Genomic DNA, 70,565 nt, shown 5'->3' with positions numbered 1-70,565 from the left:
TCAAGAACTGCGCTTTAATTCAACATTTTGTATCAGCTTTTTGTTACTCTCTATACTTGCAGCAATAGTAATACTACTTTAAAGATGGTTACTGTTAAATGCTTGCATGGTGAACTCTATATTTGTTCAGATGCCCCTCAATCTTTGAACATTAATGGAAATACTGCCATGGTACGTGGTTTATTATAAACTGCATTTCACTCATTTGTTTTACTTAGGGGTTTAAAGAGAAATTCTACATACTGCTATCAACGTGTCACATTTGTGATCCTCTCTTCACAGCTAGTTATTTCTGACCTGATTCTGCATGTCGCTGTTTCAGTACATCAGGGCATTGTCACTAACTAGAACTATGCTTGAATTTCAGATCTCTCTCTGTTGGCCAACTAATTCCTGAAAATAATTTAGCATTATAGCAGATTATAGTCCCCTTTTGTTTTGTACTTTAACAGACATTAAGGAAATTGGGTCATTCTTTTGCTGTTGCTAAATATTTGACAGCCTGGTGTACTGTCTTATCAACAAGTTTCTCTGGGGAAGATACTTGAAGTTCCCAGCTGTGTTGACACAGTATAAGTACCCTAGTTAAAATCTGCCGCTTAATAAGGCAGACATTAGAAAGACAGTGTAACATAATTGAACTTGTTAAATGTTTTCCTTATGCGGAGCGTAAAACAGTGGGAATGTGGTCCGACAGCAAAAACATTAATGAAAATTAAGCAAGAAAATGGATCATTTGAAATGTTTTAAGTTGTAACCTGCTTTCTTGGGTTGCTCTTTTTCAGTAAACGAATTCACAGTCATCAGAAAAAAATTCAAGTGCCCATACTGCAGTTTCTCAGCCATGCATCAGTGTATCCTGAAGAGACACATGCGATCCCATACAGGAGAAAGACCCTATCCTTGTGAAATCTGTGGGAAAAAATTCACACGCAGGGAGCACATGAAACGGCACACCTTGGTAAGTAGGAGCATTTGAAGTAGTTGGAAAACAGAAAGATGGTTTGTTGTGCTTAAGGAGAAAAGGAATTTCACCTGACTTAGATTTGTGTTCTGTTTTTCCCCTGGTGCTCTTCTGAGTCTTTTATGGAATGCAGAAGACCTCTCTCCTGTTTTCTCCACTTTTAAAAGTCCCAGTGTCTTGCTTATTGTTCCTCTGGAGTTATTCAACAATGGGTCCTCCAACTCAGCCAGAGGAGTTGCTGAAGAACAATTTGAAGTGGTCTGCACACCCTGTTTAGTGCTCCTGGCCCCAAGGTGAGGGACTGAGCTGGAATCTCAAACCTCACTTCCTAGTGCACTAAACTACTTTTGAATGCAACATAGACTGCTGTGGGGGACCTATTAGGCTTTGGTGCTTCAAGGCACAAGAGGCAATGTTATCTTTAGGATCAAAAGTGTTGGCCTAATAGGCTGAATAATTAGGAACAAATTTTTTTGAAGTAATACACCACCCAGTAAAAGCAAGGAAATTCTGTTCCAGGACTACCGCTATCCTGTTGCACTTAATTATCATTTAATACATAATTTCATTAAAGATTGCTTGGTGTTCAGACAGCTGCTAGAACAGGGATCGGCAACCTTTGTTACGCGGCTCGCCAGGGTGGGCCGGGCCAGTTTGTTTACCTGCCGCTTCCACAGGTTCGGCCGATCGCAGCTCCCACTAGCGGCGGTTCGCCGCTCCAGGCCAATGGGGGCTGTGGGAAGCCGCGGCCAGCACATCCCTCGGCCCGCGCCGCTTCCCGCAGCCCCCATTGGCCTGGAGCGGTGAACCATGGCCAGTGGGAGCTGCGATTGGCCGAACCTGCAGACGCAGCAGGTAAACAAACTGGCCTGGCCCACCCTGGCGAGCCGCGTGCCAAAGGTTGCCGATCCCTGTGCTTAGAATGTCAATATGTGCTGTTGTAACTTGCTGGCTTGTCTCAACTGAAGTGTTGTTATAAACACATGATATTGTGTGTGCGTTTTTTTGTCAAATTTCCTTCTTTGGTGGTAGTATTTTCCCTTCCATGCATTTGTTAGCATCATTTCTATAGACTTGCACTTGACAAGCCTTCACCTTGATGGTGTGGGGTGATATTGTGGGATAGTGCAGATTACATGAAGTCCCATCTGGTGATAGTGAAATTAGATATCGTTGTTGTTCATACTCACTAGCTACTTTTTCAAAACCTTAATATCCTGGCAATTTCTATTTATTATAATAAATTCAGTACACACAAACTAGAAGTGCTAGAATCTAACACTTGCCAAGTTTATTTTGATTTTATTTTTAAGCAGAATGTTTGGGCTAGAATTTGACACACAGGAATCTAAAACTAACTCGCATTTTTCTCCAACAACAACAAAAAACCCTTGAAACAGTTTGTTTAAAAAGAACAAATTTTATGTCAACTTCTAGCACAGTAGTTTCAACAGCCAAGACCAGCACTGTCCCTCTTCCCCCTTAAATCAGGGCTGTAGCAAAAACACCAGTTTCAGCTTTAATTTTAGGGATGGTAGCAGCTTCATAATAATACTTTCTCATACATCAACTGGTTTGTAACACTGTGGGAGAGAGAGGGAAAAAGAGAGCTGGGCAGATAAATCACTGAAAAAAAATTATTAGAGCCTGTTCAATAACTTGCTTGTTTTTACCTTTCATCACCTTTTTAATTTTGAATTTGCAAATAGATACAACTACTAGAGAATTCAGTGGAATGTATTGTCTTCAGAAACAACAGTTCTTGACTGTGGGCTGTAAGACTGACTCAAATCTTCCAGGCTAAGAAAAACCCTTCCCTTAATGGGTTTTGACAGATAGGAGCTGGAGACAGCTTTTCCTTTTGGATGATGTGGATTCCATGTGAAGTACATGTAAATTAAGGTATCACAAAAGATTAAAGATAAATTTAGACTGGTTTATGTTTTACTGGTTATAATTCAAACAGCAGATATCCGCAAAGGAATCCTCTCTCCCATCACCAAATTTTGAATAGGTGATTTAAAACGATAGTTCAAGTTAAATATAACACATTTGAATATCCTGAAATATCCTGCAAGGTTTTTTCCTGTTGCAATGGATAGTTTTAAACAGGTTAAATGTAGCGTATTTTTATTTTCTCTTGCACAGGAAGCAAACTACATTGTCTTTCAGAAGTGAATTGAGATAGTTTTGTACAAATTCATCTTAGATCTCCGTTTTTGCTATAAAGAAGGCCCATTCAGGTCACTACCATGGTGTACTGAAATGGAGTTAAAATTATTTTAGTATATACATGGGGAGGTGTATCAGACATCTCTGTGAGAGCTATAACTTTTCTTCATATGCAGTTGAGCCTGTCCCTCGGAATCCAGTTATTTCTTGTTGTTTTGAAAGTGCCAACTGAGTGTGCAGATTTGTAGGGCAAGGAATAAAGTTCTGAAAAAGTGTCACATTGGAATAAAATGCATTACTACTTATGTTATCAAAGTTATTCCAAAGAATTTCAGTTTAGTTATAAATCGGTTAAAGGTTGGGTTAACAATCATAGAAATGTTGGGCTGCAAGGGACCTCAAGAGGTCAAGGCCAGCCTCCAGCCTGAGGCAGGACCAAGTAAACCTAGACCATCTGTCAAGGTTCCTTCCCCACTCTGAACTCTAGGGTACAGATGTGGGGACCTGCGTGAGAATCTCTAAGCTTAACTACCAGCTTAGATCTGGTTTTGCTGCCACCACCCAAATTATTTGAGTCATTTGGGAAACTCTTGTCTACCTCCCTCCCACCCCAGAATATCTCCCTCCCAAGTACTATAACCCTTCCCTGGGTAGCCTTGAGAGACTTCTCCACCAATTTCCTGGTGAACACCGATCCAAACCCTTAGATCTTAAAACAAGGAGAAAATAACCATTCCCCCTCCTTTCCCCCACCAATTCCTGGTGAGTCCAGATCCAACCCCCTTGGATCTTAAAACAAGGAAAAATCAATTAGGTTCTTAAAAAGAAGGCTTTTAATTAAAGAAAGAAAGAGGTAAAAATCATCTCTGTAAAATCAGGATGGAAAATAACTTTACAGGGGAATCAGATTCAAAGAGCCCAGAGGAACCCGCTCTAGCCTTAGGTTCAAAGTTACAGCAAACAGAGGTAAACACTCTAGCAAAAGGAACATTTACAAGTTGAGGAAACAAAGCTAAAACTAACACACCTTGCCTGGCTGTTACTTACAAGTTTGAAATATGAGAGACTTGTTCAGAAAGATTTGGAGAACATGGATTGATGTCTAGTCCCCCGTAGTCCCAAGAGCGAACAACCCCCAAAACAAAGAGCACAAACAAAAGCCTTCCCCCCACCAAGATTTGAAAGTATCTTGTCCTCTTATTGGTCCTTTGGGTCAGGTGTCAGCCAGGTTACCTGAGCTTCTTAACCCTTTACAGGTAAAAGGATTTTGGTGTCTCTGGCCAGGAGGGATTATAGTATTGTACACAGGAGGGTTGTTACCCTTCCCTTTATAGTTATGACACCATCCCTACCAGGTGTCTGTCCAACCTGTTCTTAAAAACCTCCAATGATGGGGATTCCACAACGGCCCTTGGAAGCCTATTCCATAATATAACTACATGTATAGTTAAGAAGTTTATCCTAATATCTAACCTAAATCTCCCTTACTACAGATTAAACGGTTTACTACTTGTCATACCTTCAGTGGACATGGAGAACAGTTGATCACTGTCCTCTTTAGAACAACCCTTAACATACTTGAAGCTTATCAGGTTCCCCCTCAATCTTCTTTTCTCACGACTAAACATGTCCAGTTTTTCTAACCTTTCATCATAGGTCAGGTTTTCTAAACCTATCATCATTTTTGTTGCTCTCCTCTGGAGTCTCTCCAGTTTATCCACATCTTCCCTAAGGTGTGGTGCCCCGAACTGGACAGTGAAAATCTCAATTAAAATAACTTAAAAATCATGATGGGTTTTGTGTTCAGACCATTGTTCCTTTTATGAAGAAGCAATAGGTAGGTTCACTTTGCTTTTTGGACGTTACAATTCGAACCCATCAGGTATACTGACAAAAATCTCCATAGAGGAACCCACTGACTGAATATTTTCACAAAAGTGGGAACCCTACAGGGGAGGATCGTGTATAAGACTCAAGAAAATGGATAGTTTTATATTCATCAGATTTTTTTTTTCCAGTTAGCACAGCATCCCTTTCCACAGGCTACTAGTTCAATCAGTATCTTGATCTTCACTGACGGGGAGGTGTTGTGGTTTGTGTGAATTGAATCTGGGTAGGGAAACCCATGGGATCTTGTGCCTTGTGCTTATTTGTCTTGTAACTTTATTTTCTTCATATGTCAGACGACTGTGCTTCCTAGTGCCAGTTTGCAGGTAGAACTGTGGAGATGAACGTTGATGTGCATCAAATGCAGACTGCACCTGTTATAAAAATAACTTCCAGACATACATCTCAGAGTAAAAAGTTGAAGTAGAGAAAAGGAAATGTGTTTAAACCACCAAAGACTTTGCTTCTTTCAGTTCCTCAATCAATGTGCAAGGTTTAAAGGGCCTGGATTAGCTTATGTTTAGCCCAATTTTTTGTTTAAAAAAAAATTTTTTTTTAAACAAGCTTTTACATATAACCTCAGGTCTGTAGAAATGTTTCTATGCTGTATCTTTTTAAAATCCAGAGCAAGTTTTTAAACCAATAAGATTTTCCCTGCATTCCTTGCTTCTCAGCTACTTTTCCATTGTATTAGAGCATAAGAAGCTGAAAGAGAAATTAACTAGAAACAGAAATGACAGATATATTTTCATTGTCCAGGTTGAGAGAAATACAAAATGTGTGAACAGCACAGATGCTAGTTTTAGTAATGTATGCAATGTTAACATAGGTAAGGACATGAATTTTTAAAAATACGGTTTTAAATCCGATATTGTCTCTTTAAAACACTGTCTATAAAAAGTTAGTTTTGCCAGTGTGATTTCTGTCTAAAGAGGAGTTAAATCAGCAGCTGTGCTTCTGAAAAACACACACATGACCTCAGATGGCAAATATCTCTTTGATATTTCCTTTCTTCTATTTGATTTACAAATGTGTACTGAGAAATACATACTCTAAATAAGGTTCATTTATTTTATTTTTAAATTACCATTTACTTTGAAGGGCTTAGATGTAATAGCAGTAGTCACCAGTGGATAATGTGGTATCAGTTAACATTACATCATCACTCGCTTTCCTTGAGGTTGCAATGCACATTGTGTATCCAAAAATGGATGTCCACCTTGGAAGGAAAATGTGTAGTCTTATAATCAAATATTTTTAAACGGCTTCAGCAAAAAGTATTGCTCTGCTGTTGTTTGCTGTTGGGGTTTTTGTTTTGTTGTTTTTCCCTTTGGGTTGTCCCTGTGTTTGCTAACATTTTCTGACCCCTGCTAGTTGCAGTGTCCATAGGGACCAGAAATTACTTCAATCGAGTGGCTTTGTGAATGAAAAACAACAGCTTCCCTTGTTGCTGAGCCCCCAACTCCTTGGAGAAGCTAGAGCTTTTTAAAACTATAAACTGATGTTTTTCGTGTAGCTAGTACATTGTGAATGCAGCTTGTTTGGTTCACACGTGCATTCTGAAACGATGTTCAGTTCCTTTTTCTGGGAAGAGTTGTCTGTAGTCAGCTGGTAGGCAGTTGTCTGCCTACAGCAGATGCCAGTGTCCTGTCTTAGCTTGCCAAATGGTGGTGTTTATATACAGGGTGGCAGTTAGCCCATACCACTTAAACCAGAATGATCAAGGGGCTTATGTTATCAGTTGCTATGGTATCTAAAACCCTGCCATTTTTTACTTCCTTCCATGAGTATGTGTCCATTCGGATGAGTGCCCAGCCATCTGGCCTTGGGACCAACTGCTCCCTGAGATGTCCCTTTATTATTTCCTTTGGGCGTTAGTCTTCTGGTGTTCAGTAGGTACATCCAAGCCGTCAGCTCTGTCCCCTGCAGACACAAAGGTTTCAAGGTCTGTTGTTAGTTTTGCCGTTGGAGACACCTTGTCATACCAGCTGGTTCCCTGGATCTTTTTAGTTCGGTGGGGACACTTTTTCTTTTTCTTTTTTACACTAGGATTTGGTGCAGTTGCAGCCAGGGCAGTTATTCCCCTTTGAAATATTGGTGAATATCCTTATTATCAAATACAGTAAGAATAGGGTCTGTCTATCATGAAAGTGGCCATTTTCAAATACTGAAGACAAACCGCATATCTGCCTTTGTTTTAAATCGTACATCTTTTGAGTTAACTGGGGGGATGGAAAATAGTACATTTTGATGGCAAAATCCAGTAGGGTGGGTCACTTTGAGTATTCCAATTAGACTATCAAATGTAGAAAAGGGGTGGGGGGGTGGAGAAGAAGAATCATTTAAAAGTTTGGGCTGCTGGTCAGTTTTCTGTTTGAAGTTATGGTTCATTTTTGGTGCATATTGTGTCACTTCTGACTCTTGCTCTCCTGGCCCTGCGGACCTCACCTCATCTACCTATTTTGCCATCTCTCGAGACAGTGTTGATGTTTTGATTCCTGAAAATCTTTTCAGTAACACAGACTGGCATACATGGATGCAGCATAGATTATTTTAAATGGCTTTTAAGATCCCTTCTTTAGCATGGGTCTAGTATCCAACTTTTAAAAAAAAAAAGTTTGCTTCATATTCGTATGGTAATAAATACAATAGTATTTCAAATAGCTTTACCCATCTTGAAAAATATTTCAGAGCATGGAATAATGTGTGATTCGATAGGAGTAAGAATGCACTGGCTTTGGTGAACTCAATGTTGATCAAAGAAGCATGACTAACATCTTGTCTACATTACGGGGAGAGATCGATCTAAGTTACGCAACTTCAGCTACATGACTAACGTAGCTGAAGTCGACTAACTTAGATCTACTTACTGCGGGGTCCACACTATGCGATGTCAATGGGAGAGTGATCGGCGGTCATCGAACCCCCGGTAAGTGTAGACAAGCCTTAACTTTTCTTTAGCAGTATGTTGAGTGGTGAAGTTGGTCAGTTTCTTCTCTCTCCAAATACCTTTAGTTCAGCTTTGTAACCAATAAGAAAATTGAATATCCTAGTTGTAAGCAATCCAATTAGCCTATGCTCAGAATAGGAACATAGGAATTGCCATAGAACAACTGGTTTGGCGATCAGATCGAGGAAATGTAGATCTTCTGTGACTCCGTTAATAATGTGTTTAATTGGCCGCCTTTCTGAGTAAAAAAATTTTTTTACGTTGATGAGCCCAAATGCCTTTGGGAGCAAGGAAGTGGAGCCAGCACCATGAGAACTGCCAGCAGACAATTAGAAAGTGGTCCATGGTCCTCAGCCAACTTTTTCTCAAGTGGTCTCAACTTCCCAAGGTGTGATTATGCTTGTCCTTGCTACCAGCTTTTGGGCCACCGTGTCCCCCTTTTAGTAGATACATCTTATATGCAACTATGTCAAGAGCACACACAGTATATGGGCAGTTCTTCCCCATGTCTCCAGGCTATCTGCTGATTCAGTTACTGTGTTTCTAACCTTTCTGTTTGCTCACTTTACTCTTCTTTGCTGTCTGTTTCTTTTTTATACTCCTCCTTTTTCCTGTCCATTTTTATTAGTTTTTGCTCTCTTGGTTTTTTCTCTCCCTTTCCCTTGTTCCCATTGCCTATTCCATCAATGACCAGAAAGCTACATGCTGCTTGTGATGGAGGTGAATATTGGCGGCTTTCATGTGGCCGAGACGCCTGTTCTCACAACTGAGCTGTGTGTTGCGAGGGGCGACACACACACATTGGACCAGCAAGCTGCTTTCTGAGCCTGCACTCCCCACCCATGAGCTGTTATCTCTTGGCAGCTTTATGAGGGCCCATCACAGGGCCAGAGAGGCTGCCTACTTCTTTACCCCTAGCACCATGTTTGCAGTAAGAAATTGGTCCTGCTTTAATTGCTCCGTTGCTCCTGTCATATGGCACCTTACCCAAGTCGGGAAACCTAACATAATCCATAAGTGTTGCTAAACAGAATGACTACAGTCTGTTCAAACAACCTAACTCTGAGACTAGGAGTATTGTGTTCTTGATACTCCTAGCTGCCTTGAACTTTGAGAAACAGAAATCATCAGAGAGCTTAGTGCCCTCCGGAGTGGAGTGCTTGACTGTTACAAAGTTAATGTGAGGAAGTGTTGCTCTTAGATATAAAGTTTCGAGAGAATTTTTTGTTAAGTCTGGCATTACATTCCCACAGTTTCTGTCTGCTCAAATGCCTTGGTGGTGGTGGTCAACTGCATTACAGTGGATGGGAATTATTCAGGAAACCCTTTTTCTTTGAGCTGAGACAGGAAATTACATATATTTGGGGATTCAGACCTGGATGTCAGTAGTCACAGTTCTCAATCCTGCCAGCACAGCTAACATCATCTCCTGAAGGCAGCAAGAGTGTGGGCAGTTAACCCCCTCTCGCCTGCATTTAGCCATGGTACCAACTGTGCTGGTTACAGACCATTCATTTAAAAAGCACCAAAAGAAGAAAAAAGTCTGTTATGTACACTTGATTTGTGCTACAAGAATTCTTACTTTTAACTAAAATTAGTTGATTTCCAGCTGTCTGTTTTTAGTAAAAACAACAAGGAGTCTGGTGGCACCTTAAAGACTAACAGATTTATTTGGGCATAAGCTTTCGTGGGTAAAAACCTCACTTCTAATTATTTATATCGCCTGGGGACCCCAAACAGGTTGTTATAGTGCCTGGGTCCCCAACCAGAATTGGGGCCATACTGTTTTAGCTGTTGCACAAATATATAATGAGAGGCTGTGTCCCTTCCCCAAAGCGCTTAGTCAAAGCAGACAGAGCAGATGAAAGGTGGGAGAAAGGAAATAGGTAGTATCCCCATTTTGCAGATGGGTAATTTAGGCACAAGGATGAAGTGAATTGTCCGAGCTCACCCAGGCAGTCGGCAGCAGATTTGGGAATTAAACCCAGATCTGAATCCCAGACCAGTGTCTCAGCTACAAGACTGCCATCTCCTGTTCAAAGTGACTCATGGCACAGCTATATCTTGACTTGTTTATTTTTTTCTCTCTCAATGACATTTTCTATGCGGCACATTTCCTGACTGGTTTCAGATTAATTTCAGATTTAGTCATGCAAAAACTTTGGATCAAGTTATGCCTGATGAAAGTTGGGCTGCTTTAATATCTGTCCCAATATCTCCTTTTTGTGTGGAAAAGCCAACTCACCACCTTACTTGAATGTAAGGAAGCATTTGTTCTAAACTCAGATTGTCAGGTCAAAGTCTAGCTATTAATTTTGGTTTTTTTTCATCCATTCCTTACTATAATAACTTTGTGGCATAGCCAGCGTAGTTTAAATTGCCTTAGAGCCCTCAAACAGAAAACAGCTTTTCTCTGGTGGACACGGTGGGCCCATCAATTCAAAGAATAGACAGTCACAATCGATTTGAATGCTGTTCCCAGAGACCTCTTGGCACTGTAACATCTTAACAGAAAGAACCTTTAAAAGCGTCACGTGTTTACGTGTGCCATATTATTTTTGGTGTGACTCCATTGAAGTAGAGTTCAGTAATCCTGACCCCACTGATACGTTCTTTTCTTTAGGAGTGGAGTGTAGCAAATTAGCTTAATGAGTAAATAAGCTCCCTTGCTTTACCTAAAGTGAAAATACACTAAGGCAGAGATTACGTGTATTAGCGTACTTTGGATGGAGCTGTGTTTAAACACACAAACTCTTCAAGTACTTAGTTCTGGTTATTATACTGTGAAGTTTGGGTCAGTTAGAACAATGTTCTCCCTCTGAATAAATTCTGCAGATGACTTTTCCACTGCTGCTCGTGCTCTGTAACTGTAATAGCTGTGCATAATGCCATGTTCAGACACACAATGCTGTGTGACTCTTTCAAGAAACAGAAACTTTTGTGACAAACCTTCAGCTGTCAAAGTAGACATAAATTTTGAAGCTGATGTGCATTAGAAGGTGGTTTGGTTTTTTGTTTTGGTTTGTTTTTTTTAAGTGGATACATTGGCTAGGTTTTTATTCTTTAGCCTGTGGTGATGGTGATAATGATGGAATACAGACTGCTAAATTCATGCATTACAATATCCTGACACCTGTTGATAAATTACCACCTTTGAGCCAGTCTTCATGGGGAACATTTTTGAAAAACTTGATCAATGTAACTGTGTCAATGCAACTAAAGCAGGATACACCTCTCCCACAGATGCACTGCACCAGTCCACGACAGGGCTTACAAAGGCACAACTTAATCTGGTTAATTGCCAAAGTAACCTCACTTTACTTCAGTGTAGTGCAGCTCCATTAGCAGTTTGCACAGTGTAGCTACACAGACCTGGTTACACCAGTGAAAATGTTCCTAAGGTAGACAGTTCCTTTGTCTGACCAATAGCAAACACTGAAATTCTGGTTGTTGTATCTTTGAGACATTTCTTGGTAGCTTTTAACTAGCATCTGGTGACAGCTATTTTAAGATAGTACAAGACTTTCAAAATGTAGTAGGAATTTTAGGAATGTGTGCACTTTAGTGCCCTGTGGTAAATGTAGGCTTAAATTACTGGTTTCACAGTCAGGGGTGTTTCAAAAAAAAGGATTTTCCGTTGCATTGTAAAATACCTTCCTACTAATACTGGTAGAAATATAGTGGTAAAAGTCATACCTGGGACCCATCATTTCTGTTCCAAATACCAGCCAGTGACAGTTACGGGCTACGCTATTTTTTTCCCCTTTACAGCAAAACAGAAAGCATCTCTTCTTTCATGGACCACATTTGCAATTCTCTGCTTAATCTTCCCTGCCTTAATTTTTTTTTCTATTTTTTCCTTCCCTAGGTCCACAGCAAAGATAAAAAATATGTATGCAAAGTGTGCAACAGAGTGTTCATGTCTGCCGCCAGCGTGGGAATTAAGCATGGTTCCCGACGCCATGGAGTTTGTGTTGATTGCTCTGGTCGAGGCATAACAGGTCACTTAGATCAGAATGGAGGAGAAGGATCTCCAGATGAATTGTATCCTGGTGAAGGCCAGTATATGGAGGATCCAGATGACATGAAGGTGGAGGGAGATGAAGAGATGGGGGATGATGATGATATAAAATGGAAAGATGATGTAGGAATTTCACAAGATGATGTGATTCTAGAAGATGACAAAGAAGATGTCGACTCTCCACAGGAGCAAGAGAACTCTGGAGAGAATGACAAGGATTTTACTTGGATTTCTTAGGGAAACGGGGAAGGTTTTGTTTGTAGGGGGAGGGAGGGAAGACAGAGTGTGCTGGGAAAAACTAAGTAGCCTTGTTGTCGTCCATGTGTGCAAAAGAGTTGTTTGTGGGTTTTTTTTAAACAAACAAGTCCTTTATCTGTACCATTCAGATACTGTATTAGTAAGTGTCACTTTTAGTGGCGTCAGTTACATCCCTTCCCCTTCTCCCCCATGGAAAAATAGGATTGTCTGTCTTTGCCTCTCTGTGGGAGCAAATCAGATTGCATGCAAGTGACTTAAAGTTTCTGAAGATGTGAGCACTGTGACGGGGAGAGACTAGGAGACAGTGTAAAGCATGTGTTCCTTTTATAAACCTTCCCCACCCTGAATTAAATACCAGGGAGGTTTTGTGTCCCAAACCATTTTTTTTTAAAGTTTTGTTTGTTCTAAATTCACAGCAGCAGTGGACTTACTTACAGACTAGTATCATGTAAATAAACTGACCTGTGTGTTTGAGGGCTTCTCCATATAACCCAAGCCTTTCACAAAGAATTAATTTAAATATTTATTTTTTTTAATTTTTTTTTTTTTTTTTTTTTTTTTTAAATGGAGCCTGTTAGATCAAACAGCAATTCAGGCTGCAGCCTTAAGAGCCACTTTCATAACATGGGGTCTTAACTCCCAAATAGTCCATCAGGTTAAAGATCATGAAATTACTTGGGCCCACTGGCATCTTAACAGTATCCAGTTTTCCAACCTTGTTTAGTTACGTTATGTGAAATGAGTGTTGGTGTTTCCATAAGATTTCTTTTGCTATAAAAGACGCATATAGTTTAGTACCCAGTTGCTTGGTTTACATGAAAGTTGTCACCTTTCTCCCTTAGGTGTCAACTAACTGCCTTTTTCATATTTACGTGTAAATTTTAGTAAATATAAGTCATTTAGCAAAATGAATTACAAATTGTGATAACTCAAGAAACTAGGGGAGAAATCCTGGTTCTGAAGTCAAGATTTCTCCCAAGTTAGATTATTATTCATCCTTGCCAAGCTAAAACATTCCTACTTAATTTGTAGGTGTAGTCCGGATGTTTAATTGACTAAGTAAAATTTCCTTTGTTTCAGCCGGGTTGGTTCCAGGTAAGTAAACCTTCTCTTTTAGAGAACCAGATTTCTCCACTAGAGCATCTCCTCTTTCAGTAGCGTTTACATGGGTGTGTTCCGAATAGTTCAGTTCCTATTGGCCATTGCTGCCTTCCTATGACAATGTTTAAATAAAAAACTCAGTGAAAGTGTCCTGTTCAGAATAAAAGCTTCTGCTGTACCTTTCACCTGTATGCTTTTGGTGCTTAAAAAAAAAAGCTGAAGACCTCACTGTTTTCTTGCTCTGGAGCAGACTTTTATATAACCTGTATGAATATGGTGATCTTGAAACCTGCCACAAATAAGCAACCAGTTAAATCTAGGAAGCCAAATGATTAAAAGGTGCTATTTTCCCCCCAATTGTGGGAAAGGCAATTTCTTGTGGGAAAAGCATATAAGTCCTTGCAGTTTAATTTTAAAAAATGGAAAGCGTGGTTCTACCCAGGGAGTAAAATCAAAGCAGATTTTACTGTACAAAATCCCAGTAATCAAATCTTTAGGTTATTCGGTGCCAGGAATCTCTTCCCAGTGAAGTGTGATCATGCAGGAACCTACTCACCTGGACCTTTAGGCGTTGCTCTAGTTGAAGGGTCATATCACCATTGTGATGTATTTTATTCCTTTCTCTGCAATTGTCTTCAGTTTCTTGGGGGGGGGGGGAAATCTCACCAATTTTCCTATGCATGTTTTCCTCCTCCCCAAATTTTGGGACTCCACTCACAGTGGTTTATACTTTCACATTGTGCAAAAGCACCAGAATTCTTGCTGTTCAAGTTTGGTACTTGTCAGTAATTTGGAAACATGTTTTTCTAAGCCAATCCATGTTCTTAAATCTACTGTTAGCTCGAAGCAAAGCTCTGTCATCACTTGTCTACACTGCTGCTAATATTTAGGATTGAGAAAGTTACCCGACAAAAATGGACAACCCGATTCTTTAAATATTCAAGGAATAGTGGGGGAGGGTCATATAAAACCATTTTTATGAAACTGTAAAAAGCTGTTTTTGCATTTTAGCGTGTTGTAAAGCCCTATAACTATGTTTAAAAAAAACCCCAATATTTTAAGATTGGACCTTTATATCCCTTTTTCTAAGTGCAAAAGAAATCAGCAGCTGTGTCCACTCTGTGTTGATCATAAAACCAGGCCATTGTTTCATGAACTTGACGGCTTTCACCTCTCAGATATGCAGGCTGTGGATTTATTGCCATTTATTCTGTAAATATTAAGTTTTTTCCCTAAACTTCCAGCAATCACTTGTTACATGTAGACAAATACATACAGTACTTTAAAGATACCTGTAGCTTGGCTTTTTATATATTAAATCTATTTAAAAATGGAGAAAGGAGAAAAAACCCAAAACCACAAACCTTCAGTTTCTACATTCCACTTTTTGTCCACCCTGACTCCACTATACAAATTCACTATCTTCAGCTAGTATGTTTTAGGGAGAAACGAAAGGTATTGATCCTGAGTTGACTTTTTCCCTTGTCCCTGCCCCCCTTTTGGGCAAACTTGATTTTGTATGAATATTTTGGGGTGCTTAGCTTTATTTCGTGTTTTATTTGGAAATATTTTATATTGCCTTTCTCTTTTCCTTTTTTTTTTTTTTTTAAATGGTGGACAATAAGCCAAATGGCTTTCATAAATGTTTTCTACTAGTGCCACTTCTGTGCTCTTCAAACTGAGGATGCAAAAAAACAACAACAAAACCCACAAAAATCTAACTTGTTATAATGTTAAAATTATAATATGGCACATGCGTCTATATTACTAATTTACACTAAATAAATATATATACCAAATAAATCATTCTAATATGTGATGTATACTTTGAAGTGCTTTGTTTTTGATGGAGGTGTGCAGATTTGGAAATTAAAAACCTTTCAGGAATTTCTTTTTAAACTTTCACATCCTATAGGGGAGAGACATGGGATTTTATTTTTGAAAGACAGTGAGTTTTAAAACGGGGATCCTTTCTCTCAAATGGAAAGGGAGGCTCTCGATACAACTTTACCAGTTACTTCACTTCTGTGTTCTAATCTGAAATCTGAAGCTGCACTGTGTTTAACTGCAGGGATAATCTCTGTAAAAATGAAAAGAAATCTGATTTGAAAACAGGAAATTTAAGCATGGAAAGAGACCAGCAATTTCCAGGTCCATCCCCAGGCCCAATCCCACAAAGACGTAAGCAAATGCACAACTTTGTGCAGGTCTTTGACTTTCTAAATTTGGGGCGCCCGTTTAGAGTTTGCCAACCATTGCTCATGTTTTTCTGTGTCCAGATACTTGTGTAATTTGCTGCCTATATAAATTTCTAGCTTTGCTGTTCTGTGTAAAGAAATTCTGCTTAAATGTTGTTCTATCCAACACGAGCTCAAATAATCTTTAGCATCCGCTCTTCTATTTCCCTTCAGGAATTGGTGTATTTTACTGAGGTTCCCTTTTTAAAATTCATTTTCTTTAAAAAAAATAAAATAAAATGCAGATTTAGTTTCAGAAAACAACTCCCTTAAAAATGAAAAATTAAGACATTTGATCTCAGTGGAAATGTGGGTAATTTTTAAAAATGTTTTATATGTAATGTGTAATCACTGTACCCTGAATCTCTTTCTTATTCTCATCTTTTTGATATATAAAATGGGGCCAGGACTAAAAAGAGCATCTCAAATGCAGCTTTGCTAATTTCTCATGCAGTTCAATGATTGAATGCATTTCTTCAGTTTTATAGACACTATCTATGCAGCTCCGAATAAATACCTAAAGCATGCTAAATGATGCGGTAGGTTAGACCTTTGTACAATACTGCATTAAAAGCTTTCTTGAACAATACAGGCAACTTAGGTTCTTGGCTTCTCCTTCCTGTCAACTTTTTGTTTCCTTCAAAAAGTCTTTTTAAAAAATCCTAATTTATATATATTTGAGTATTGTTTCTTTATATATTAAAGTTTAAGGTCACCATAAAACCTCACAAAGATACAGAATGATTTTGCAGGGAGATGAGAAGGGGGACATGTCTCATGAAGGTTTTCAAAGTGACTGGTTCTTTTTAAAAACAAATAGTGTTTGGACTATTAAAGGAATATTTTCTTATCAAACGGAAACCTACTTTAGCATTAGGTCTCATTTTATGTTTTGTATCTTGAATTATGCCTTTAAATGTTCTGCAACTCCAAAGTGAAAATCGCATTCAGTTGACTTTTTATATATATATGTATGTTTGGGAATTTATTACTCTGGGTTATGTGTCAAACTCTTGTTCCTGACAAAGTTATATATTTTGACTCTCAATTTGCAGTAGAGCATTGGGTCAAACACTGCCATCTTTGACTAGGCACCTCTGTGAAAAAGATCCACCTTAATGCTTCCAATTTTGCACATCATCCTTTAAAAAAAAAAAAAAAAAAACTCCAAGAAAATGCAAAAACTGGAATTTTTTGCAATATTATGAAAGATAATCTTATTTTAGCTCATTCTGTGACATGTGCAACTCTTAAGAAAGCCATACTTAATGGTTCTTTTTATTTTTAGATTCTATATTGTGTTTTGGATTTCTGCCTTTTTTAGAATTTCTGCATAGTAAGAGTGCTGTGTGTATGCTTTCATATATATTTATTTTTCAACATGCTTTAAACCTGTCTACAAAAATAAAACTAAAAATAACAAAAAAACACCAAGACAGTGTTTGAAGATTGTTGACTATTTTTTTTGCTGGGAATATTCTATATTATACTGACTTTATATTAATTATTATAAACCTGTGTTTGTATTGGAGATGTGTTTAATATTTTGGGGAGGTGGGGAGATTTTAGTAATCAGAAGTCAGTGGGAGAACATGACTGTGTGTTGTACTGATTTTCTGTAAATGTAGTTCAGGTAAATATTACCTTATTTTCTAGTTGATCTCACAGTTTCTTGTCTGCCTAGGCATGCCAAAGGTATGCCTACTGATTATGATTACTTTATGTGATGGGACTAGCTTAGACATACTTGCAAAAATCAATCAGTTTCAATAAATTGGGAAATTGCTGCTAAAACACCTTGTCTTGGTTTTTTCACACACTGATTGAGACGTGATAGACATCCAAGTGTCCCATAATATCACTTAAGAGAGTTTGGTTCAGAATCTTGAATGGCCTTTTCCCCCATTAAATTGTCTCCACAGAGACACCCTGTCGAAGCCCATCTGAGCATCAAAACTATTCATTTTGGAATAAGAGGGGACCATGTTAAGTCCAGCTCATGCAGGGAGATTTATAAAGAAGCATGAATCCCTTCTTCCTCGAGCTCCCTTTTTCCTATCAGTGGATCTGGAGTCCGACTGAGTTGCTCTGGCTTGAAGTTTTCTTTAACATTTCTACGTTTTGATGGACATTTTCCTTAGCTTAGATTTTCTTACTAAACTGAAAACCATTTTTCCTCAGGCCTCATTGACAAATTGTAATAGAAATTCCAGGGGTAACCCAACTCATCTCCCCACTGATGTAGGAACATGTTTCCAGCTGTACCTTTATGACTGTTTGACAAGTCTAGTTTTAAATGTCCCAAATGATGGGGCTTCCCTTCACTAGGAAGCCATTCCACCTCTTGGGAAGTTTTCCTTAATATCATAAGCAAAAGGCCTCCCTTTCGTAATTCCACGCCACTACTCCTAGTTATGGCCCTTTGTACTATACTGAGCTATGGGAGAAGGTGAGAGGAAGTCTGGCTTTAAACGCTGTGCTTCATGTGCATGTTTGGAGGGTTCCCCATGACATTTGTGTTCTGCCTAGAGAATGCCGTTCTCGGAACAGGCTTTCTCAAACAGTGAGGCCTCCTACTGGGGGTGCAGGGAAGAGTTTCTGAAAGGAGCCTGAAAATCTTGTAAATTTAGAGGAGGAAGCAAGAAAATGCAGATCTGTGTGTGGCCTTTTCTTTTACATCGCCCCCAAGGAGCTTGTTCCACCTCCAACCACATTCTCTCCTATGCACCCATCAAAGGCTGTTAGGAATTCCGTCCTCTGCAGTGATTCCTCCTGGCCACAGGCTGGCACTGTCATGAAGGCCAGGGAAACTGTCTCCGTCCTCAATGCTACCCGGGGTGGAGGCAGCTGCTGTTTCAGGGGTAGCTCCATGGCACTGAGGCTCCCTTTGAGCCCCTATCCCCTTGGCCCATTCCCTTTGGAGTCCTTAAACATTGTCTCCCACCCAGGTTTCCCCATGAGCCCTCCTTCCCCCCAGTGAGACTTGCCGGTCACTCTCCCGTCACCCCGTGGGAGACGCAGTCTTTCCCCAGCCCTGTAGGTGCTGCACAGAAACCACCTCCTGCAGCGCCGGCCTGAAGTGCCCCAAAACCAAGAGCCAGGCCTTGAACTCAAAAGTTAGGGAATGCCAGAGTTAAGGCAACATGGGCAACCTCAGTCTGGCCCCCTTGTGTACATGCATTGGGGTGCAGTCTGTAATTACATGCTATTTGTCCCACAGGACGCCTGCCTCCTCTAGGACTTTTCAACCTTTCTTTCTGAGGCCCCCCCCCCCCCCCCCCCCAAACATGCTATAAAAACTGTATGGCCCAGCAGTGTCACAATAACTGGTTTTCTGCATATAAAAGCCAGGGCTGGCGTTACGGGGTAGCAAGCAGGGCAATTGCCTGGGGCCCCTGCAAAGCTACATTGCTCAGGCTTTGGTTTCAGCTCCGGGTGGTGTGGGGCTTAAGGCCTGCACTTCAACCCCATGCGGCGGGCTTCAGCTTTCTGCCCTGGGCCCTAGAAAGTCTAATGCTGGCCCTGTTGGCGTCCCCCCAAAACCTGCTCGCAGCCCTCCAGGGGGCTTCTGACCCCCAGTTAAGAACCGCTGCTCTAGTGGACAGGATGGATGCATGTGGAGTCTGGATTAAGGGGGCCTGGGCAATTGTAAATCTGGCATTCCCTAAACGTTGGGTACTTGGGTTTACAGCCTTAAGAGTTTTCATGTTTGTGACGTGAGTCCTGTAGCCTGGAGTTTAGAGTGGAGGGCGCTTGCTGTTACCGTTTATTGGCGAGCAGTGGAACGTGGCCCAGAGCTGCTTGAGAACGCCAGATGGGCAGAAACTCTGTAGGGGAAAGAGCTCTCTGCTGCCATCTACTGGTGATCAGGGAGAAGAGACCATTAGCCAGGCCTCATTTGCATTTTTGTTATGTAAAAGTTTTAGGGGTGGTGGTGAAAATTAGTTTTTGTTTTTTGGGTGAAAGGATAATGAAATGTTGTTATCCTTGCTGGGTGACAGAAGGCAAAAGAACTGCACCAAATGTGCCCTGGATGAGGGGTCACCCTAACCAAATCCTCTCTCGGGCATGGTTGGATAGTGAAATAGGGACAGACACCAAAAGGCCAAATGTTGTCCCTACTATACTGAAAGAATCACAGCTGAGTTAAATGAAGATGACTCAGGACCAGACAGTTTAGTATTTCCCCTAGGGGTTGCAGATGGGCCTGCGGAGCTCTGGACTTTGCTAACCAGGGATAATCAATGATGAGTGAAGTGCAGTAGCAGAGGGGGAAGGTGACTGTGACAACCGACCAACAATGAGAGGGTGTAATAGGAGAAGGAGAAGGGGAGAGAAATTGTTAAAGGGACATTTTCTTATCAGGTATCACACCAGTGCCGGCTCCAGCGTTTTTGCCACCCCCAAGCGGCGGGAAAAAAATAAATAAAAGCCTCGAGCGGCAGCACTTCGGCGGCAGCTCTACCACCGCCGCTTCATTCTTCGGAGGCAATTCAGCGGCAGGTCCTTCCCTCTGAGAGGGACTGAGGGACCCGCCGCCGAAGAGCCGGACGTGCCGCCCCTTTCCGTTGGCCGCCCCAAGCACCTGCTTGCTGCACGGTGCCTGGAGCCGGCCCTGATCACACCAGCCCTTCGGGAACTGAGCTGATCTTCTGCCAAAGATACCATGGGGATGGGTGATTTATTTTATACATACATACACGTGTTGTTAGTGTTCCTGAGTTGATTCTGCATCCCCTTTTCCTTGAATGCTTCATACTCAGACTCCATGCTTGCGAGTGGGGAAGTATTGCCTATTAAAGATGCCCGGGAAAGGCATTTAGTTTCCCAGGTATCTGGGGAGGGGCTTGAGCTGGTATTTGTTTAATTCTGAAAGGAATCCTAGATATTTGAAGCTGGCCGAAGGGTTACACTAACTTAGTCTAGAGTAGACTTTACCCTTTCTCATGTCAGTATAATTTCAAGTACCAGTTCTCCTCCCCTTCCTCCCGTCCTGGATTCTGAAGTGGGCTTTGGTACCATTTAATGCTGGTAAGCATCTTATTGTAGGTTAAAAAGTGGCTCTAATCTAACAAAACGTAGAACAGCCTGAGCAATCCAAGGCAGTGACAGTAGAGTGCCTGCACGTCTTGCTTTGAATACATTTGGGGGTCTAGGTTTTGCCCATTCGTTATGGCTGTGAAGTGTTTTCCTTCCGGTAAGGGAGGGGGGACACATGGAAAAACAGACCCTGGCCCCAGCTATATTGCATACACACGCTAGGTAAAATGGGCAAGAACCCCACTAGCTCTGCCTATGCGCTGAACCGTTAGTAACCTGGTGTAGAGGTACCTGCTGCCCTCTAGTAGATTTGGCTGCGGCCACTCCGGCTTCGGGTGGTGGAAGTGGGCCGAGGGAGAAGCTGCCGTATCTGGAGGGAAATACACATCTCCCCTGGGCCCATGCCCAGCCAGGCATTCACCCCCATCCACCATGGGCAGCTGTCTCCTTTCATGCCTAGCTGCTCACCTGGCCGCTTGCGCGCCATCACTGCTTCAGCGTAGCGGCCGCAGGCTCGCAGTGCAGTATACGCTGGGACACATAGAGAATGAGCAGCCTGAGAAGGGGGCAGGATGAATAGCTCCTCACCACCACCCGTTTGCCCTCACAAGGGTGTGGCAGGCGCCTGTTCACCAGCAATGCTCCAACGGAGCAGGGAGATGTTATTTTCCCAAAGGGAAAACCGGACACCACACAGGGGCCAACCTGCAGCCCCCCCCGCCTTCTGCCAGCAAGGGTGTGCTGGCCTGAGACACCCCTCCCTTCTCTCCCCACACGTGAGGCTGGCACGAGGCCCCGCTGCCCATCTATGCAGCCAGCCCAAGCCCCACTGCCACCCACACAGGACTGGCCCAAAGCCCCCATCCACACCTCCCCAGTACCTGCATGGGGCCAGCTCAAGACCCCCTCCTGCTGCCTGCCCATGCACAGCTGGCCTGGCCAAAGCCGTTCTCCCTGACCCTCCCTCTGGTGCAGGGCTGGTATTGCCACTTGCCCCCCCCCCCACCCCACCCACATGTTCCTCTGTGCCCCATGGGGGGGTGGCGCATCCTACTTTTTTGGCACCACGGCATTTGTCCAGTTTGCTCTTGCCGACTGGTGAGCAGTTGGCTGGGACACATGTCCAGTTTTGCCAAACAAAGCCGGCCGGCCAGGACAGGGCCAGGACTGTCCCAGCCAAACCGGGACACAGGGTCACCCTACCACGGAGGTGCGGCTGTAAGAGAGCATGTGGGCGCACATCCACACACACCCCCGCCCCCTGGAGCCTGGCGTCTGAGGCTTAGCCGGGCGGTGGCGTGACCTGCCCCCACAGGGCTGGTATAGTGCTGCGGGACAGGAGACCTACTGAGCCCCTGAGGGGGCAGTTGGCCCAGGTGTCCTGAGGGGGCAGTTGGGGGGGGCAGTTTACTCTTATGCCTGCATAGGGGGCGGGGGGGGGGGGGGGGGGGGGGCAGTCTACTCTTGTGCCTGCACGGGGGGGGGGGGGGGGGGAGGGGGGCTGCAGCCTTGCTGTGCATTGCCTCCAGCCAGGAGTTGTTTGTACCACGCCCCGCGTTGCTCTGGTGAGGAGCAGCGGGTGGCCTGCCATGGCGCGAGCTGCAGTATTGGGTGATGGGCAGCAGGAGGAGCCCGAGCTCCACCTGGCCCCACAGCAACACGCCATGCGTGGCTGGGGCAGGGCAGCTGAGCCGAGGGGGGGGCAGGCCAGTGCTGGGGGCGTCACTTAAGGCCTAGTGCCAGGGCCTGCCCCATGCAGAGCCAGCCCAGCCCTGACACTTTGCTTTGGCTTGTGCCAGCGACAAGTGGCGCCCACCTACTTCTGCTCGGGTCGCTGCCAGCCGGGGGGTGGGAGGGGCGGGCTTTGCCACAGCCGGCAGCTGCCCTGTGTGGGGGGGCTACACTGGGCGGAGAGGAGAGAGTCGCCAACTTTCTGCTTGCAGAAAACCGAACACCCTTGCCCCGCCCCCTGCCCCAAGGCCCCCACCCACCCATTTCCCCCCCCCCCCACTCATTTTCACCAGACTGGTGCAGGTGGGGACCGGGAGGCGGGGAGGTGAGGGCTCTGGGGTGGGGCCGGGGATGAGGGGTGCAGGAGGGGGCGCTGGGCTCGGCCGAGGGGTTCAGCGTGAAGGAGGGGGTGGGGGTATGTGGGCTCTGGGAGGGAGTTTGGGTGCGGGAAGGGGTTGGGGTGCAGGCTCTGGGAAGGAGGTGAGGGCTGGGATACAGGAGGGGGTTCAGGGTGCAGGCGCCGGGTGGCGTTTACCTCAGGCGACTCCCGGAAGCGGACGGGTTGTCCCTGCGGCACCTAGGCGCAAGGGTGGCTCCACATGCTGCCCTCGCCCACGCAGCTCCCATTGGTCATGGTTCCCGGCCAATGGGCGCTGCGGAGCCAGCACTCGGGGCAGGCGCAGAGCACGGAGCTTCCCTGGCCGCCCCTGCACGTAGGGGCCACAGGGACATACCGGCTGCTTTTAGGCGCTGCAAGGTTCCTGCCTTAGCCCCGCTATGCCGCTTACTGGACTTTTAACGGCCAGGGTCCCTTTTTGACCGGGCATTCCAGTCAAAAACCGGATGCCTGGCAACCCTAGAAGAGGCCACGAGGCTCAAGCCACCTGGTGGGCTTCATCGCCTCACGGCTCAGAGTCCCGGCTGCTGGCCCCAAGGGTGGGCTGAGGCACGTTCGAGGGGGAAGCTGTGTATGTGCCTGATGGGTTAAAGGAGCAATGGGAGAGACTGCTGCTCCCCAGAGCGTCTGACGCTTGCGCTGCTGTGCAGGAGGGGAGAAGTCTCTGAGCCTTCTGCACCACAACCCCTTGAACTCGGGGCCTGTTGGAATGAGCTGGGGTGGGAGCAAGGGAGAAGTGGGGGGGCAGCCTATACCCCTGTGGCCTGGCTGGAATCAGAGTGGCTCCATGGGGTGTGCGCACCACAGGCCCTATAGCGCTGAGCTAAGGCAGATTCTCCTTTAGCCCACACAGTAGGGGCCTGGCCTAGATGGGCAGGAGGGCCCTACGCGGGGGCCACTGGTTGAGGGGCAACACACTATGTGCCCCAGGCGGATGTGGACTTGCAGCCGTCTAAGCCAGGCCGCCCTTGTTACTCAGCATGTTAGCACAAGCCTCTCTGGCCTTTAGCTGGGACCCTTGTGCAGACCCTTCACCTGGTACCTGGTGGGGCAGGAGTTCCCTTTGACGACGTTACATCTGTTTTCAACCTGCACGCCTCCCAGAACCGCTGCGGGCTGGCCGGGCACTAGAGCGCTGGATGGCAGGCCACTTGAGCCCCTGGAGACTTGGCCCACCGCACTGGCTACAATTCCTTGTTCCCAGCTCCTCACTTACACCAGTAGCTAGAAGTACATAGACTTTGCCAGGGTTACTTTTCCTTGGTAGCTAGTGCCGTGGTTAGGGGGTTGGGGGACCCTGACGGAGGGGGGGATACAAGATGGTTTGAGCCAGGAGATAATCCTGGCACTGAGAATTTGACAGTGCCCCACTGTAGAAGAGCCATGGGTTTGCTTACGGGGCCTTTCTGCGACCCCCGTACTGCCCCAAGTAGAATGTGGCCACAACCCACCGATGTCAGGGCCTGATTAAGACAGAAGAGGTGGTGGCACCTGTAGGAAGTGACGGGTTATGGAGCGGCAAGCTCCAGGGGTGTCAGCTGGCAGAGCTCTGTCCAGCCCGGGTGGGATTTGTGATGGACAGAGCTGAGCCGGCACAAGGCCATAGTGTAGCCAGAGCTAGCCCAGCCGAGCTGCGCTGGTGCCAGTATGTTCCTTGGAATAAGCTGCGTCCACACCAGGAACGCGTGGCCCGTAGAGATACCGCTTCAGCCACGCAGGCAGAGAACTCCTCATGACCTGGTCTCGGGTCTCTGCCTTGGGGCAGCCAGCTGCAAGCTGAGTTTTCAAACCAAACAGCTGCGTGTCTGCCGGGGGCCTGGCTGCACCCTTCCAACAGTCAGCTGCAGGATGGAAGCGCCATCAGGCCAGGGAGCAAGCCCAACTTGTCCCATTTTCCTTGGGACTGCAAGGGGTGACGATGCTGGAGGCAGCTCTGCGGTGGGGGAGCTGGGACCACCCAAAGGGCTGCAAGTACAGTTTACCCCGGAGGCACAAAGTTCAGTGTTTCTCAACCTTTTTGATAGCAGGGACTGGCTTGCTGGCTTCCTAAACTGTCAGGGAAATCTCAGGGACCGGCGCCCGTCTGCAGATGGGTTGTGGCTCAGCCGCCCCCCCCCCCGAGCCGTGCACAAAAGGCAGACAGAGGAATGAATCTGAAAAACACAAATCTTTTATTTCTCTTGTCTCTGACAAACCCTCCCTTCCAGGGGCACACGATTCCGGGCACAAGAGGGACCTGAGCGAAGCACACGTGCGACAAATAGCATCGGCCCAAATTCCACTTGCAAAATCCTGGAAGAAAATTTGAAAAAGGGGCAGCCCGAGCAGAGCCCGCCCCAGCCGCACCCTTCCCTGCCTGCTCCTGCCAGGAAGTGCCACGATCCCGGGTCCCAGAGGGCAAGTCCCTGGGCCGGTTTTGTACATTCTAGCCCAGGTCATTCCAAGGCTGGTTTCACTTGTTCTGTTTATATTTTTTTAATTGCCGTTTACAAACCCCCCTTTCACACATTGATTTTCCTTTCCAAAGTGCTGTTTGGCTTTGTTACTTTTCCCCCGGCCTAGCCTGGGATCCCCAAGGGCCGTGGTCCCTCTTGCCAGCAACCTGGGCCGGTTTGCGCAGTTGCAGGAGATGGCATGGCCTCTTCCTGTCTTCCCCACCAACCGAGCTCAGCCTAGTGCACGTCCCCTCGCTCTGGTCCTGACTGACGTGAGCAGGTGCTGGGATCCCACAGGAGCCGATCGCAGGCTCTGACTACACCTGCTCGCGTTCTTCATCTTTGCTTTTTCCCTCCAGTCTGAACAGCTCAAATGAGGACTGACTAGGCTGCAGAGCTCCTACAAAGTGCATGATCATGCCTTCCCCTTCGTCAATGGGGCACCGTGGGACCTGGCACGTGGTGCCTCACCCCCCCTTCGCGATACACTCTGCCCTCTTTGGAAGGAAGTGCTGGCTCGGCTCATGCACGGGCCCTGGTGCATTCTTCCACCCCAGAGCAGCTGTCGGCCAGGGCACGGGCTAGTTTGCAATGCAGGCTCAGTACCTGTAATCAGCAGTGGACAGGGTAGGCGACAGGGCTGGTCTGACACCCGTTCCTGCCCAAGCTTTGTGGTCTTAGCCAGGACCTCAGGTTCCTAAAGGAACCCACGAGGGCCAGACAAGGGACCGGAAATCCAAGCAGAGGGACCCCCAACCCTGCTTCAGTGCAGCTGCAAAAAGCATCAGTACCTACAAAGACCCCTAGTGCATGAACCTGTCAGAGTCCCACACGGTCAGAGACATGTGTAACATCACGCAGCCCGGGGAAACAAACAAGCTACATTCATTGCCCGATGACCAGCAGGTTCACACAGGTCAGAGCTAAATTCACCTCTAGGGAGGGGGATGGCTCAAGTCCCCTGAATTGTGACTGCCTGTACGGAGGGCATGCGGGCGTTCGGAGTGTGGCTAGTAGGTAGCACATCTTCGGTCCACCCAAATATCTGTTATGTATTCCCTGTTCATCTGGCTCAACGAACGTCTCCATTGCATTAGGAGAACACACAGCTCCGTCAGGGCACTCGCTGCAACCAGTTACCTTCCCCCGCCGCACAAAGCCGGAGGCGACACCTCTGTGAGCAGCAGGGAGACTAGAAATGGTGAAAGGTCCCCGCAGGGCAGGGCAGGGAGCTGGTGGCCAATCTCTGGGGCGAGGGTGGCACTGCCAGCCAAAGCCGTTCAAAGCCATGAAGGCGCAGACGCCTCAGTCACTTGCATTTGCCATGGCCAGGTAGGTAGCATTGGCAGCTCTGTTCTCCCGCAGCATCAAGCTCGCTTGTATCAAGTGCCACCAGAGAAAGGAAAAAGGCCACCAGGATTCCTTGGGCAGCCACCTGCACCCACCCTCCCAGTGCAGGGACCCATGGGTGCTGCAGCCTGGAGCTGAGACAGTAATTCCAGCCAGCTGCGTGTCACAGCCCAATCCCCCATCACACCCACGGCCCTGCCAGCAAGGCCCCATCTCCACTTGATACCCGTCAGAGGCTGCACAGGAGCCAGGACCCTGCATAGCAAACCACAGAGGGGTTTTCCCACTGGGCAGGGAAGAGACTATTCTCTGCTTTACGGCTTAGGAGCACAATCGGCACCCATGGGATGATCCCGCTCCCTCCAGCCTGGGCCGACCTGCCCCCTGCAGGCCGGTCCCATGCTCAGCACGCTAGCTTTAGGCGACGTTTCTGCCACTTCCCCATAAATACTATTTCCAGTGGATGCGCCCGTTGGACCTTTAAAAGACACCAGCCACAGGCCAGCATCTGGGGATGTAGGATTGTCGTATCGCTGAAACCCGCCACGCACTAGAACTGCAACCCAGGAGAAATCCTCGAGTGTGCAGTGCTGTGACCTGGGACAATGCTAGGATCCCACCCTACTTCCACTGAGCCGGGGAAGCAGGAACTGAGCCCTACGGGAGGAGGTCCTGGGAATTCGTGGGGAGATCTTCCAGCAAAAAGGGATTAACATGCTGAAGAAAGCAATGAAACAGTCATTAACGCACCAGGCCCAGTGGTGCCAGCAGCACTGACCCTGCTGCTTGGACAGCCCCTTCCCTGGGATTACGCTTCTCCACTTTGCCCATGGCTGCAAGAGGCACACCCCTCCCCTCCCCATCTCACTTTGTCTGGGGAAATCACAGTGCAAATTCGCTTTCTTAATAAAAGTGAGTTGTGTGCTAGTGAGCAGGGCCAATCCCAGGCCCCAAACTCCCTGATTTACCCTCAGAATTGGCACACCACAGGCAGGGCTCGGGTCCCTCAAAGGGAGACTTCTGGTGACTACAGACCAGCACCAGCTTCGAACCTGTGCCCCTGGCGGTGGACAAGGGTTAGTGCTAGCAGGTCCTCGCTACGCCATGCAGTGTTCTACCCTGAGAGAAGCCTGGGGCATGCGACCCTCCAGCCTTCCCCGGGAGCTCCCCCAGAGACAGCGGGTTCTGCTGGATCCAGCAGCTCTGAGTGGCTGGGAAGCTCAGTAATGGTGGGGCAAGGGGCAAATATGGACCCCAGAGCTTGAGAGGGAGGAAAAAGGCTTTAGGAGGCAAATAGCCCAGAACAGCAGAGCTCAGAATGATCCGTCCTGGAGCGTGGGTGGGTGAGCTCCATTCTATAGAACCGTGCTGGGATACTGCCCCACTGGCTGCTCCGCTGCCTTGGGCCCTCTGCACCAAGCCCCACATCACCTTGCTCTGAGTCTCAGCACCGGAGCTGGCCAAGGAGGCACCTGGCCAGGGGTTCCAGCTGGGGATAAATTAGGGGAAGGTTTGGCAGGAGATTCATAGACTATCAGGGTTGGAAGGGACCTCAGGATATCCTCTAGTCCAACCCCTGCTCAAAGCAGAACCAATCCCCAACAAAATCATCCAATTTTTTTGCCCCCGATTCCCTAAATGGCCCCCTCAAGGGCTGAACTCACAACCCTGGGTTTAGCCGGCCAATGCTCAAACCACTGAGCTCTCCCTATGATCCCACCAGATCAGCTGAGAAATAGAGCGGGCACCAGCTGGATCTGGGGTTTGCATCCCGACCCCTCTCCCCTGGAAGGATCCAGCATAGGCCCATGGCTAGTCAGAGCCCACCCTACAAAGCCACCATAACACTAGCTCTCTGAACCATCCTGAGCCAGGGGTCTGGAGACCCGAGGCAGGAGATCAAGAATGATCGGACAAAGCTCCCATGAGCGGAGCCTGACAAGAACCAAGGACAGCACCAGCTAAGCAACCAGGGGGGAGCTGCAGCCATTAAAGTCTCTCCGGCCATCTTGGGGAATTCTTCAGGGGCCGTAAAAGATGGCGGCAATTCTGAAATAGGTGTCCCAGGAGTTTGCTTTAGCGGCCCTCCCCTCAGACTGTTGCACAGCAGAACCGGCAAAACTTCCAACCAAGTTTTCGGTGACGTTTTTCAACAATGGGAAAATGCCACTGAACATTCAGAGAACCATGAAAATGCTTTAAAAAATTCTCAGGATTATTATTATTTTTTTTTACTTAAAAATAAACCAAACCAACCCCCCCCCCCCCCGTTTGATCACATGGGCAGCTGTAGCATCATCAGGCTAGAATCCCCACAGCTCACCCCCGCCCCCAAAACATACAGTCACCCCTCCACACCCACACCGACAGCAGGCCAGGAATCACTGGGCTAGGCATTCCCACACCACAACCCTCCCACTACTGTTTTCTTCCTGTGCTTCGGACCAATCAGAGCTCTATTAATGGGTGGGGGAGGGGGGCTGATTTTTGTTTTAAACACACCCGAAGAGGGCAGGTTTGTGCAGGCGATTGCTACACCCCAAATCCATGCAGGATGGAAACCAGGACACGACGTTCCTCCATGGAGTCACTTCTCAGCCAGACCCATGAGACGAACACTCCCAAACTATGGCCCTGACTCCCAGTCCTGCACCTTTCACATTCAGGAGCTCCCCTGCAGCATTCACACCAATACAGACCTGAGCAGGGCTCCCTTTCCCCCACCTGAGTTACAAACACACACTGGCCTGCCACCACTCCTAGCCAAGTCTCCCAGCACCATACACCCATCTGTGAATGAAATTTCATGTTGTCCCCTGGAGGTAGCCAGCATTATCCTTGTTTTACACAGGGGTGAGGTGCACTGGATCCCGCTCCCACTGAAACAGATGCCGGAGGATTAATTGCCCAAAGCCATGCAGCAAGTCTGTGGGTGTGGCAGAAAAACAACCTGGATCCGTTCACCCCATCAGATCGTCCTCCCTGGTTACGAAACGCCCATTCCCAGCCCGGCACTTGGCTACGCCAAGCCCTCACCTCCCTGGAAACAATCAACCTGCTGAAGCAGGTGGGACATGTAAACTTCCTCCTGTCCCTACGAAACCCCTGGAGATTGGAAGCACTCGCGAGGGGCCAGCAAGGCTACGTGGGGCTCAGCCCTGCAGACCAGTTCTCACCACGGGTGACCTGCCACACCCGTGACCGGAACGCTGCAGGTTTCCAGGGCCGGACCCACAGCAAGCAGGAGCAGCCCTGCTGCGACAAGAGGGAGAGCAGCGCTAAAGGAGGCGGGACCCTGCCCAAGCAGGGCCTTGAAATGCTCAAGATCACTTTCCCCTTTGGCTTTTTAAGCCGGGTGCCAGGGCAGAGCGGGACGTGCTTTAGGCAGCTGCCAGCAGAACCACAACATAGCAGCGACACAAGGCAGTGACCTAAGCACCAGACCGGGAGCCGCAAAGGGAAGACTTTCTCACACTGACTCCTGTGGCTTTGGGCAAGTCCCTTGAGCCCACTGCCTCAGTTTCCCCATCTTAATGATTGTTGCTGACAGAGCTGCTGGGAGATTAATCGATGTCTGGCGCGGGGTGTAGAAGGGCCGAGTCACTGAACTATTTCCAGACATGTTTCCGTGCAGGGGTTTCTGCAGGTAGCCTATGGCCAGGGCAGCCTCCACACACACGCTTTCTCTCCTCCGAGCCACCCTCCACACACACTGTACCCGGGGGGGGGGGGGGGGGCAGGAAAGGGAGAGCAAACAGTTTTGAAAATTGCACAAAGTTCCCACATTTAATCGGTCAATTATTCACCCACAGCCTAGCACCAAAGGCTAGTGGCGACGATCAACTCACAAGCAGAAGGGAGGGGGCACAGATGGGGCGCGTGGGGGTATTCAAAAGTCATGAGTGTGAAAAAGCCCCTCATCACCTGCCCCGGTGAGGCAAAACGGGGATTATGCCAAAGGGAAACTGTTAAATCATTTACCATTAAAATACCAGGAAAGAGCCCATGGCGAAAATTATTCTAAGCCTAGAGAGGCCAGGGGCCCGACGTGAGCTACCTTAAGAGGGGCATGGGTTTTCAGTGCTGAAAATCAGGGCCCGGGAAGGCAGCTCCGGTCAGTTGCCCGAAACTCGCGGGTTACTCTCGAAAGCCTTGTCCTTGTGATTCTCACTCCGCCAGCGCTAGTCACAACCCAAGCGCGTGGCCGCAGGAAGAGCAGCAGAAAACCTGCCTCCCCGGGCTGTGCTACAAGTCTCTGCTGGTGCACAAGTTTAAGCAAGAGTGGCTCTTTGGACACCCCCCAAGTCCCACCTACACTGTGGGCATAAGCGGGATTTCAGTGGTCTCCTTAGCACCACTTAACGTACTTAAACTAGACACCTGCCTAAACACCCTGCCGAGGACCACAGCTCTGGAGTATTCCCCCGGCACAGACCGTACTGCTCAGGCACAAAAGGCAGCAGAGGAGTATTCATTATACATTCATAACAGGGAGCTTTTTCCATTCAAATCCACCTCAGCCGGGCCACTTGGTGCACAGACAATTGGTTTTGTTTACAAAAAACCAACAACAACAGACATAGAATTGAGGCAGGCTACAAACATTGAAAAAACAATCTTACAAAATACGGCTTCGTAAACACACGCACACACAGACTCTCGTCTTTGCATCCAGCAAATGGATTTTGGGGGGATTATCTCGGACATTAACGACCAAGGCAAATTCCAATGGACGTTGTCCGGGTTGTTGCAGTCAAGACTGCAGGGAAAACACACACACACAAAAAATGCACAAAGGGAAAACTACATTTCCCAGCAACCAGTGCTGCTTGCTTATAAACAGGGTGTCCAAAGGGGGTAGGAGGTGATGGGAAAGAGAAAGGATTCTGGGAAACCTAGTCCCTACAGAAACAAATCTAGAGACATGCTTTTGGAAAGCAAGGAGATGAGGGTTTTCTCCATCTCTCTTTCGTGCCCTGGGAGGGAATATTTAAAATACAACCTTTAATATATTTTATTAAAAAAACACACACACAAAGAAAAGAATAAAGAAAACTCTTTGTGCAGTTTGGCTTAGTGCAAATGGGCGCGTTGACGCAGGCACTTCCGGGCGCTCTCGTTGCCACGGGAGCGGGGGGGGGGGGGTTTCCTTTATAGAAAAAAAAAAAAAAAAAACTTTAATACCTCATCCTGGGTGGACACAAGTCCCCCATCTCTGCACCCGGGGAGCTGGGCTCCGCACGCAGAGGGGCGACAGAACAGGTGCGGCTGGGAGAGGGGCAGGTAGTGAGCCACATTTTCCACGCAGAAAAGGACGGTCAAGAGAGGCCGCTTTTCCCAGGCACAGTTACCCCCCCCCGCCCCCCCCCCCCCCCCCGTGTCCATCGTGGACACAGAGCTCAAAGATCTGACCACACAAACATCTTCAAATGGTTGAGGCGTCTGTGGCTGAGTCCATCTCCCCCCCCCACACCCCTCAATCGAGAATTCCCTGCAGGAGTGGGGGAGATAACAGCACCGTCCCCCCTTGCCCCAGGGACGCTGGGTGTTTTAGCCCACCAGAGTCAGGACTCAGATCGGACATGGCACCTTAAAACCAGGAGATAAAAAAGAAGGGTAGAAAACTGCTGCTCGGAACCTCGGCACATCCCAGCGGGCTGCAGCGGGAGGCCAGGCTGGGTCCTTTTCTTGGTCTAAAGTCCATTTCGGTGGCGAACTGTGGTCGGCAAGATTCCAAAGCAAAAACCAAGAGGGAAAGGAGCTCTCGGCTTCCCGTGCATGCACGGCACCAGGTCCGCTCCCCTCCTTTACCACGGCGCGATATGGAGCTGGCGGCTGATACTGGCCTCCCACCGCCGGATCCCAGCGCACGGACATCCCTGGCTCGGCCAGATCCCTGAAGGCAGTCAGACGGCGGGAGGAACGTAGTGAAGGAAGAGAAAATAGCTTATTTCCAAAAGAGAGTGATCAGAAAAGCTCCGTGCGTACGTGTGTGTAAGTGTAAAGCTTCCAAGAGGCAAGAGCACGACGCTGGCGGGGAGGAGACAGGACAAGGCTCCGCAAAAAACCAAAAATATAGCGCCAGACGAATGGCTCTCAGGGGCCCGATCCCGGAGGGAACCTGATGTAAGATGGCGTCGGGAGCCGTGTCGCACCAATGGGGGTGGAGGGGGGAATGAGTTTTTCCTTTTCAAGGACAGCCCCTTCCTTTCACCCCTCCTCCTCACGCCTAGAATCACCGCCCTACAATTCCTCAGAGCAACTGCAGGCCAAGGGGCTCCTTTTTCCTGAGTCCGGGGCAGTTTCCGGCTAGCCACGGCCGAGTCCCTGGGGGCCAGGAGGTGGGGTCGGGGCTCGAAGGCACCTGAAGTGCAAAACGTGCAAGAAGGAAGCGTTGACGCTGACTTTCCAGAGCTCGGAGGTTCCAATGGAGCCAGAGGGGCCTGGGGGCTCGGGCAGCGGGGCCAGGTGCGGGGGGTAGGGGGGCGCTCAGTCGACGAACCTCTGACAAGCTTTCTTCCACCGGCAGGCTGTGCACCACATGTCCCGGTTCTCCATCCCGTACACCTTGCGGCACTTCTTGGCCTCGCCGCGGGGCTTCCTAGGAGAGAAGAGCAGACGGGCCCGTCAGAGCGGGGCTCTGCCTCGGAGAAGGGAGCGCGAGCAGCACCCTCAGCGCGGGAGACAGGGCCCAGCAGGGACACAGGCCAATGCACTCCCGGGGCGCTGCTGTCCCGAGCCAACGGAGCCAAGTCCTCTGGCCGGGAGCGGCGTCACCGGGATCTTGGAGACCCGACGGGGTAGGACCGAATGTGGAGCGTTAGCAAGAGCCCACTGGCTCCCAGCACAGGGAGCTCCCACATCTCTAGAAGCATTTAACTGGCACGGTCCTGCCCCGCTGCGCAGTTCCCCTCCCGCCCCAGGCTTCCCCCCAGTTGTGTGGCGGGTGAAAGGAGTGGGGACATGGGGGAGGCCGGGACACGGTTAGACACCAGACCTCAGAACGTGGTATCTGTTCAGTGGGGTGAGCAGACTATGCAAGGCCTTGCCAAGCTGGTGGCTCGTCCTCACATGCCCCCTGTCTCCCCAAGGCCCTGTCCCAGAGACGCCTTCACCTGGTACGCTCACGGCACAAGCTGCACATTAATCTGGTGTCATGATCCCTTGAGCTGCCGGAGCACCACTGGGCCGCCTCCCCGGGCAGCACATAGCCACACTCCAGACACGGGCCCCTGCACCAGGGCCCTCAGGGTCTCCCTCCCCTCCTGGCCTGTGGAGAATGATAAGACGAGGCGGCTACTGGAGCTGGGGAGGGATGTGGCTCCCAGAGCAGCCCCAGGTGGCCTTTTCTCTCCACCTGTCTATGGGGCACGGAGGGGATTAAACGCTCACACACCTGAAGTGTCCAGCTGCCCCTGAGCTCGGCTCCTTCCCAGGCTGGCAGCGTGGCTGGAGGGGATGGCTTAGGTGTCTATGCATCAGGGACAACTTCTCCCTAAAGCCCCAGGTTCCAGCTCCAGGAGGATCAAGTCGGGCTGTGATCCGGCAGGAATGGGCGGTTAGCACTGCCCCAACTTACCTGGTGCCCGCGGCAGGCTTTGGCACAGAGGGGGGCGCCGCAGTGACAGTCGGGTGGGGGATCTGCAGCCGCCTCTCTCCCACGCCGACGGGGCGGAGCGCAGTCAGGCAGCCCTGGGGACGACACAGCCCACGGTGAGACCCTCCTGTCACAACCAGCACTCACAGGCCCGGCAGCCGCGAACCCGCCAGGGCAGAGCAAGCATGGGGGCGAGAGCAGACAGGTCGCTGCCGGGCAGCGGCACAGACCTGCCCCCGCTGGGATCTGCCCTCTGGGGACACTAGCCAATGGGAGGGCAAGGAGCCTTCGGCCCACGGTCCCCACGCTGAGACCTGGGAGCCGAGATCCGGGTGGCAGGCACCAGAACGCACCCTATGCCCTTCCGCCTGGCACAGGCGAGGAGGCCTCACGGGGCCAGATGGAAGCAGTGACTGTCCATTTCAGCTGATGCCGCAGCTCCCTTGGTCTGCAGGTCTCGCAACCCACACGTGTCCTGCCAAGCGGAAACATCAGCTGAAGAGGACGGGACGGGCGAGCCAGAGCCACAGAAGCGTTAACGCTTGGGGTGGGGGAACCTGGCTCTGCCTCCAGGGTCAGGAAAAGACGACCGGTTCCCTTCTTGTGGTTAGGGGAAAATCGGAGCCACCCGTTTCGTGGCCTAGTGGTTAGAGCAGGGCCCTAGTTCTGCCACCGACTGTGCGAGCGTGTGCAACTCACGGCGCCTCTGTGCCTCAGTTTCCCCATATGTAAAAGGAAAACACCACCCGACCTCACACAGGGCACAGGCAGCTTAGCATGCGTGTGTGAAGTGTCCTGCAGTCCCTAGGCAGGAGGCACCAGGCGAGCCCAAACATTATAACCGAAGATCTAGGAAAACAGGGAACCTTTCTACCTGGGACCATTTCACAGCCCAAAAGTTTTCCACTTTTCACACCACACCCTGCAAGGCAGAAGCTGTAGCGTGGAAGCCGAGTCCTGCTGGCCGAAAGCAGCATTCTGGAGTCTCTGCTCTGGAATGTGAAGGTTCTAAATGCAACCGGGTCCCAATTTCATGCAAAACCAGCCCAGGTTCAAGCCAAAAACACCCCGTCAAAGGCCACAGGCTTGTCGTGAAACGGGACTTGTTTTGCAAAACGGAGACAAGACAGATGCAAACCCCTGCAGCGCACGGCGTTCCAGACGCCAGTCTGCACGGCACACGCACTTCCACTGCGTGTCTGCTGAATTCTAGCCAGGAAATTGCTCTGTGCCTCCCTCCTTTGCCTCTGATGGACTTGGAGCATCCCTCCTCTCAGAGAGCGTATTGTGCTTGGCACCTCTGGGGCAGAGACCCGGAGACGGGACGGGTTTGGGGAATGATCTGGGCTGTTTTAGTGCAGCCGCATGTCCCACTGAGGTAACAGTACGGGCCATTCTAGGACTCGGGCTGCCTCTCTCCTGCCAGCCAACACAGGGGGTGGGGGGGCTGTCTGGTTACTCACCGGGGACCCTTTAAAAACAACTGGTGACTGTGGCGCTGGGGGTGGCTGCCAGGAGATGCTGAAGCCCATCCCGCCAGGCAGGGTTTTCGAAGCAGCTGAGATGCTGACGGGAGCCATCGCCTGAAAGCCACAAACGTAACCAGGAGAGGATGAGACACATCTGGGCACGTGGACGGAGGGGCGGCCAGGAGAGCTGGGGAGGGAGCTGGCCCCCGTTGCCCCAAAGGTGACAAGCTGCGGGTCAGTGGCAACAAAGGCTGGCAAGACCTCCCCGGCGTGGGGCCCAGCTCCGGCTAACACAACATTATGCCCGCATTGCCCAGAGGGGGCAGAGCTCTGGACAGGCCTGACAGACAGCATCAGTGCCAAGAAACATCACAGGCATCCGAACAGGCCCCCACCTGCCCATCCGGCGGGCGTGCTCTGCCCAGCTGGGCAGAGCCACCACTTCATCCGAACGCTCCAGCGGCAAAGGGGAGGGAGGGGGCGCAGGAGAGATGAGCAGAGGGAGTCCAAGTCCAGCATGGTTTTGGCATTAAATACGCTCTCAGAACCTTCCTGCCACGGGATGTTTCGGCTCCCAGGTCTGCGTGGGGCTTAGGGGCTGCCCATTCACTCCAGGGTTCTGCCTCCCACTGGCCCATGCCACACACTTGAGAGCCCTCCAAATACCACCCGAGGTGGGCAAGGAGGGACCATCCCCAAAGCCCAGCTGCTGAGCAATTTCTGCCCCAAACACGAGGCGCAACAGCCCTTGATCATTTCTACCCTGCAACTGCAGCTGCTGCTTTCGTCTTTTGTCCTCCCTGAAACTTTCCAGATCTTCAGCCAGCCTCAAGCTGGACTCTGACTTCACCCACGTTTCCACACGTGCCCCTGGCTGCGCCTGCCACAGCGTCCAGGCCCCCACCTGGTGCATCCAGATCAGACAGCCTGGGTCCAACTGCCTGACTCACACACACAAAACTGGAGCAAACACGCTTCTGGGAGCACTGCCAGTCGTGCGAGCAAAGATCAGAGGCCAGACTGAGCCTTTGTCCCCCTAGGCAAACCTGCCTCCTGCAGCGGTGAGTTCCACAGGCTCGCTGCAGCACCCTGCGTAACCCAAGCGTTTCCTTCCCGACATGGTGGGGGCCCATGCTCCAAAGGCGCCTCCTATACCCCAGCCACTGCCTCCTTCCACAAGCACCATCTGGGAGCCTTGTTTGAAAACGTCTGCTGTGCAGTCTGAGGCCAGTGGAGGAAAGTTGCACCCTGTTCTAAGGACACTCGGCAGGGCCGACGCGGGAGACATCAATGGATTCGCACTGGGCTGAGCCCGGGATGGTCTCAGCTCAGGGACCGAGGGGCCCACACATCCCAGCATGCATTACTCCACCATCTGTGTCCCTCTTCCCCACCAATGCGGTCTCACCTGCTTTTCCACATGGCCCACCTGATAGGCGTGGTCCGTGTGGACATGGCACAGGCTCGTTGGAGCTGAATGACTCAGAGGAGACTCCACAGAGTCCTCGGGCTTCACCAGCACCGGCGGGGTTCGCTGCACCTCCAGGACAGGGAAGGCTGGGGGCACCGAAGAGGTGGGCGAGACAGGGGTCAGGCTGGACAGCCCGTCTGTCAGGGAGTCCACGTTGACGTCCAGCTCCGTGTAGTAAAAGTCCTCCTCGCCGTCGCTCTGATCCAGGTCGGCTTTCCGGCTGCACAGGGAAAGCGGAGTCAGGCGCTGGAGGCATTTCCAGCCCTGACCCAGCCACGAGGGCAAGGCCAAGGGGCCTGCCTACCTCCTGGGAGCATCCCACATGCGGTTGTGCTAAGTGATAGCAGCACCTGGAGGGGTTTGCTGCTGGTCACTAGCAAGGCATTGAGAGAGACAGCCCAGGCTGGAGAGAGTTAAGGGGGCCCAGCGGGGATCCCGTCACAGTGGCGCAGCGAGCAGGGTGAAATACGCAGCTTGTTGTACTGAGCAAGATTTGCACTTCATGCATTGGTGTAAAGATTTTAAGTGAGGCTTTAAGCGTGGTGGCTAAGAACAGTTAGGAGGAGGCTACGGGTTTGTTATTTTTTGTTTGCTTATTTCGGGAAAGGGAAATAAGGATGGAAAATGAGTGCAAGCAGTGAAGCTATTGCAAAGTTGGAGCTTTTCAGACTGCAGGTTGCAGAAAAAGAAAGAGACCACCAGAGAATCTTGGTACTAAAGAAACTGGCCATGGAGAAGGAAAGAGCAAAGAGAGAGAAAGAGAGAAAACGCAAACTGGACCTGCTAGAGAAGCAGAACCAGAAACCACCGACCCCAATCATTCCCATCCCTCCAAAACCCCACAATTGGGACCACCTATGGCCTTCATACAACAAGGACCCTGCTCGCTGCGGCACATCCATCCTATCCAACAACGCTGGAGGGCCAGCAAGAGAGCCAGAGAGACTCCACGCCCAACTCACCCCACTGATACGGGCTGGGAGGGGATTGCTCAGTGATCTCTCGGGCTGATTAAGGGACGGGATGGAGCGGATGGACTCCAAGACAGGAGGCTGCAATGCAAGGCTTCCTGAATGGCAGACGTAAAGGCAGGAGGGGGGCAGACGAGGAAGGGAGAAGTAACCTGGAAGCAACCAAACAGGGATGCAAGAGACGTGGGGGAAAAAACTGGGGGAGGAGCTTTGGCAGAGCCCGCCCTGCCCATAGGACATAATTCCTTCCTTCCCGGCCCTCCTCCCGGTACCGCCCGGAGCACTGCAGGACCCAGCGCACCCTCACGCCTACCCGAGGTGGACGGTTCGGATGTGCTTCTGCATCCCCGAGGAGCTGCTCAGAACCTTGCCACAGCTTTTCCACAAGCACTTGAACATCACCTTGGTGGAGTTCTTGGGGAGGAGAGGGAGAGAGAGAGAATGAATGAGGGTCACAGCTCCCACTCGGGCCCCAGGCAGCCCCGCTCCATGGGGCTCAGACCCCCACCTGGAAAGGGGGCCACGGCGCTTAATCCCACAGGCTGGGCTGGGCTGAGTGTGCGTGGGGAGGGAATGTGGTCCAGTGGTTGGAGCAGGGAACAGTGAGAATTGCCCGTGTCACCAGGTCCCTCTGACTTGGGTGAGCTCCTGAACCACTCCCCCAACTGTAACATGGGCAGTTACGCTCCCCTCTCTGCGGGGAGTTTGGGGCATTATCTCCGGTCTGCAAAGCAGCTGGGGCGCCCAGAGAAAAGATGCTAGGCAGGGCTTAATTTGTACTGAAAGAGGTGCCGGGGCTCAAGTAATTTTTTTACATTCATAACTGATGCCGCAAGCCCAGCGGTGCCGGGGGGCTCTGAACGGCCAGGCCCAGCGGTGCCGGGGGGCTCTGAACGGCCAGGCCCAGAGGGGCCGGGGGGGCTCTGAACTGCCAGGCCCAGAGGGGCCGGGGGGCTCTGAACTGCCAGGCCCAGAGGGGCCGGGGCTATGAGCTGGCATAAATTAAGCCCTGGGGCTAGAAGAGGGGCTGCAGTGGGGAAAGCCCCGCTCACTGCAGGGATGCAGTTCAAACTGCTCCGGCTGCCTGTTCGCTCCCGCGTGCCATGCAAGGCGCTGGACTCTGACGTTCTATTACAGGCTTGGCTGGAGAGTCAGAGCCAACAGCCCCTCGCTGTTACCGTAATTCAGCCCCCACCGGGAGCGCCCCTCGGCCCTGCAACCCGCTCCCCAAGCCTGTCCCAAAAAGCGAGTCCGGTCAGCCTTTAAGGCCCAGCACAATGCCCAGCTCTCCTCCCCAGCCTGGCAGGGAGGGCGTGTGGATGAGGCGCAGAGGAGGAGCAAGTTGATTATTTGGGGGAGGAGACGAGCCTTTTTCTCCTGCCTGCAGAGAGGCCTGAGTCCGCTTCGCCCCCAGCCCTGCTCCGGCCCAGCCCCCAGCCACAGTCCCCACCATGGCTCTGCTCCCAGCCCCGCCCCCAGCCCCCTTACCCCTGAGCCATGGCCCCACTCCCAGCCTGGTTCCCGGGGTGGGGCGCAGACAGGGGCAAGGGGGGGGGGCGCGACCATCAAAAGTTTGGGGACCACTGCTCCGCCGGACCCCTGGGACTCCTCCCCCCAACCACCTTCCTCACTGCGCTGCTTTTGGACCGACCCTGCAGCCTGAGCAAAAGCAGGCAGCCCCACCGTTCCAGCTCCCGTCCTCCGCACCTTCCTCTTGCGGGGAATGGGGTCTCCGAAGAGGAAGTGGGTCGCTTCGGTCTCCTCGATGCCGTCGTCCAGCTGGGGGGCCGGCAGGAAGCTCTTGGCCACGTCGGTGGAGAGCGGCGGCGACGGGGTGGACGGGGTGGAGCGGTCGCTCGGAGGGTCCCAGCTCCAGTCCCCGCTGTTGTTGCTGCTGCTGCTGTAGCTGGAGGACATGGCAGGACCCTCCTTCCAGGCCTCGCCGCTGGGCTCTGCTGTGGGGAGAGGAATTCAATCACCCACCAGTCACGGGGGTCAGCCCCAGGACACGCAGACGTCAGCGCCTTCCACTGCTCCGGCAGGTAAACCAACTTCTGAGCAGAGCTCTGGGAATCCCACAGGCAGAGCCAGCCCAGGGGGCATCTGGGTGAACCTCCCAGGCAGCAAGCGCCGCGCCCAGCCTGAGCTTTCCTGCGCCATAGGGCAGGTTTCTCCACCGGCACATCCCCTGCAGCAGAGGCAGGTAAGTTTGTGTGCTCCCGCAAGTGGGCTTTTTACAGCAGGGGCTGCCACGCTTGATGGGAACCTCAAGCCATAAAGGCCTCAACTCAACACCCCCCACCTCCGCCCTTTGTTACATGTGGCGTGGGGACGTGGGGAGGTCCCAGAGCCCTGGCTAGGAGCACTGCCTCCAGTGGCAGTGCCTCCAGTGCCCTTCATCCGCAGATCCCAGAGCACTCGACAAAGAGGTCAGTATCGGTATCCCCTATGTAACAAATGGGGAAACTGAGGCAGAGGGAGGGCAGTGACTTGCCCAAGGTCACCCAGGAGGCCAGTGGCTGAGCCAGGAATAGAACTTTCGTCTCCTGAGTCCAGTGCTCCAGCCCTAGGCCATGCTGCCTCCCATTATTAAGCCAATCTCTACTGGCGGCGAGGATGAGATTTCGTGCGGGGGGCAGATTATCGCCCATCTGCTGCGGCGGGGTTCTTACGCCTTCCTCCGAAGCATCTGTCCCGGACAGCAGCCGGCACCGGGACACAGGCTAGATGGACCTCAGGGCCAGTCCCTGTGCTCCTACGAGGGGACTCGGGGCCCTGAATTCCGCTCCGGGCTCCGAGAAATTCCCCACATCACGCAGGATTTACAGAGGTGTAACCGAGAGCAGCACATGGCCCGACACCCCCGCCTTGCCCACCTCGGGGCTCAGCATCCCATCGGTACCTGGGCTGAGGGTGCCAGGCGGGTTGCCAAGCACTAGAGGGCTAGTGGACAGGCTGGTGAGAACTGCGGCTGCCATGACCTCGTCTATCCCCGCCTTGCCCGACAGCTTTCTGAAAGACAGACAGAAAACGGAGAACACAGCGGTTAGATCCAGCTTAGAAATTCTCTGGCCGTAACTCTGCCAAGCACCGCAGAGCTACCCCGCAGCAGCGGGGAAAGCAGACGCCCACACGCCACCCTGACATCTGGCACCAGCCCCGGGGCGAGACGAACCGATGTTCCGTCCACCAAGAAGCCTGCTGAGACACCCGTCTGCAGGCCCCGCCCAACACCATTCCCACAGGCCACTGCGCGCCCATCACCAGGCAACCATCTCATCGCTGCTGGCTGAACCAGCCACCCGGAGGGCAAAGGCGCCTTACACCCCATTTGATTCCCGCTCCCAACCCAGGCTTGTGTGGCTCCCACTAGCCACACACAGGGGACAGGGGCAAGATTGTGACTCCCACATTCATTCAATGAAGAATGGGGGGGGGGATTCGATAGCTGCTTTCAACTACCTGAAAGGGGGGTTCCAAAGAGGATGGAGCTCGGCTGTTCTCAGTGGTGGCAGATGACAGAACAAGGAGCAATGGTCTCAAGTTGCAGTGGGGGAGGTCTACGTTGGATATTAGGAAACACTATTTCACTAGGAGGGTGGTGAAGCACTGGAATGGGTTACCTAGGGAGATGGTGGAATCTCCTTCCTTAGAGGTTTTTAAGGTCAGGCTTGACAAAGCCCTGGTTGGGATGATTTAGTTGGGGATTGGTCCTGCTTTGAGCAGGGGGTGGGACTAGATGACCTCCTGAGGTCCCTTCAACCCTGATATTCCATGATTCTAGGATTCCGCTTCAGGTCTTTTTGAGCCAACACCGGCCGCTCAGGCTGGATCGTCTCATACCCTGAAGAGCCACTTTGGGCAAGGGGGCTCCCACCCAGCCCTCTCGCTGATGCCCCTCCCTCCTGCTGAAGGCGTGGCTCATTCCCTCCACGTGGCCTACCCCAAACCCAGTGCTCTGGGCTCCAGAGTGGTCACCCCAGGGGCAGGGCTGCTCTCAGAACCATATCTGCCCTGGCTGTCGTGAGCTGGCTCTAAACCTGCCCGGGACAGCAAAACCAAGGCCGTTGCCTTGGCGTGTCGTGCTCTGCACCTGGGCACAGACACGGGCGTTTACACGTGCACACATACAGGAGGGACAGCTGCCACCGGAGGGCGTATCCTGCAGCCAGGAAGGAGCCACTAACATAAAAGCAAAGGGACGAAAGAAGAGTCCCAAGTCAACTGGATTCCTGCAGCCAACAGGTTTCCAATGCACAGGCTGTCTCCCCCCCACGCTGCCCGCCGACATGTCCGACCCACGCAGAGCGTTACACTGAGAACCGACGCCCGGGCACGCTGCCCAGCTGGGAGACCAGCTGCTGGAGCGTCTCCCCAAGCCTGAGACGAGCACGGCAGCGGGAGGACAAGGAGCGCTTGCTCACTCTAAGGAAGGGTCTAGATCGCTGGATAGCGCAGAATAGCAAAGCGCACCGTAAGCTGCAAGCCAGCCTTGTGGCGTGACCAGCTGCTGTGTGACAGGGGCAAGCCACAGGTTTGTGCATCCAGGCCCTCACTCCTGGGCCGGCAGGAGCTGAGGTGCCCTGGAGGGAGAAGAGTACCTGTACGATACCGTGGGCAGGCCCCCGTCACCTAGCAGAGTGGCTGCCTTAGGGTGCAGGACGGGGGAACCAAAGATCTAGAGCAGCCAGTGGGTCTGGCAGTGAGCAAAGCGCGTTCCTCCATCATAGGCAGGTAAACAGTGGAAGGAAGGGAAAGGAAAAGAAGTGAGCCCTAATGCAAAGAGGGGTGTCACAGGCAGCTGCAGGGCGAGACCCCGTTAGTAGAGATCCCCAGCACCAGCCTGCCCCCACCTCAGAAGGTGCAGTCCCTTTAAAAGCCAGCATGATTCACCCTCTCCCTCCCCCGTCAGTCTGCACCACGTGATCCACCAGACCCAGGCAGCAACCCAAAGCTGGCGGGGGGGGGGGGAGGTTTGCGCACAGGGCCTCTGACTGCCAAGCGCTTTATCTGGGTCAATGTCTAACCGAGAAAACCACGGGCGGGGGCTGGCCATGCCGAATGAGCAGCGCGGGGGAGAGAGTCTCCAGGCTGGGGAGAGGAGCGAGGGCAGGGGAGCAGCATCGCGGGAGAGGCTGTAAGGGGGGAGTCGCTCCCCCTCCGGGGTCACTTAAAAACACCTGGTTCTCCTCCGGTGATAATGCTCTGCCAGCCAACGAATTATCCCCCCAACTCCCCTCCCCAGCTTAGGCAGGCAGCCATCCTCCTCCTCCCCTCTAGATGGAGAAACTAAGGCACAGACGGGTTAAGTGACTTGCCCAAGGAGACACAATGAGCCAGTGGCAGAGCCAGGATGAATACCCAGGAGCCCTTGTGCTGGATCACACTCTCTTCCCCCCACCCCCCACCCCCATTGACTGGCAGCCCAGCACCAGCTTGGCAAGTCTATCCTGCTGCCCAAGGGCCTGGAAACACTGGCTCTCTGTGAAGGGACAAGTGGTTCTCTGCCCACAGAGAGACGGGAGGCTGGCAGGGCCTGCTGAGCTCCGGGCAGCAAGGGTGGGTCATGGGCTCTAGTCCATACATGCCAAGTGCAAGCCAGCAACCCCTGCCGGGCATCACCAGCTGAGAGCCAGAAGCGGCATCACGGGGCAACAGAGCAGCTGGAGAGCTCTAGCCTCTGCTTTTCTAGGGGTGGAAAAGTCACGCACAGGCCCCGTGTACAGCGCACACGCGACAGAACACAACGTACGACAAAACAAAGCACTCGCCCTGCAGCGGCGTCTCCCATCTCGCGGGGCTGGGGCTGGCTCCTCGCACCAGGCCCTGTGACCTGGCCCACGGGGATTTGCTGCACTGCTCGGGTTTGGCCCATCCCTTATGGCTGGGAGACGGCCAGGCCACATCTGAGCAAGTGGGGACCCAAGGCACAGGGGCAAATTCTTATTTGCTCTAAGTTTGGCCCGGCCACCCTTCTGTCATAGTGAGGGACGGGCCGCAGGGCCAACCCGACCATGCCCCATGGGACAGGAGCTGCAAGGCAGGCTTGCTCTGGAAAACCCAGGAGAGGCAGGCAAGTGGGGGGATTTGGGGGGAAGGGAATAGAGATAGGGGAATGGGGCATCCAGGGAGGAGGGGATTGAAGAAGGAAGCAGTTGGGGCTGGGACAATCCATGGGGTTTGAGAAGTGAAGTGGAGGTTAGATGGGGGCTGCAGTACTGGGTACATGTCAAGGGGGGAACCCTCAGGAGCTGTCCAGGCTGTGGTAGGGATTGGCCCGTGTCTCAAGGCGTGGAAGAAGGTGGTACAGATCACCCGGGATCTATACACAGAGAGAGGCACTGGAGGTATTTTATTAGCATAAAAGAAATAAAGCAACATTTTAATGGCTAAAACAAAACAACGGAATTCCCAAAAAATAAAACGAAAAAATCAAATCACTCTCTCAAGCGCCTTCTGGAGATGGCGCCTCCTGCTGGTCAGCACCTCCCTTCCCCGCCATTCTTCAGCCCAGGAGGCCACCCTGCAGCTCTGACAGCCCTCAGCTTTGTGTGGCTCCAGGCCATCACAGACATAGGTCAGCACGTGGGGTTCCCTCCCCGATGGGGCCCGCGGCCATCCCTTGCTCTCCCTATGCCAGAGCTGTGCCTACGAGGGGGTCGGACTCCTTTGGCAGAGCGGGGTAGGATCCACAGTCCAGCGCATTCCCGGGGACACACACTGCCTGCCCGACCCGTGTCCAGAGACGCGGGCAGCAGCTGCTTGCATGACGCTGGCTTGTTCCTGGGCTCCAGAGGAGAGCGCTGAACCCACGCCGCCTGGCTGAGCGTGCTGGAGGCTGCCTTCTCGGCCCTTGGCCGTGGGCATCCCCCCAGGACCCCCCCCCCCCGCTTCTGCCCGCTTCCCCGGACCCTCGGCCTCTGGGGGGGAAAGCAGCTCGGGGAAATAAAACAAAAAAAAACCCCAAACACCACAGACCTCCCTCCCCATGGCTCCCAGTAACGAATGTCCTGCAAACCCACTCAACAGCAGGAGGCAGCCAGACGGGTGTAGTTACAGCACATGTGGGGGACTAGAATTTCTTGGGGAGCTTTTTCTGTGCCAAATGTTGCATTCCCTCGCTCGGCCCCCCCGTACCCCCCTCACCCTGTGGACTCCTTCCGAATTCCAGCAAGAAGCTCCAGGCTGGATTGATCCCTGGGGTTTAACTCTTTACCGGCCCCGGCTTGTGGCTTCCCCACACCAGAGGGAGCAGCTGTCTTTGGAACGCACCAGCACAAACTCCCAGGATCAACCTTGCCCTTGGCTTCAGCAGCTTAGCTTTCCTAGCCTTCAACTCCAAGAGCGAGAGCATTTCCCCAGCACCCTGGTGCCTAACCCAATTAAACCAAATTTTCACAGCCCTCCACTAGCACCAGAAGCCACTTCTGCTCCTGATTCATGCACGCGGCTTGCACCAGAGCATCGCCGTCCTAGCATACAAACAGGGCCTAGAGGCTGAGTTAAGGTGAGCAGGGACCACCCCCTCATCGAGGCTGACCCCTGCCCATCACTGTACTGAGCCCAATAGCCAGGATTACACTAGAGTGTAACATCCCCCCAGAAACAAACTATCATGTGCCACCAGCGGGACGGAGGTACACCAATGGCCCAGGCCCTGCAACGGCAGGGAATGGATTTGGTCAGACGCTTGCCCAGATGGTCTGGGTGTATCTCTGGGGACTGCCTCGGAGACAAAGCCGCCAGAATTGTGATGTCCCACCTGTTGGATCCCTGTGACCATCTGCTAAGCTTTGATACCCTTGGCATTCAGATAGTATCTGCCTGGCTAGCCATTGCCTTCCCTGTGCCACGGGTTAACATGGCCTGGACAGGCACGGCGTTCTTGTCTCCCCGCGAGACCTGCGTCATTCCGCTACTCCACCTCTGTTAGCATCTCCAGCGGACTCGGGCACCTGCTGCCAGCAAGAGCGTAGATGGGGAGCACAAAATCCACTGAACCACAGCGTTTCAACCCAACACTTCCAGAGCCGCTACCGGCCTCCAGCTGGTCTGGGATTTAGAGTCACAGTGCAGAAAGGGGGGCGCTGGCGTGCAAGAGGCACCGACACTCAATTAGCATTCTAGGCTTCACCAAGCCCACCACCTCCCTCAACCCCGAGCACAAATATAAACATTCAACGCTGGCTGCTGCACGGCCCCGACTATTGGGTAACCCACAGGGCACAGACAAACCCAGCAGCGTCCCACCTCCCTCCCCCAGCGCCGGCATCAGCTCTGGCTTCTGGCGGTGAAGCAGAGCTCGGCTTTCCCAGCCAAAGAGACGGCCTCGATTGTGCAATCACCACGTTGGCCTTACGTTTGCACACCTGCCCTTCCTCAGCCTGCAACTGGCCCCAGAGCCAGTGTTTGGCCATTTGACTTTGTGCAGCGAGTGACACCGCTTTGCCCTCCTACTGCAGGACGTCGGAGGGGTACGTTGGAGCCTGGCACAGGGCAAGGGGCATTCTGCCTGACACACAAAGTCAAAGTCACCACTCTCCAGCCCCTTCCCACCAGGCACACACCCCTCCTCCCCTTGCACCAATGACCGCCAGGAGTTTAAATGAACATGGTGGTCAATGAATCATTCCCCTAGGCAGGGGACTGCTTTACTGGGGGGGAGGGAGGAGGCTGTGGTGATTGGATGGCACAGTGCCAGGCCAGCCAATTGTGGCAGCAAAAACAACAAGAGAGCTGGGCAGCTTCTCCTAAAGAGTCACTTTAAAATGGTTTCTTCCTGTCTTTAAATAAACTAGGGGGAGAGGGGGAGCAGGGGGAAGAGGAGGAATGAAGAGCCAGCAAGACAAACGGAAAAAAAACAAAAATCTTTTACTGTGCGTCAGGCCAAGACAAGAACTCAAGAAGCCCTTCGCTCAGGGGCCCGAATCTGCCTTGCTGGATTCATTGGGAAGCACGATCACAAAGCTGAACTGAATCCACCGCACGGCCATACGGCTGGAGTGCAGGACAGGACAGGACAGAACAGACCCGAGGGGGCGTAAGGGAAGAGACTTGGAGAGCCGGAGCCTCCAAGGTTTGTTATTTTCTATTTTCTCTGGTGAATACAGAGCTCCTGAGATGCCCCAGAGCCCTACAAGCTGCAGCCCCGTCTACACGAGGCTTCCCCCCGTCCCCCGTCATGCATGATCCCTGCACGCTGCGGCTTCATAGAGCAGCTGTGCCTGTTTGAGACACTTGGCCTCACTGCAGCCCTGCCAGCGCGCCCGCCAGCCAAGTGGCGCTCATTTGCAGTGACAGTCGCACGCTGGTCCCGCTGGCACTCAGAACCAGGGCTGCCGACAGAGGGCAAGGCTTCCCCGGCAGCTCCTCCTCCCAGAGGCCACGAGCAGGCAGCCAAGGGTCCCCTCCCCTTCTCATTGCCCCCTGCAGCAAAGCACAGCGGGAACAGCTCGTGGGGCAGCTAGACTGCAGCAGCAGCGCACGCCACTCCTAGGAGGCGGCTGTGATGTTAGGGAGGCCAGGCCAGAGCAGGGGACAGAGACAGTCAGGGAAAGGAAGGACAGGGGAGATGGGCATGGCAAACTGGCTGATGGGGGCAGTGGGCTGGGGGAAGAGAGCAAAGCAAACAGCACAGGGATAGTCTTGGGGCTCCTGCACATGCCAGGACTCTCCCCAGCCCGACTCACAGCAGGGTGATGAACTGTGCAGCATTTTCTGCTCCTGGGTTAATATTTAGCAGGGTTGCTCCGGTTTCCCAATCCCCAACGTTTGCCAGACCGCTGCCAAGTGCGCACAGAGTTTCCAGCTGCCTGCCATCCTGTCCCTCCCACAGCACTGTGAGCTTCCCATCTCCAGGGCGTCATTGGGCTGGTGCTCTCCAGCCGGGAGCTGGACACACACGGATGGCACGGGCAGGCTAGGCCCTCGCAGGGAGAAAGGAGAGCACTGGGAAGATTTACAGCACTGCTCTCTGTTGTATTCACACACACCCATCTCAATCCCATTACCAAGCCCTGGTCCCAGCTGCGATCCGTCCATTGCAGGATCCCTCTCAGGAATCTAGGGGTTCTGGGTAGAGGCGGCCAGTGGATGCTGGAACAGCATGAAGACAATGCAGCTACCACTAATCCAAGTGTTCCTTGTGTGGGACACTGGTAGACTTTTCTGTTCTCTCGAGTGTTTTCACCCGCTGCCTGTTATCCTCGTCTGTAAGCATGGAGCATCCGTGCTGCTCTCCCCGGCAGGCCAACTGGGAATCTGATCTGGTTAATATACGACAAGAGCCAGCTCAAATCCATGCCATCAGGTTACGAGAAATGATCCAACCCAGCTCCCAGGATCATGGTAGCCTCTGTTCATGTGACCTGCTCACCCCACCCCACCCTCCACCGATGGGTTTCCACACGAGCAAGGCCCTGATACCAATGCCTGGAAAGCACCTTGGAACTCTTGGGTGGGGAGATTCTATTCAAACCTCCCTAGCGCCAAGAGCATCTTCTGTTAGTTCTAGCCCATCTCTTTCCACCATCACCTCAGCCAACAGCAAGGAGGATGGGAGAGGTCTGGGAAGAGATTTATGGCCGCTCTGGAACTCTGTTGGGGAAAACACAAGCATCACATCGAGAGTCCCAACAGCCAGCGCTCTGGGCTAACGTTTCCAGTGCCCCACATTCACCGAGCAGATGTGCAGGCCATTAGAGGGGAGAATCTGGCCAGGCAGAGCATCGTGTTGGAACAGGATTAATAGTTTAACCACAGAATTGTGCAATGCTACTGACTGGATTGGTGAGCAGTTGGATGGTGGTGCTGCAGCTGCAAGGAGCTTGGTGGGGGAGGGAAAAGTCTGCCTGATGGAGCTCCATCGCATATCTTTGGCTAAACGGAACAAGCCTAGGAAGATACCCCTCACTTGTGATTAGCTGTTTCGAGCCCAGCTCAGTTACTGGCTGGGGCAAGAGGGATACAGCTATATACAGAGTCTACTCAGAGGTCAATCGCACCTAGTCCAAAAATAAACTGGAGATCATTTTAATCAAATATACTAAACTAAAAGATATACAACAGCCAGTGGTTTCCTGGTAGGCATCTCAAGCTAAGCAGCATATGCCTGATGCAGTACTAAGAGGGGCAACCCACCTGCACACGCCGGAAGAAATAGTGTGCGTGACTCAGTAGGAGGCACTCTTCAATTATACTTGGTATTGCATCAAGGGAAGAAGGTGCTGTGGTGCTTGAGGGGAACCCTCTTTCCGCTGAGACTTAAACAACCAAGTCCTGAGCATCTGTGGCCAAATGAGATCCAAAGGACCCCTCTCCGCACCATGGACTGGCACCATTCCAACTCTAGCAATCACAATCCCCCTGCAGTGTCAACAGATTCAGCACCTGCCTTTACTATTTCTTAGTGATGCTGCGTGCTGTTGAACTGTTACTGTAGTTCACACCAGAGGTGGCTGCACTTCAGGGTGGGTAAGCCTTCTCTCTTCCCCCAAAGAACTCACAGTTCAGGGCACTCAGCCATTTCAGCATCCTGATCATTCAGACTCCCCCTTTCTCATGAGCCCTACCTTGCAAGTAATTTACTTATGACTAGGACTGTCTGAAGCCAGAAAAAGACTGAAAATTAAAGGCAGACACGGTCTTTGGTAAAAAATAAAAACAAAAACACCCTCTTCTGCACTGATGCGTTCACTGGCTGCACCCCAGAGATGGCTGCATTTCAACAGTCACGTCAGCATGTGAAGTGCTTTGGGGTGAAGTGGATTGGATACATGCACGGCCATGATTAAACAGTAACTAAGTCTGAAAAGTCCCTAGAATACCACTGCACGAATAATGCGTGTTTCTCATTAGCGCTAAGATTTCAGACAGTATAGGAGGAAGGGTGCAGCTCCGACAACCAGAGTACAAAACCCTGGAGGACAACTGGCTTTAGTTTATTTCTTGAAGCAATACCCCTTGAGTGAGAGGGTGCATGAAATTCTACTCTCAGCAGTAGAGCTGGTAGGTGTTCAGCCTAGAAAGAAAGAAAGAAAGAAGTGAGACAGTGGGGGAGGTTATGCAAAAGCAGATGCGAAGTCTTGAAGTTTAAAGGTGAGCTGCGTGGGGAGAGATTAGACTCATGCATCCAAGGAGTGCTAACAACATGGGGGGGGGGGGGGGGGGGAGAATTCCTTTTTTAAAAAAAAAAAAACCAACCAACCAAACAAAACATTTAAAATTCAGATCTTCAAGCCTGGAAGAGGGTTTGAGAAGAAGTAGATGTTTTAGTTCAACCACAAGTTGCTGGGCTCCATACAAGAATCAATGGGTGAAGTTCTCTGGCCCGTGTTACGCAGGTCAGTCTAGATCAGGTATGCCAAAAAGGGGGGGGGGGGGGGAAGAGAAGAGAAGATTTTGGTTTGAAACCAACAGTTGTCATATGTGCTGCAGTGCATCAGAAAGTACCTGAGCCGTAAAAATGCTCTCTTCCCTGTTTTCAGCCAGGAGGGGGTACAAACACTCTGGGACCAGGCTGCCACAATAATTTGATTTAGCAGTGTGCTATGCAATGTGGCTGCGCTGTCCGCTCAAGCAGGGCACAGCTGGCTACGGCTGGCACCAAGTCACACCGCTCCGACCACTGAAGCGAAACGGTGACGTTCTGTATCACGCCAACACAGTTCCTCTCATCCAAAGAGAGGCACGTTCATACAGGGTCCGTTCAGAGCGGCTGCAAAATCAGCAGGGCCAGGGAACCCTGAGATCAACAGGGCACCCTACAGGAAACTGCTGTGGAGCAGGAACTCCCTCTGCACTCGCCGGTCTGCGGAGACTGCGGCCTAGACCCTGCAAGGAGCATGGAGAGTTCCCTCTTGGCTTTGCAGGGAAATTGTAGGGGACAAGGGTGGCCAGTTGGGTCCACTAGATAAAAGCCTGGTTATGGGACGACGAGAGCCTCCTGGCTCTCTAACCGTGGAGCAGGCAGCTGGTTGCTATTTAGGCCTCCTCCCAGCAGGGGAAGCCACGGTTCAGTTTGCCAGGCATTGGAGTACCCAGGGTCTGGAACGGTTAAGGAGCAAGAAGCTGCCCGATGAAGCCCCCCACTTTCAGCGAAGATTCACCCACTTCCTTAACCCCCCCCCCCGCCCTGTTGTTACACACACCTTCTGCAGAACAGCACTTGTTTTCCCGTGTTTGTTCTGAAAACACCCAGCCTTTCTAGATGTAAGTTTTGTAAGAAAAGAAGCAAAGCGCCCTTTGGCTCATGTCCAGCGTGACTAGTTCAGATAAGAATGAGCAGCAACGGCAAAATTAAAAAAACAAAACAAAAACAAATTAACCAGTCAAGCCACGGAGCGTAGCGCAGCAGCATGCACCAACACATTAGGAGACATCACGACGTAGGTCAATTGTTTCTTGCAACCCGAGTAGCTCAAAAGAAATAAGCCGAGCGGTTTCATTCTGGTTTTTGATGCGTGGTCTAAAACCAGGATGTTTAAAAAGGATGCTATAATCTAACCTTTTAGGCTTCCTTAGGCATTTGTTTTACTATGGAGTCCAGAAATACTTAACTTATACATATTAAGGCTTAAAATAAATGGGCACAAAAAGGAGAAATTTGCATGCTTCAAACTTTTTTTTTTTTTTTTTTGAAGATAATGGTAAATGAATCAATAAAGGTTTGGAAATCGCTAGTCTAGATGATCACAGTAGCCCCTTTTCTGGCCCTAAAGTCTGTGAACCACTGTCATTCCAAGAAATTGGAACGCCCTTCTGCTCTCTACAGCTGGTCAGAGGAGTTAAACCCAGTCTACATTAGTAAAGTTTTCACCAGTGTAACATTCAACTTAGGTGCTTAGCCTAAAGACTCCATTTTTGTTTACAGCTATTAATAATCATGGGGGAGAAAGGATGTCTGTGTTAAAGATTCAACGTCCCAGGTTTCATGGAAAACCGAAGAGGCCATGGGCAAGACCATGAAGAAGTCCTCCAGCAGAGCCAGGAATGAGCAGATCTGACAATCCTCACGCTCACAATACACCCGTCATTAGCCATCACAGAAAGGCAAAAATCCAATCTCTAAAAACTCCTTTGCAGATCATCTCCATGAAGGGACCCTGCCATTTTGAAGCACGCATATGAAGCAAGCAGTCTCAACATCCCCACAGATCAGCAAGTGGGGAAAAAATTTTAAAAAAGGTCAACTTTTCACTAGTTATGCTGTTTCCCCCGCCCCGATCCCTCCTGCAATTCTTTCAACGCCAACAATGACGACAAGTTTTGGTTATAGCCAGTTTCTCGATCAGGCACTGGGTGCCGCAGTGTTTGGGTTGCAAACAGCACAGCGGAACAGTTATTTGTTTAAAAAACAACTCCTCCTCACCCCCCTGCTGGACTAAAACGATACGTCTACATGAAGCTCCACGCCGAGGGGGCCGGGTGGCAGTTGGTGACTAGATCTGTATTTGGGGCCAAATTGAATTATTGGCCTTCTCGGAAACGCTGCTGCACTTGTTCTGGCTGGAGAGGGAGGGAAGCAACAAGCTTTATTCACACAAACCGCAAGGCCCCCAGCAGCCTTGCTGGTTATCAGAGAACATACAGTGCAGCGGGCTTGAGGGTGTTTTTTTTTTTTTTTTTAAATATAAACAAACAATTGCACTTAAGGCAGGCCTCTCCCTCTCAAACACATGGCCAATCGCCGTCTCCATGGTGACAGAAGAGCCAATGGGAAGGCAGTTGCCAACTGGTTTGGCAGCTTAGTGCCAGGGGGCCCGCCCCCCGGTCCAGCCCCTTGCTAGCCACCCCCCACCCCGGACTCCTCCTCCTCTTCCTGTGGCTGCTCGTGGCCCAGAGGTCGTGGAGCCAGAATTAGTCAACTCAGCAGCTGCAGCTCCAGCCCAGGGAGAGTGCACGAGAGAACATGGCCCGAGAGCCAGAGCAGGAACAAAGCCCCAGCAACGCCCGGGAGGGAACCAGTCGGCAGGCTCAGCCTAGGGAGAACCAGCCTGCTTGGGCTACTCCAGCCGGCAAGCCAGGGCTGGAGTCGCTGTGGATCTCTGCCCTGGCAAGGCCGCTCCTGGGCTCCTCACCCCACTGAGGGCCAGATGTGCTCTCTCCCCCATCCCTCCCACGGCTCTCGCCCCCAGCACTGCTCTGTACGGCCCTCCCCATCGTCTCAGGGCATCTCCGTCAGACTGGCCCAGCAGAGGATGAGTAGGAGGTGGAGACAGATGGGGTAGGAGGAGAGATTTAACTCATCCCCACTCCAAACCCCTCTCTGAGACAGGAAGGAGCAACCCCAGGGCTAAGCTATGTCGTGATCAGTAGGGCTGCATCGGAAGCATTGAAGTCCCAGTGAAGAGAGCCAGCCTACTTCTCACAGCAGCAAAAATCCACTTCTTCGCCAGGAGCCACACACTTGGGCATGGCAGCGCTTCCAGCAAATCAGCACCAAAAATATATATCACAGCTCCTTTGCTAACGGCACAACAGTACAGCCTGAGAGGAAGTGCAGTCTAATAGATAGAGCACGGGACTGAGGGTCAGGAGACTGGGTTCTATTCCTGCCACTGACCTGCTGTACGGCCTTGGGCAAGTCACTTTGCTCCCCATTTCCCCCTCTCAGCCTTGTTTACTAGGTGTTTGTACAGTGCCTAGCACAACAGAGCCCCGATCTCAGTGGGGGCCACTAGCGCAATAAAAACCTCTCGGCCAACAAATGGATCATTTCCATCAGTCTCCCCACATAAGGTTGGATCAGTTTAACTGAAGACGTGATGTTAAATTGATTTAGTTCAAGACAGTGCGGGAACCTCCCCTACCCCACCTCTTCCCCCTGAGGCCTCACCCCTGCCCACTCCGCTTTTCCCCCTCTCCCCCCATCGCTCACTGATTTTTCCCCTCCCATCCCCCCGGGTCAGGAGGGACTCTCCTGCGGAGCCAGGGCTGGGAGCTGCAGCCGCCTGTCCCAGGTAGGAGGTAGCCCCGGCTGAGTAGGAGCTGGTGTGGGTGATGGCCCAGCGCCTTCCCGCCTCCAGTGACCGGACAGTCAGGTCCCCTTTTCGATCGGACTGTCCGGTCAAAAACCAGGCACCTGGCCACCCTAACAGGTGCACGGTAGTGTTTACTTCTTTGCGAACAAGCTCACCACTGATGGCAGTAATGGAAATAGGACTTGTTAGTTCATGTGAGCGCCCTCTGCTGGCTGGATTCCGCTTCTGAAGAAGGGGGGGGGGGAGCCAGTGGCTACTAGACTGCTCAGATTGTTTGGGGACCCCCCCACCAACCAAAAATATTTAGAGGGAACAGAGCAATTGATTTAAAAGGAAATATTAAGCATGCAGGGGCCATTCCCCAGCTGCATGTAGTAGATCAGCGCCATGGTCACATGTCAGGTTTAAAGTCCTAAGGAGCATTTCTTTAGGAGTGCAGGCTTAAAACGGTAACGTTTAGGCAGCTCAGACCCAAGGCTGCCTATGCCTCCAGCTAGGACGGGATGTGGTAAACAATGGATTTGATACCAGGAAAGACAGGAGACTACTCAGGGTGGCAGTTGAGCGAGGACCTAGAGAGTAAGATGCTGCACGTGGGGAGGCTCAGGTTCCAGCAATGAAGTGTGCGGAGGGTTTGTGGAAACATGGCACGGCTGATGAGATCCACCAGTCTGGGAGGGAGGACGCTTTCTAGTTCAAGGACAGCCCTTACTGTAGTAAGGACCAGCAGATGGACCAGCTTTGAACAGAGCTCAGAATGGGGCCTCAAGACCGCTCCCCCCAGAGAGTCAGGGACAAAGCCCTCCAGCCGCTGTGCCTTCCAGGGATCAGGAGGACCAGGTATTCCTTTTCCGGACACAACTGGTGGTGGGAAACGCGATGAGCGGATCCACCCTGCAGCAGGCGAGGCGCTCAGGCTCTCCCCGTGGGCTGGGCTGAAGTCATGACGGCCCCAGAAGGCAGATGCCAAGCTGAACTACAGCTACCGCCTCATCAGTGCTTGTGTGTGTCCAGTGAGCTTCCCACCCACCCTCAGCCCCATCCCTGCTCCAATGGCCTGGAAAACCCCAACTGGAAGAAAACAACAGCCAAGACCAAGCGCTCCCAAGGAGAGAATCTTTTACAAAGCAATAAATCAGGACTAGGACAGCAGGAAAGGGGGCCACAGCATGAAATAACAGCCCTGGAAACCTAACAGCCTCCCTGCCCTCTGCTCCCACCTGACTCGTGCACACCCACCCACCGAGCACCCTATTACCCACCAGCCTACCTTCCCACTTCAGAAGCGCACAACAGTGATCATAGGCAAGGGCAGGCCACAGAAGAGCCTCTGCACCTAGAGCAGCTCCAAGCAGAAAGGAGATACAGAGGAGAGGGGAAGCCCCAAAGGCAGAGCCCTGACGAGACTGACGTGGTGTCATACAAAACAAATCAAACGAATCAGCCTCGTGACTTCCTCTGAGACGCAGCCGCTTTGCAAGCTGCCGGGACACGCTCACCACCAAGGTAGAACAGTGACAACAGCTGGTGTAATCATAGCCTAGGCAAATGGCTCAGCCATCCCTCAACACCCACTCGAGGGAGCAAGGCGCTACCTGGATTAGACACAAGCCTTATTGAAGTCCATCATCCAACACCCCTTCCACATCTCACCTTTAGTACCCAAGCATCCAATCCTTAGCACCAGTATGAGTCAGTGCCTGGACTCCAGCAAACACCTAGCTCCTAAGAGACACTCCAAGGCATTTTGGGACATGTGGCCCCACATCCACCCTGATGACAAGGAGGGAGGAACAGCTGGGCAACTGGAAAGACACCCATGCTTCCGATACCCAGACAGCAAGGGGAGACCAGGCTGCCTGCCGATCCTAGAGCACCGGCAGTGGGAACGACAGAGGAGGGGCACTAAGGAAGAAGAGTGCAAAGAAAAAAAGGTATCCAAAGAGAACGAGGGAAGATAAAGCAAGACACCACAAAAATCCCGGCTAGGAAGCTATGCATCTATAAACAAAAACCGGCTTCATTTATTATAAACCCCACTGGGGAGCAATACAAACTGACAATCCATGCAAATGTCTGTAAATCTGTACAGATTCGACACGGCCTCAGGATTCTGGCAAGCTTCCTGCATGGAGTGCAAGGTTTGGGTCTCTCTGCTTTAGCTCTTCCGAATATACTTGGGAGTCACGCTCCCATGGATGCGGTGAAAGCACTTTTTAAATATCTAGCACTGGGCTCCAGTGATGAATCCTAGCTGTTAAGTAACAGTCCAGCACCTCTTTTACTTTCTTTCCAGGAGTAATAGGTGCAGAACGTCTTGGAACAGGGACTGCCACCACCCAGCTTCCAGAACTGGAAACGGATCAGGCCCTTTAGACAGCAGCAGCCGCAATGTTTACAGCTGGGGAAGAGTCTGGATTGGTCTAGATTCCAAGATGTGCAGCTGCAAATCCCAAGTGGCTAGAACATCCCACCTCTAGTCGCTGTGAAGGCTGCGGACAGCTTTCTACCACCACGTGTATTTGTATAAACAGAACAAAATCCTCCCTCTGCCCATCACACCCCAGATGCATATACCGCCTTGAGACGGGTCTGAGGAGCTCACCCATGCATGCAAGGGAGAGAACACACATGAGCCAAGTTCTGGGCCTGTGCAGCCTGCTCAGCTAAACAGCTGGGCTGGAAAAACACGGATGGACAGCATGCAAGGCCGGGAGGAGCCAAGTGGGCACAAGGCCAACCAAAGCTGTTTACTACTAGAGCGATTCCTTAACAGGCCCTCATTAGACTATTCTCCTTCTCCGCCCCCTCTGCACACTTCCCACAGACACAACATGGGATGATTAAGTTCAGAGACACCCAACGCACGCGGCCATTGTGCAAAAAGAGGACTGGCATGGTGTGTCCTACAGAGGCATGCGTGTGTGTGCATGCTGCATTCTAGGAACGCAGAGTGCCTGAGACGGGAAACAACCTCCTGCAAAAGGCTGGTAACAGCAGGAACCATTTTTCAATCGGCTCCCAAACCTCTGGCCTGGAAAAAAAAAAAACCCTCCCTTGTTTTCCAGGAAGGAAACACACAGCACATGTGCCAAACTCCACTGCCTTCTCCCCCGCAACACTCAAAGCTCCTCCCAGCAACAGGCACCAGAACTGCAACCAAACTAGCACTTTCATCGTAGCGTGGTGGAGAAGGAAAGGTTGGGGTCCCTGCCCTGGAGTTCTGCTAGGTGGTGTTAGTCAGAGAGCACGGTGGGGAGGGCAGGGGGAACCCTGACCTCAATCCCTGTTGGGGAAAAACTGAAGCAAGGGAGTATGATGCCCCCCCCCATGATGGAAACAGGAGAGGAGAGGAAAAAATTCTAGGCATGTGATAGAAGAGAACAGGAGCAAAGAGTGAGCAAGTTCTCCAGGAGAAACAGCAGCTACTGGAGGGATGCTACCATGGTTGTATCCAATCACTCGAACCCCTCACCTTGGGCTACCACAAGGACACTGAGCTGGGAACCACCTTCTCTATGGCAGCCTCTGCACTTGCTGTGCCGGCATCCAGAATGGCCTGGGGCCCGGCCAAACACGTGTTATAGTTTTAGGAGTTGGATGAAATAGGTCTCAATTGGCCAGGAGTCAGCACGCAGGCTGCCAGCCTCGATGCAATAACCCAGCCTCCCTCCACAAGCATCTCTCCCTCTTCAACCTTCCCTGCTGCAAGACGCCTCCTCAAGCCCATCATCTTCTGGACAAAGAACTGGAAGGAGGGGGCGTGGAGTCTGATCCCATAACTAGACAGAGGAATATTGCTCTGCAGAGGCGATACGAGCTAAATCTCTGCCTATCCCCACCCACACTGCCCTCCCACCTAGGACAACCCCAGCCCTTGCACATCTGGTGGTGAAAGGACACCTTCCTCAGGTAGCAGCATCCATGCGTGTGTTCCTGGGCTGCAAGAAATGGGGGCTTACATAAATGCCCTGAACATAGATCTGCTGAATATTTGGCATCTACCCCCGATAGGGGGAAAAAGGGCTTTCTGAAGTGAACAGAAAGATTCCTGTGGGTAAGTCTTGCATGTGTATCTAGGAGGAATAAGATCAGCCAGATACATCCCTTTCCAGTAGACAGAGGAGACATCTGTGGCCGAGGCATTTGTGGAGCAGAGAATTGTAAGCCAAGGAGGAGCAGATCCAGGTATTCAGATGAATTGGAATCAAGTTAGTCTGGACCATCAGAAATCACTGCTTCCCACCCAAGCTGGTTGTGATCCAACTCTCCTCACACTTGGCACATCACGCATACTATTAGCTGCTCTACATAAAAGCTGATGCTGTAATATTCCCTCTTGCAAGGTGGAATTTACTGTCCTGCCCATTTTAGGGTGGGGATGGAGATCTCGGTTCTGTTCTGTTCAGACCTCACACCAGGCTCATCACTGTAGTATCTGAGCACTTGTCATATGCAATAGCTGACTGCCCTGTCCCTTGATGGAAGGTTCATAGTATCGGTCGCTGGGACACTCCTCTATTCCTCAAAGGATGGGCCCTGGGTGCTCCCAGCCTGCCTGTAAGAGGTCACAGCTCCCCTCTCAAACAATGGTGTGGGGGGAGGGGGGGGGGGGGGGAGAAGAGGATAATTTTCTTTATCACCAAATTGCTTTGCACACACTCCGTACTCCCCGTTTGTTTGGAGAGTATCTGACCATCGGAGGGCACTTTCTGGAAGCCAGAACATGCCGCCATGAAGCCTTCTCTCTACCAGGCTTCTGCTAACTCAGAATATCCACGCTATTGTCCATTGGAGGCTGCCCCTCCTTCCTTACCTCACCGTGTTGGGACGCTGAACATGGCTATTTCAGTACCCAAGGTATGTGAAATCAGCCACTGTTCCCAGAACCCCAAAGTGACTTGGCACAGGCACAGGGCAGAGTAGCAGCATGAAGTCTTGACTAACACTGTGTATTCCATTCACATAAGGAACAGGAAACAGCCAGCAGCAGTTTCTGTTCAGCACAAAAATCCAGGCCAGGATTTCTCCATTGCAGCCTATTCCAGGTGATGAGTGTTTTCATGCCCTTAACCCTGTAGTAGAGCCACACAGATAGCATGCTTCAGCAGACAGCTAGTTCCCTTGCAATGAGTGGGGGGGGGGGGGGGGGGGGGGGGGGAGAGAGACAACCCCCCCCCCCCTCAATTGGAACAGACTTGAGGAAAAAGGGAGATGAATTGGATTTTCCACACCTAACTGGGACAGGTCCCATTACAACCTGACAGCATCAAGCCCGCTATTATCCAAACTCCTGGCAAGGGTGCCAAACCCTTCTTTAAAGGGTCAACTAAATAAAACTCTGAAAGCCAAGACCCGGCAGCCCATGACAAGCAGCTGTTGCCAAAAAGAGTCTCCCCCGCCACCACCACCATCATTTCTGGATTGGTGTCAGAACTTGTAACATGCTACTAGACAGCTCCAGAGACCATTCCCCCTCCCTCCCACCCCCACCCCCCAGAGTGTGATTGGCCTCAGTTGGGCCATGCTATGGATACTGATCCAGTTACAGAATAGGGCTCCTCCCTTCTCTCTACCCACTGCCGAGTGCTTCTTCCAAACACTCCCCCCTAGCAACAGCATTCCACACTGGAGCTACCTAGGCAGCTCCTGGAAGTGGTCTCCGCACCCAGTGCCTGATCCCAAGAGGTGGCCATGAGCACATCCAATTCCCACGGAGGTTAGTGCACTTCCAGAGCACCTGTGATCTGAGCTGTAAGGTCAGACCTGGACCTTGCTGTGCTCAGAAGTGTGGCGAGTTACAGCAGAAATCCAGGCTAAGGTGGGGGGGGGGGGGGGGGGGGGGGGGAGAAAAGGAGGAGAAGAAATCAGGGCAGTATTTTAGGACATGCTTTAGTGCACCGGCACTCTCTTTTGGAATCTAACCAGGCTCTCCCTGCCTGCTCTGCATCACCTGTAGAAGGAACCTCCCCTTTGATTCCTTTGTCTGGGCAAGGAGACAAACCCTGTTTGCCTACAGCTCCGAGAGGTAGAGACAGGCCCATGTCTGGGAACTGCACGGCTTGGAAGCGACTGGAGAGCTCGGCCCAGTATAAGGGAAGACAAGACTAAGAGTGGAAGGGAGGAGAGATGGCGGGAGGCCAGCAACAGCGGAGGCCTTTGCAGTCATCCCTCAAAGAGCAATCAGCCCTGAGTGAGTCCCTCGCTGCCTGCTGTAGCAGAGTGAGCTGCATCCTCCTTGTGCTAGCTGCCCAGTGCAAAACTGAACTTCACAAAAGGCAAAGTTATGAGGACAGCTGGGAAGGGGAAGGACACATGGAACAAACTGACTCTGCAAGGTGCTGATGAGGAGTATTTCCAATAGACGGGCTCATAACTTCCCAGTCACCCCAGGAGACAATGACTAAGAAGAGAGCTTGGAAAGCACCCACGTGACCAACACTTCCACATTTCCTATGAGATGGCCTGGGTACGTTTACCCCTGCATTACCTCGGTGGCACCCTCATACTGCCGGGCCCTTTGTCCCCAGCTAGCGGCTCGGCTGCCTAGAAGAGCATGCAACTGCATCCGAGCTAATGGACCTGGGTTTTTTAGCATAAGCAACAGATGCTCCTGTTTTTAGATGCAGAGGGAAGGAGTTCAATCCCCAAACAAGACCCATCCAGGGCTGTCATACAGGAAAACTGAAGTATTCATCCAAAATGATGGAGCTCTACAGCATTACAAAATACTGGTTAGTCCCAGGTGGTGGGAGGGCTGCCCCCTCTTATTACATTGCACACGCATCACAATTATTACTTATGTGCACCAACACCCCCACTGCTAGTTGCTTTTAATTATAAGGAAAGGTAACGAGAGGACAACGTGCCCTTCCACATGCTACGTTTTACCAAGGATGCCACCAGATTAGGCATCTCCCTTCGCACCCCGAACAGTAGATGCCTATTCACGAGGAGGCTGGAACTATGATCTTATTAATAACTCAGCTGGAAGCAGGCCTCCTTAGTGGTGAATTCTGTGAGCAAGGCAGAACCTACCTCACCCATTAAAAAATGTTGCCTGATTCATAAATTTAAAGTTTAGAGATAGTCAAAAATCTTTTGGAGCTCCCCATCTGCAGTCAGTTCTGTAAGCACAGCAAGAACTGGTCTCCCCATGTGTGTTTGCACAGGCCTCTGGGGCACCATGTCAAGGAATCCAGAAAGAGAGACATGCAAACTTCAAAAAAAACCCAAAAAGCTTATTTTAATGAACACCTCTCCAAAACTCATCCCCTTAGCAATATGGCCTCACTGCTGCTCCCTTTGGTAAATGCCCTACTGCTCACCCCCTGCGCCTAAGGGATGCCCACAGAGGTAAACCTCTATTTCAATTCAACAAGACAGATGGATTCACAGCCACCTCAGAAAGAATTAACACCATCCCCAAGTCAGCCTGCTTGATGACAGACAAAGGGGACCAGGAAGCGGAATGAGGGAAGTGGACTGGACTGAAGAACTCAAGGATCTGAATGTACAGGAGGCTTGAAGTTAGTTTCTGCAACTTTGACTTAAAGCATCTGAAGCCTACATTCCCCAAGCAAGGGGGGGGGGGAGGGGGCGGAGAAATGTGTAGAGAAGGGTTGCAGACCAAACTGGATGAACAAGCATCTCAAAACAGGTTAAGAGACAGCGGAGAGCCTACACAGAGTGGAAGATGGGATGGATCAGCAAGGAAAGCTACCTCTGGGAGGTCAGAAAGAGTAGGGAAAAGTAAGAACTGCCAACAGCCAAGCAGAGCTGGACCTTGCAAAGGAAATTAAAACCAATAGGAACATGTTATTTAGCCATATAAATAAAAAGAAAACAAGGAAAGAAGCAAGACTGCTAAACACTGAGTAGGGGGTGAAGATTAAAGATAATCTAGGCGTGGCCCTACACCTAAGTGAATATTTTGCTTGAGTTTTTTGGGTTTTTTTTTTAAAAAAAGAGTAATTAGGAGCTTGGAGGCAGTGACCGGGGGGCTACGGGGAACATGGATATGGAAGAAGAAATTACCACATTCAAGGTGGAAGCCAAACTCAAACAGTTTAATGGCACCAAATCAGGGGCATGGATAATCTCCATCCAAGAATATGAAAGGAAATAGCATATGAAATTGCAAGCCCAATAAGCAAGGATTTGTAATGAATCCGTAAATTCAGGGAATTAGACTCTGACTGGAGAATCTTAGATATAGGTACTATATTTGCTAACGAAAAGAAGTGATACGGGAAACTACAGGCCTGTTAGTTTTACCTCAATTGTATGCAGGGTTCTAGAACAAATTTGAAAAGTAGTACAGGACAGAGGTAAATGGGATAAAATACATTGTTTTACAAAAGGCAGATCATACCAGATCAACCTGACTCTTTCTTTGAGAAGATAACCAATTTTCTATACAAAGGAAATGCAGTAAATCTAATCTACCTGAATTTCAGTAAAGCATTTGATACAGTTCTGCATTGGAAATTATTAGTTAAATTGCAGAAGTTAGGGATTAATAGGAGAACTGAAAGGTGGTGACGGAATTGGTTAAAGAGAAGAGTACAGCGGGTCATACTGAAAGGTGAATTATCAGGCTGGAGGGAGGTTACCAGTGGAGTTCCTCAAGAATAAGTCTTGGGACCAATCTTATTTAACATTTTCATTAATGACCTTGGGAGCGTGCTAATATCATCTGTGGACGATGAAGGTGGGAGGTCTTACCAATATGGAGGAGGACCAGAATATACCAGATTTAGATGACCTTGAAAACTGGAGCAATAGAAATGGGATGAAATTTAATAGTGCAAAGTCATGCACTTAGGGACTAACAACAAGAATTTTTGCTCTAAGCGGAGGACCTACCCAGTTGGAAGCAACAGAGGAGAAAGATCTGGGGGTATTAGTTGAGCAGATGACGATGAGCTGCCAAAGTAACGTGGCCATGAAAAAGGCTAATTTCCCCTCTCCCCCCCCCCAGGGGAGAGCGCGAACGCAGTCCCCCACTACCACAAATTATGCAGTCAAGTTTCCCGCATTTGGGGAAATCGCAGGGGTCAAGGCTAATGCAATCCTAGGATACATCAGGTGAGGTATTTTCAGTAGAGATAGGGAAGTGTTATTACCATTATACAAGGCACTAGTGAGACCTCATCTGGAATACTGTGTGCAATTCTGGTCTCCCATGTTTAAGAAAGATGAATTCAAACTGGAATGGTACAGAGAAGGGCTATTAGGATGATCAGAGGAATAGAGAACCTACAGTACAAGAGGAGACTCACGGAGCTTGGCTTGTACAGCCTAACAAAATGAAGGCTATGGGGAGATACAATTGCTCTCTATAAATACATCAGAGGAATAAACACCAGAAAGGGAGAGGCGTTATTTAAGTTAAGGGCCAATGTTGGCACAAAAAATGGATATAAACTGGCCAGCAATAAATTTAGGCTTGAAGTTAGATGAACATTGCTAGCCATCAGAGGAGTAAAGTTTTGGAACAGCCTTCCAAGGGGAGTGGGGGCAATAGACCTAAAACTAACTTGTTTTAAGACTGACCTTGATAAGTTTATGGAGGGGATGGAATGATGAGATTAGCTACAATGGCATACGGCTCATCCACAACTGTTATTAGCAAATATCTCCAACGGCTGAAAGTAGAACACTAGATGGGAAGGGCTGTTACCCTACGGAGAATTCTTCCCCAGTGTCTGATTGGTGGGTCTTGCCCACGTGCTCAGGGTTTAACTGACTGCCATGTTTGGGATCAGGAAGGAATTTTCCCCCAGATCATATTGGCAGAGATCCTGGGGGCTTTTAATCTTCCTCTGCAGCATGGGGCACAAGTCACTTACTGGTCTGAACTAGAGTAAATGGTGGATTCTCTGTAACTTCAGAGTCTTTAAATCAAGATTGGAGGACTTCAGTAACTCAACCAGACCTACTATTACGGGCCTACTATAGGAGTGGGTGGGTGAGGTTCTGTGACCTGCGCCATACAGGAGGTCAGACTAGATGATCATGAACAAATTGGAGAAAGTCCAGAAAAGAACAAAAATGATTAAAGGTCTAGAAAACATGACCTCTGAGGGAAGATTGAAAAAATTGAGTTTATTTAGTCTGGAGAAGAGAAGACTGAGGGGGGACAGGATAACAGTGTTGAGGTACATAAAAGGTTGTTACAAGGAGGAGGGAGATAAATAGTTCTTGTTAACCTCTGAGAACAGGTCAAGAAGCAATGGCCTTAAATTGCAGCACGGGCGGTTTAGGTTGGACATTAGGAAAAAGCTTCCTGTCAGGGTGGTTAAGCACTGGAATAACTTGCCTAGGGAGGTTGTGGAATCTCCATCACTGTAGATTTTTAAGAGCAGGTTAGACAAACACCTGTCAGGGATGGTCTAGATAATACTTAGTCCTGCCATGAGTGTGGGGGACTGGACTAGATATCCTCAAGGTCTCTTCCCATCCTACGATGATCCCTTCTGGTCTTAAAGTCTATGAGAAGGCCAGACCCCTCAAGAACAAGCCAACCGGAAAACAGACAAGCTATTTCGGCTGGTGTTAGACACCCGTCTGCTACAGATCTGACATCCCATCTTTAGGTTCAGCTCAAACAGAGCATTCACCCTCACAGAGGTGATGTGGAATGGGAAATGAGAGCCTGCCTCTAGTGATGGCCTCTATTCTGAACAGGACAGAAAAGCTTAGGCCAAGTACCCGAAAGGATTTTGTCTCGAGTACCTTGTTACATGCAGTTTCCTTGCCCTCACTTCATACCCTGGGGTGCAGGAATCTGAGTTTTCCCTTTCTTCCAACACCATCTGTGGTTTAAAAGTCTTCAGTCGCAGAGATTATGAGGCTAGAAGGGACCACTGTGATAATCTAGTCTAACCGCCTGTATAGCGTAATCTAATGTAACCGACTTCCCTCAATTAATTCCTGTTTGAACCAGAGCAGATCTTTTAGAAAAGCATCAGTCTTGATTTTAAAAATAGTAGAGAATCCAACATAACCCTTGGTGAGCTGTTCCAAGGATTAATTACTCTCACTGTTAAAAACGTATGCCTTATTTCCTGACTGAATCAGTCTAGCTTCAACTAACTGCCACTGGATCTTTTTAAACCTTTGTCTGCTAGACCGAAGAGCCCATTATCAATGTTTTGTTCCCCCATGAAGGTACTTACAGACTGTGATCAAGTCCCACCCTTAACCTTCTTTGTTAGGCAAAACAGATTAAGCTCTTGGAGTCTCATTGGGAAACATGCCTAATAATCCTCTGATCTTTCTTGTGGCTCTTCTTTGAACCTTCTCATATTTATCAACATCCTTCTTGAACTGGACACACCAGAACTGGACACAGCATTCTAGCAGTGGTTGTTCCAGATACAGAGGTAGCATAAGCTCTCTACTACCCGATATCCCCCTGTTTATACATCTAAGGATCTCACTAGCTCTTTTGGCCACGGCATTACACTGGGAGCTCATGTTGGACTGAGTTATCCAGACCTGAATCCTCCAAATTTCCCCACTCTGATAAGTCACAACTGCAGATTCCCTAGGCCAAAACAGCAACATCTGGTTTATTCGGTCCTCTCCACTAGGCGTCACTCTGCCTGCATCCACCTTACAGAACTAGTAGCAGATCCCTGCCCAAGGAGGGAAGCGGATTCCTCCCCTTCCATTGCCTTTTTAAACTCAGGCAGAGCACAAGGCGAACAGAGAGCCTCTATCCTGAAATCTAAGAAGATTATAAATACATGATTGCCTCACCATTTGGTTTATTTTTAGCCTGGTGTTTCCCCAGCACAGATGCTGTGTGGAGTTAAGTGGCATGTCAACATGCAGCATGTCTGACTCAGAGAGTCAAGCGCTGCTAGGAGCCCCATCACTAGCCCGCAAGCCCACATTAGGCTAACGCCTCCAGGCGACACAGTAGCTGCCTACGGATAGGACTGGGACAGAATGAGAAGGGACACTCTGCACTAGATCCATACCGATGCTTGAATGCAAGAATCCACAACTAGTGGATCGGTTTGTGCCAGCACCCACGCGCCCCGCCCTTCCCAAGCCAGTAGACACATCAGGCAAAATAATTACCTTTTCCCAAGGAATGACATCTGCCGTTTTGCTTAAATCAGGTCAGAAACATACTGGCTTCAGCCTCCTCTCCAGGCCTCACTCACGCCCATTTACACTCTCCCACCTCCTGCTGCACAAAATCCCTCCTGGACACAACTAGCACAAACCCTGGCACAAGACATTCCAATGCTGCTTTCTCCGGAGAAGCTGGTGTCCCCCACAGGGACACAGAATCCAGCAAGTCCAAGGGATTCCCATGGGAAAAACACGTCACCATGTGGCAGAGAGAGGGGCCATTCATGTCCACCAGTTTCATCACTACGGCAACTCTGTTTCAGGGACCACAGCGAGGCGGGCCATACAAGTACCCAAGACAGAGCGATTTAGCTAAGGAGGAACAGATATGGTTCTCTCCTGAACCTGCCAACCCCCAACACTTAGGCTGCCCCTGGTGCCCTCCCAGTGCTTGGATCCTGAGCTCCCCAATGCAGCACAATCCATCATCCCACACCATTCAACCAGCCAGGACTGATCATTAGGGATACGCCTTCCCATGGTTCAAACCTGTGCAAATAACACCCCCCCCCCCCCCAAAGAAAGGACCTGCCCTGCAGGTTCTCCTGTCCTCAGCCACAACATCCAATGCAGCAGGGTCTTGGCATCTCAGGTTCACCCTTGCAGGGGGAGAAAAAGCTATTTGTCAGTAGGATTTTTTAAATACACCCTCTCCTGGAAGATTTCCCCACTGCCCAAGCCAAGCCATGTGGGGCAGACACCCCAGCACTTTTAGCACAGGAGGAGGCAACAAGTGGGATCCAGCCAAGTTCCCTACCCAGGCAGCACAATCAGCCGGGGTGGGGAGAATATGTTGGTTTTGGTGCATCACACGAAGATGGAGGCTCTCGGTGACAGACTGTAGGATTAGAGCGAGACTCGGTCCCTCGTTGCTTGAGGCACAAGCAGCCCCTGGAGGTCAGGAGGGGAGAGCGCTCCCTGCAGGCTGGGCTGGGAATAGCACGAGGGGAAGGAGCAGCTCCCATCATGCTTCGCAACTCCTCTGGGAGGGAAGGCTGCTGTGATGCAGGGAAGAAACAGATGCTCCTCCACCCGCCAGGCCATCCCGCCCCCTAAAGCCCAAGGGATACACCTTGCCCAGCCCTACTCTGATAGGAGGCAGTAGGACTTGCACTTATCCCCTGCATGAGGCTGGGAGACACCAAGTTACTCACCTTCTCAACCCCCCACACCCCTCCCCACCCCAGCAGCAAAGCGCCTACCTCTGCCTGGGCACCGGGATGTAGGCCGAATGCAGAGGGGGGCGCTGCTCCAGCCCCACGCTGAGGAGTCGCAGCGCTGCCTCCTTGTTCGATCCCTCCAGCTGGCTGTGGGCCATGGCAGGCAGGCCCTGCCGCTCATCCACCTTCCTGCCATTCAGCACCAGAGTGTCCGTCAGGCCCCTCGGCTCAGCTTCTTCCAGCAGCGCCTTGCCATTACAGCTCTGCAAGACACGACAGAGGGACAGAGCTCTCGTCACGGGCGTCGGGGCGGGCAGCAGGGTTATAAGATTTAGGGGTCCAATGCAGTAGAACCCCAGTCATCCCAGGGACCCTGAACCAGCCCTAGCAAGCTTTGAAGCCTGCATCCAGAGTCACCCCTGAGCAAAGACTGCTCTGGTGCTCCTCTCCCGGGAGCCCCGGCAGGACGAGAACTTGAGTCAAACCTTGGAGGATGGATGCAGTTTCAAAACAGAGCACGTTAGGATTTAAAGAGAAGCCAGGTTAGTCTGCCAGTCAGGGACCCCACCGCAGGTTCTGCAGTAAACAAAGCCGCTTCATTAGCAACAGCCAGACCCCATTTTTCCCCTTTCTGAAAAGGCAACTGCTTCAAATAGCCCCTTCCCTCACCTGCAAACTCACCCCCTCCAAGAGACAGACACACATTTCACACACAGACACCCCATCCAAACTGAAGTGCAGAGGGGTGGGGGAGAAGTCTGCTCTCCTGCATATAACTAGAGGACTTTGGTCCCCAGGGCCACCAAGTCAATACTTCACTCCAGGGCTAGAATTATACCTTTGGCCTATAACATACAAAAAAAAAAAAAAAAAACACTACACCCCACAAGTGTTTTTTTTTTTTTTTTTTAAATATACACACACACACGCTGGATTACCAGCTGCATAACCCCCATCTGGAGAGGGACTTTGCTGGCTCTTTCATATCTCACCATGAGCCCTCCACGTCTGCAGAGAATCAGCCAGGTCTGGTTTCTGCAAACAGGGCAGCAGCAAGGCTCCCAGGCACCTTCAAGTTATCTTACACAAACACAGCAGGTGTGAATCAAGGCAGCTCAAGTCAGCCCTCCCGCTTGCGCTAAAACCGATGGCCAACGTCTGCAAACCCCTTTCATTTTTCTGTAGCAGTTCTCTGTAACAGGCCCCACCCCCTCCGCCCCATTGTGCGACACTTACTTATGCCAAGCAGCACTTCCACACAGGAGCAGTCCAACTGACTTCAATGGGACGGCTCCCACACGTTGCCCTGGGTAATGGTTGCAAAGTTAGGCCATAGCTAGACGAAGCAGACTCGCCACAGCTCTCAGCAAGAACACGCTCCTACAGGAGGGAGGGTTTGAAACCTATGGCTGAACTGCATCTGCACAGACTACTCCTCAGCGTCTTGACTACAAATCGCTAACCCCTCCAGAAAGGAAGCTACACAGAACAGAATGCATCTGCTTATTCCTCAGATATGGCCCTGAGAGCCAAGCTCACCCCACTCCTTACCCTACCAGAGTCGCTCAGAGGCTCTGTCTACACTAGGACAGTGGGACAGTTTTGAAGAGGACCGTTTACGTTCAGTTTCCACCCATCCTTTTTGCCTAGCCACTCAAGCTGGCAGCGTGGAGAGCAGGGGATGACTGTTAGGTACCCACTGAGGATTTGGGAGGGGTGGTTAGTGAGCAAGCAGTGCTCTGAGAATGCAAGCTGCCGATCATTAGTGTTCTCGAACTGCCAAGAACTGTCACTTCCCACTGACTGCAGTGCCACCTTCTGGAGAGGTCAGAGCTGATCAAGGCCCCTTCCAGCCACATGGAATCCAACTAAAGCCAGCTGTGCATGAGGTCTGCATCTCTGTTTGATAAGGCCAGACAGACAGAAAATGGGGTCCAGTTGTACAGAGAGACAGGTATGGTCAGTGATCCTTTTAAACAGGAACAGTGTCACAAATCACTGAAAGTAACTAGCTGCATTTCTAATATCCTCTTATTGATTCTACTCACTATTGATATTCTTGGTTTACTTGCACTATTGTAACACTAGTAATAATAGCAGCATATCTAGTCATGTTTGGTTTAAAACAAAAAAAAACTAGATTTCTGTCCTGACGCCTTCCACAGTGTCCCACTGCCATTTAATATCTACTTGCGTCCCCACCCCTGTAACGTGCACATTTCTGCCCAAACCATTCTGTTACAGGCCTTCTGAGACAAAAAACAGCATTTGCTCCCCTCTTCCTAAACAAATGTGCACAGGAATCAGGCAAATTTTAAACAGTGACTGTGGTGGGAATAAGGAGTTACCAATTTGAGAGGTCAAATGTATTAGGTACTATGCTTCAATAGCCATTGTGACTGGACCCGCCCTTTTTCAAAGACACCTGATGTCAAAAACTGCAGGGCTCCTATCACTAGTGTTGTTCAATATATTCATAAGCCACCTGGAAAAAGGTGTAAACAGTGGGGTGGCAAAGTTTGCAGATGAAACAAAATTACTGACTGCAAAAAGTTATAAAGGGATTTCACAAAACTGGGTCACTAGGCAAGAAAATGGCAGATCAAATTCAATGTAGACAGAAAAAGTAATGCACATTGGCAACAAGTAATATAGACCCCATCATTTTGTATGTATAGTTGGCATTACGTTTTTCCCCACTCAAGAAACAGGTCTTGGCGTCATTGTGGATAGTTCTCAGAAAATATCTAGTCAAAATGCAGCAGCAGTCAATGAAGCTAACAGAATGCTAGGAACCATTAGGAAAGATAGATAATAAAACAGAAAATATCAAAGCCACTATATAAATCCATGGTACGCCCACCCCTGGAATACTGCATGTAACTCTGGTTGCAGTATTCTCAAAAAAAAAAAGTATAATTGGAAAACATACAGAGAAGAGCAAGAAAAGTCATTAGGGGGTATGGAACAGCTGCCATACAAGGAAAGATTTAAAAGACTAGGACTATTCATCTTTAAAAAAGAGCCAACTAAGGGGGATAGGATAGAGGTATATAAAATCATAAATGGTGTAGAGAAAGTGAATAGCAAAGTGTGTTATGTGAAAGAGTAAATAAGAAACAGGGTTAATCCAATGAAATGAATAAGCAGCAGGTTTAAAAACAAACACAGCCAACCTGTGGAACTTGTTCCCAGGAGATGTTGTGAAGGCCAAAAATATA

The 70,565-nt window shown here is 50.6% G+C and overlaps 2 protein-coding genes and 1 pseudogene across 11 annotated transcripts in view; 1 reads left to right on the top strand and 2 right to left on the bottom strand.

Annotated features, from left to right (window-relative positions):
* ZBTB46 (zinc finger and BTB domain containing 46) overlaps positions 1–14,494 on the top strand; it is a 79,055-nt gene extending 64,561 nt beyond the window's left edge. The window contains exons 3-4 of the mRNA XM_029911763.1: positions 786–961; positions 11,842–14,494. Of these exons, the coding sequence (XP_029767623.1) occupies positions 786–961; positions 11,842–12,231 (566 nt within the window). The 3' untranslated portion in view covers positions 12,232–14,494. The remainder of the gene's footprint in view (positions 1–785; positions 962–11,841) is intronic.
* Positions 14,495–31,909: 17,415 nt separating this feature from the next.
* SLC2A4RG (SLC2A4 regulator) lies at positions 31,910–69,874 on the bottom strand. 10 transcript variants are annotated; one of them, XM_024207933.3, is made up of 11 exons: positions 68,581–69,874; positions 68,337–68,424; positions 67,830–67,920; positions 67,387–67,607; positions 40,954–41,063; positions 39,735–40,006; positions 38,365–38,465; positions 37,018–37,300; positions 35,604–35,723; positions 34,123–34,235; positions 31,910–33,144 (listed from the first exon to the last, which is right to left on the bottom strand). In XM_024207933.3, the coding sequence occupies exons 4-11, from the start codon at positions 67,500–67,502 to the stop codon at positions 33,033–33,035; spliced, it is 1,227 nt and encodes a 408-aa protein (XP_024063701.1). In that variant the 5' UTR covers positions 67,503–67,607; positions 67,830–67,920; positions 68,337–68,424; positions 68,581–69,874; the 3' UTR covers positions 31,910–33,032. The 10 variants fall into 10 exon arrangements, with proteins under 10 accessions (XP_024063701.1, XP_024063704.1, XP_024063705.1 ...); XM_024207936.3 differs by lacking the exon at positions 68,337–68,424; XM_024207937.3 differs by lacking the exons at positions 67,830–67,920; positions 68,337–68,424.
* LOC112112164 lies at positions 63,012–63,130 on the bottom strand (annotated as a pseudogene).
* Positions 69,875–70,565: the final 691 nt, after the last annotated feature.

Source organism: Terrapene carolina, unplaced genomic scaffold, assembly GCF_002925995.2.
Source record: "Terrapene carolina triunguis isolate 2854851 unplaced genomic scaffold, T_m_triunguis-2.0 Scaffold130, whole genome shotgun sequence".
Lineage (NCBI taxonomy): Eukaryota > Metazoa > Chordata > Testudines > Emydidae > Terrapene > Terrapene triunguis.
This window is presented reverse-complemented; position numbering and strand designations above follow the sequence as displayed.

What these genes read in the sequence shown, in the direction of transcription:
- SLC2A4RG (XM_026652679.2), bottom strand. Translation starts at nt 68,049, where the DNA reads ATGTGTGTCTGTCTCTTGGAGGGGGTGAGTTTGCAG. An exon ending in GGAGGACGGGAGCTGGAACG is followed by an intron (nt 38,466 to 39,734) that starts GTGGGGCTGCCT and finishes CTCCTCCCCAAG; the next exon opens with AACTCCACCAAGGTGATGTT. An exon ending in TTGTTTTTAAAGGGTCCCCG is followed by an intron (nt 34,236 to 35,603) that starts GTGAGTAACCAG and finishes TGTCGTCCCCAG; the next exon opens with GGCTGCCTGACTGCGCTCCG.